Source organism: Silurus meridionalis, chromosome 13, assembly GCF_014805685.1.
Source record: "Silurus meridionalis isolate SWU-2019-XX chromosome 13, ASM1480568v1, whole genome shotgun sequence".
NCBI lineage: Eukaryota > Metazoa > Chordata > Actinopteri > Siluriformes > Siluridae > Silurus > Silurus meridionalis.
Genome location: NC_060896.1, coordinates 3,841,143 through 3,913,231, shown reverse-complemented (window position 1 = coordinate 3,913,231; position 72,089 = coordinate 3,841,143). Strand labels below are relative to the sequence as shown.

The following is a 72,089-nucleotide window of genomic DNA, read 5'->3' as shown; positions in this document are numbered from 1 at the left end:
ATTTGTTTACTGAAGGTATTTTGAGAACGTTTTCTTGGCTACTAATAAAAAATGACAGAGTGTCTCGGTCTACAGAAGACTACAACAGAATTCACTCCTGTCAGCTGACACAGGAATCTGAAGCTACAGCAGGAACTGGATCACGCAAGGATTTACTTATTAATCTCAATAAAGGAGGCGTGGCCTAAATGTGTTAATTTTAATAAAGGAGGCATGGCCTCTGTGCCCATCAGTCTCAGTAAAAGACTGAAGGGATTATTAAGTAAAACCCCCGCATGACAATCGAATCCACTGCTGCTTTGCTCATTGGTTAAAAAAAAAAAAAAAACGCATGTAAAAGAAAAACGGCATGTGGAATTAGCATGATTTCCCAGGCTGAGGTTCTGAGCACCAGGCCGAGGAGAGCCTCGATCGTCTCGCTTTCTCAACACACTCCTGTCTAGGGCTCGTTAACACTGCAGTCATGCTAAACAGACAGATTACTTCTTGTGAATTAAGTTAGAAAGGTGTGTGTGTGTGTGTGTGTGTGTGTGTGTGTGTGTGTGTGTCCTATATTTAGCAGCTCGGTGACGTTCGACTGGATATATTTAACCAGAGGAGAACGTGGCGAGAAAAACTTGTGTTTCAGCAAACCAGAGTTCATCTGCAAACCGTCGCTGATATTAAACCACTTTTTCTTTCATCAATAATGAAATAAATAGTTAAAACGTCTTCGAATAAATCGGATAGGACCGTCATGATGACGCAGAGAGAGAGAGAAACAGGAGTGAAAGAGAGAATGAAAAAATAACAGACAGGGGAGATTTAGCAAGAGAGACAAGAGCAACAAAGAGGTGGAGAGGAAGGTAAAAGGAAAGGGAGACAGTGAAAGAGACCGAGAGGGGGGAGACAGAAAGAAAGAGAGACTTTGAGACAGACAGCAAGAGAGAGAGCGAGAGAGAAAGAAAAGAAAGGGGAGGCAAAGAGTAAAATTTAAAAAGAAAAGAGACTCAGAGAACAAATGGGGGAGAGATAGAGAGACATAAGGAGAGCGATAGAGAGACACAAGGACAAAGAATGAGAGAAAAGGACCAAAGCGTGAGAGTATAAAAGAGAATGAAAGACTAAATGAGTGAGAGAGACAGATACAGAGAAAGAAAGACTGCAAAAGAGACAGATAGAGAGGTCAGAGAATGGGTAATTGTTAGTACACACACACACACACACACACACACACACACACACACACACACACACACACACACACACACACACACACACACACACACACACACACACACAGTTATGGTAGATGATTTCTGATTGTGTCATTTCATGGCTCTGAGTCTTAATTAACCAATCAGCACACGTGTCTCCTCACAGCTGGAGAGCATCACAGCATGTCACAGCCAATCAGCTCTCTCTCTCTCTCTCTCTCTCTCTCTCTCTCTCTCTCTCTCCTTCTCTCACCATCTCTCTCTCCTTCTCCCCCCAGCTCTCTCTCTCCTTTTTCTTCTCTATCACCTTCTCTCCCTCTCCATCTCTCTCTCTCTCTCCTTCTCTCCCGTCTCTCTCTCCTCTCTCTCTCTCTCTCTCCTTCTCCATCACCTTCTCTCCCGTCTCTCTCCTTCTCTCACCATCTCTCTCCTTCTCCCCAGCTCTCTCTCCTTTTCTTCTCTATCACCTTCTCTCCCTCTCCATCTCTCTCTCTCTCTCTTTCTCTCTCCCCTTCTCTCCCCGTCTCTCTCTCTCTCTCTCTCCTTCTCCATCACCTTCTCTCCCCGTCTCTCTCTCCTTCTCTCCCCGTCTCCCTCTCCTTCTCTCTCTCTCCTTTTCTCCCCGTCTCTCTCTCTCCCTCTCTCCTCGTTCCTGTTCTCCCTGTAATAAGGGTAAGAGCATTTTCATCCTCTAAACTCTGTTATTAGTGTCTCATGGTTACTTGTGACCATTTAGTGATCTAAATATGAACATAAAGAGGAACCAGTTCAGGATCACAAACAGTTAAAACCCAGTGACACTGCAGGAGGCTGGAGCTTAGATGTCTGAACAGAGCTATAGATCGAGCTATAAAGTAGGTAATTAGGTATCCAACTATCATTAGTGATCATGAATCTGGACCGCTTGACCACGCCCAGTCATTAGCAGACTCGGTGAGACTGCAGCGCTGCTTCATTTTCTACTAAACATCCGCTTCAGCTTGAATACGGCTCTTTGTTCTCTGGCGTTTCTCAGCACAGGAACGCGATACGGCCGATAAAACGCTGCATGGTTAAGCTGTTGCTGCGAACATCAGAAGGTAAACAGCCAGGGGGCAGCGCTCTGAAGTGCTCAGTGCACAACACACACTAAAAAGTGTTTGGGTTTTAATTACAATCTCGATTCAGCGCCTCCCTGAGTCAGGCAGAGAAACTCTACAAAGAGTACGAGGTAGACAGGAGACGAGAGATGCAGAGAAGACATGAGATGATGACTGAGGAAAAAAAGGGAAGAGATGAAACAATAAGAGGAGATGAGGAGAATGAGTTGAGGAGGAAAAGAAAAGCAGATAAGAGGAAAAGAGCAGAGGAGAAGAGGAAAAGAGAAAAAGAGAAGCGATGATTGAGCACCTGCTGATCAACCCTCATCTCATGCCAGTGTTTGTGCTTTATTAGAGTTCAATGCTGCACCATCTGCCTCAGTGCAGGTCAATCCATCATACACACACACACACACACACACACACACACCTTTTATACACTCGCATCTCTCACACATTGCTTCTTCTATGACAGTGTTCACAATTGTCTCTCTCACACACACCTTTTTACACTCGCATCTCTCACATACATACACACACACACACACACACACACACACACACACACACACACACACACACACCTTTCATACACTGGCATCTCTCACACACACACCTGTTATACACTCATCTCTCAAACAAACAAACACACACACACACACACACACACACACACACCTTTCATACACTCGCATCGCTCACACACACACACACACACACACACACACTCACGTCTTCATTCAGCACGATGTGGCGGATGAGTGCTACGATCAGCTCCAGGTTGATCTTGTCGTCCTCGTCCAACATCTCCAAAACTTCGATAGTGCTGTCGGAGAACCTGCCAATCAGAGAGCAACAAAGAGAGGAGGAACATCAGACGAAGTCACACTCAACACATCATCCACTAATCACATGCTAACCATGAAGCTGAGGTTCCTCAGAGGAGCATATCAGAGGAACCTCCAAGTCTGAGAATAACTCCACCTGTCAAACTGCACCACCTATCCAGTGTTATCACTGCTGGAGAAACATGAAAGGTCGTGTGTGTGTGTGTGTGTGTGTGTGTGACCTCTCTCGAAGTGTGCGAGCGAAACACGGCCAGCTCTCCTTGTATTCTTCTTCTTTCTCCAGCTTCTCAGGACGTACGTGTTGGCCGTTCAGGAAGCCCCTCCTGAAGCGAGGACGCCGATCGTGCTGCTGCTGCGGCCGAAACCTGCGACGTGAAGAGGATCCATAAAAACACACACCTGAAGTGCATCCACACAGGACATTCACACACACACACTCGCGCACACACACACTCTGATCTTTACAGAGAGACATTCTAGAATGATGAAACTACAGTTGAGGAGAAGAGATTAAAAAGAAATAAAGAAAAGACAAGAAGAGAGAAGGAGAAGAAGAAGAACGAGGATTGATGGGAAGAGATATAGAGAGTGGGCATCAGTATCTCTACTCCACCTCTCATCACTGACCCACTGACAGAGTAGCGGCGGCGGCGAGCGGATGGATGGATGGATGGATGGATGGATGGATGGATGGACAGACGGACAGACAGATGGAGACAGACGGATGGATGGATGGGGGGGTGGTTGGGTTGATGGATAAACATCCAGACATAAATGGGGATGGATGGATGAATAAATAAATGAATATAAAGGCAGACATGGATGGATGGATGGATGGATGGATATAAAGGCAGACAGAAATGGATGGATGGATGGATGGATGGATGGATGGATGGATGGATGGATGGATGGATGGATTGGATTGGATTGGATTGGATGGGATGGAAGAGACAGGCTGACAAACAGGTAGGTAGACAGATGAGACAGACAGACAGCAGCTGGAAAGCTGAACTTACCCAGTCATGTGGATCACATCCTCCAGCAGATACTCTTTGACAGGGAAGGTGTGTCCTGGAATGTGGACCATGGGGCAGTTATCTGCAGGAGGAGCAGTGAAATCAGCATGGTGTTATTGGGATGTTTCTCTGGTTAATGCTCAGTGTGTCTGTTCTCTCTCTCTCTCTCTCTCTCAGAGATGGGGGGATTAATCGGATGGGTAGTTTTATATCACGTCCTGCAGAGACGATTTGAATACCGCTGCTGATGGGAAGAGCGCGAGACGTTCAAATATAATTTATCATCATATAATTCACCAGGAGACGACGCTGCTCTGTGTGACGGCTCTGCTGGAAAAGAGGGAGAGAAATATTTACCCCGGATGGGGTATGGGGCAGGGCGTCTCTTCTCTACACTGGCTCACAAGAAACTTTTCATTATATTCATTATATTGAGCCGAATCGATGCGATAACTGAAATTCACTGTGTTTTCACCGTTCCAGCTTTCTGTTACCAACGGCAACCAGGTGAACCAGGACCCGAGCGGAATGAAGAGCCTCCGTGAGCCGAGCAGAAGAACTCACCGAAGTACCTGCTGAACTTCTCGGCGTTCAGCGTCGCGCTCATGAGCACCACCTTCAGCTCGTCTCTGTGCCTCAGCAGGTCCTTCACGATGGTGAGGAGGACGTCTGAGTGCAGACTGCGCTCATGGATCTCGTCCAGGACCAGATGACTGATGCTGGACAAACACCTGGAGCACAGAAACGTGTGTGTTTTACACAGTGGGAGAAATTTGTTAAAAAAAATATTTTATACTACTGCAAAGAAACAGATATGTTGATTTAAACCTGCAGCTAGTGTGTGTGTGTGTGTGTGTGTGTGTGTGTGTGTGTATGTGTGTGTGTGTGTCTCTGCACCCCTGCTGCAGGTCATTTGTCTCTTTTAAGGGCATTAAATGTAAGCGGAGTGTGTGCCAAGACAAACAATGAGGAACCTGGAGGTATCTCCATAAGCTTAAGTTAATTTCTGTGTGTGTGTGTGTGTGTGTGTGTGTGTGTGTGTGTGTGTGTGTGTGTGTGTGTGTGTGTGTGTGTGTGTGTGTGTGTATAATCTAATCTGCAACTCACTCTCTCTCACACACACACTGATGTAAGTAAGATCGGGACAGAGGAAAACACTTACGGATCTGAGCGCAGCCACTGAAGAATAATTCCCGTGGTACAATACAGCACCGAGCCTTGTTTCCGTGGCAACCGGCTGGTTTGCGGCAGCCACAGGACGAGCCAAAGACGAGTCGATGGTGTGACATAAAACGGGGAGAAAGAAAATGTTGACAAGCGTTTTATTAGAATTTTTGTTAAGGCGTGTTTGCGTTTTCTAAAAAAAAAAAAATTAACCATTACAGCTTTTGTTTTGGCTGGCTTCATTTCTCACACACTGCAGAAGACGAGAAAAGTTTGAGTAAAAGTTCTGATTTGCAGAAACAGAGGGGAGCGAAAGGACGAGGATGTGATTCGACTAAATTTTCCTCCAGCAGCTGCAGAACACATGAGTAAACAGGAGATTTAATTTACAAAACAAACACACAAGCACAGGCGGCAGTGTCTCACAGAGCGTCTTACAAAATCGCAAAGCGTCTCACGGAGTGTCTCAAAGAATCACAAAGCGTTTCACAGCGCCTCACAGAATCTCAGAGCAACGCGCAGAGCGTCTCACAGAGCATCTCACAGAATATCAGAGGAAAGCACAGAGCGTCTCACAGAATCTCAGAGTAACACGCAGGGCGTCTCACAATCGCAGAGCATCTTACGGAGTCTCCGAGCAACACGCAGGGCGTCTCACAGAGCGTCTCAGAATCGCAGAGCATCTCACAGAATCTCAGAGCACCACGCAGGCCATTTCGCAGAGCATCTCAGAATCTCAGAGCAACACGCAGAGCTTCTCAAAGCGCCTCACAGAATATCAGTGCACCACGCAGGGCGTCTCATAGAGCGTCTCACAGTGCATCTTATAGAATCTCAGAGCAACACGTAGAGTGTGTTACACAGAGCGTCTCAGAATCACAGCGCGTCTCACAGTGCATCTCACAGAGCACCTCACAGAATCTCAGAGCAACACGCAGAGTGTCTGACAGAATCTCAGAGCAACACGCAGAGTGTCTGACAGAATCTCAGAGCAACACGCAGAGTGTCTCACAGAGCGTCTCAGAATCGCAGAGCAACACGCAGAGCGTTTCCCAGAAAAACACTGTAGCAGTGTCAGAGTAACTCACAGAGTCTCTCACAGAGCGTAATGCGCAGAGCGTCTCACAGAATTTTAAAGTAACGCGCAGGGCGTGTCATGCAGGTCTCGCCAGGTTTACTCTAGAAAAACACCAGAAACACTGCAGATTTGCTGTGGAACTCGCGCTCCTGGAGCTCACACTAATTAATAACGTTTAGAAGCACACAGGAGGCTTCTCTGTCTGTCTCTCTCTCACACTCTCTACGTCTCTCACTGTCTCTCTCACACACACACACACACACACACACACACTCCGTCTCTCACACACTCTCACAAACCCCCTCCACGTCTTTCACAAACTCTCTCCATGTCTTTCACAAACTCTCTCCACATCTCTCACCGTCTCTCTCACACACACTCTCGACATCTCTTACTGTCTCTGACACACTCTCTCTACATCAGTCACTGTCTCTCTCTCACACACACACACACACTATCTCTACATCTCTCACTATCTCTCTCACACTCTCCCTATGTCTCTCACCATCTCCCTCTTTCTCACATCTCTTATTGTCTCTTTCTTTCTTCAACACACATGGTCTCTCTCTCTCTCTCTCTCTCTCTCTCTCTCGTCTCTCTCTCTCTCTCTCTCTAACACACTCTCTCCACGTTTCTCACCTTCCATCTTTCTTTGTTGCTCATCTCTCTGTTTTTCTTTCACTCTCTATACGTCTCTCGCTTTCTTTTCACATAGCGATGCAGTCTTATGATCTCTCCCTCTGTGTCACTGTCCATGTCTGTTACTTTTTTCTCACACTCTTTCATAGTCTCTGTTGTTCTCATTGTTGCTCATAGTCAATATTTATCTAGGTGTCTCCCTCTAAGTGTCCCCCAGTCTCTTTCTTCCAGTCTCAGTGTCTACCTCTCTCTTCTTCACCTCCTTCTCCTCCAGTCACTGTCTCTTTCTCCCCCGCTCCCTCTCCTCGTCATACGCTCGTGATGGATAGTTATGACCTAGGCAATAAAGTTAAGGTGATCTTTAAGCCGAGTGGTTCACCATCCTCTTATCTCTGCGCTCATCCTTCACCACTGCCTCGTCTCTCTTTATCTACTGACGAGAGAAATCGTTTCCATTCATAAACCAGACGATCTGTGTGGAGCCGGAGTTCTCACTGCAGCCCGAGTGAGACACCACCTATTCTAATATTTATATTTATATTTATATTGATATATATATATATATACATATATATATATATATATATATATATATATATATATACATATACAGTGAGGAAAATAAGTATTTGAACACTCTGCTATTTTGCAAGTTTTCCCACTTAGCAATCATGGAGGGGTCTGAAATTGTCATTGTAGGTGCATGTCCACTGTGAGAGACATAATCTAAAAAAATCCAGAAATCACAATGTATGATTTTTAACTATTTATTTGTATGATAAAGCTGCAAATAAGTATTTGAACACCTGAGAAAGTCAATATTAATATTTGGTACAGTAGCCTTTGTTTGTAATTACAGAGGTCAAACGTTTCCTGTAGTTTTTCACCAGGTTTGCACACACTGCAGGAGGGATTTTGGCCCACCTCCACACAGATCTTCTCTAGATCAGTCAGGTTTCTGGCCTGTCGCTGAGAAACACGGAGTTTGAGCTCCCTCCTAAGATTCTCTATTGGGTTTAGGTCTGGAGACTGGCTAGGCCACGCCAGAACCTTGATATGCTTCTTACAGAGCCACTCCTTGGTTATCCTGGCTGTGTGCTTTGAGTCATTGTCATGTTGGAAGACCCAGCCTCGACCCATCTTCAATGCTCTAACTGAGGGAAGGAGGTTGTTCCCCAAAATCTCGCAATACATGGCCCCAGTCATCCTCTCCTTAATACAGTGCAGTCGCCTGTCCCATGTGCAGAAAAACACCCCAAAGCATGATGCTACCACCCCCATGCTTCACAGTAGGGATGGTGTTCTTGGGATGGTACTCATCATTCTTCTTCCTCCAAACACGTTTAGTGGAATTATGACCCAAAAGTTCTATTTTGGTCTCATCTGACCACATTTTAAAGGCAGACTAACAGGTCTTTGAGGGTCAGAATTCTAGTTGATAGACAGGTGTTCAAATACTTATTTGCAGCTGTATCATACAAATAAATAGTTTAAAAATCATATATTGTGATTTCTGGATTTTTTTTTTAGATTATGTCTCTCACAGTTGACATGCACCTACGATGACCATTTCAGACGCCTCCATGATTTCTAAGTGGGAGAACTTGCAAAATAGCATGGTGTTCAAATATTTTTCCTCACTGTGTATATTTTTATATATATATATATATATATATATATATATATATATATATATATATATATATATATATATATATATATATATATACACACACACACACACACACACACACACACACACACACACACACACACCATACAAACCCATCATAAAAATCATTTAAAGCATCATCACACAGACACTCACCTCTGCAGACGGATCTGATATCCGCAAGACTTCCCTTCTCCCACAGACTCCGCCCTCTCCGCCGCCACCCTCTCGGCTACCTGCGTGCGCACACACACACACACACACACACACACACACACACACACACACACATGACCCTCGTCGTCGCGACTAACCCCTAAAACAACTAAAACAGCGGTATGTAGGTCAGCGGAACTGCCGCACCGATATGGCGCTGATACGCCGGGGCTGTGTGCACACCACCCTGCAGAGAGAGCCCATGCCACGCCCGATGTAGTCGTCCAAGATGAACTGAGTGACCTGTGTGGTTTTGCCACAGCCGGTTTCCCGCTCACCACCACCACGCGGTTAGACTGGATCAGCGTCACCAGCTCCTGCACTCACACACACACACACACACACACACACACACACACACACACACACACACACACACACACACACACACACCCCCTCTCAGACACATACCTCATACTCTATACAAGTGTATGGACAGGACCAGGGATGCAAAATTGTGGGAACTTTCAAGACTGGAAACTTTCCATGGGAATTAATAGGAATATATGAGGGAAAATACAGGGATTCTTCTTTCTGCCTACTGACTTTCATTTCCCTTCACACCAGCACATACCTCCACCTCTCCTGTCCATCACCACTGCAAACTGGAAAGGGCTCAGAGCCAATCCTTGATGCAGTCCAACCTCCACCTTGAACCAGCCTGTCATTCCTACTGTACACTTCACTGCTGTCACACTGTCCACATACATGTCCTGCACCACCCTCACATACTTCTCTGACACACCTGACTTCCTCGCAATGCAACTCATTCTGACCTTCTCTATACTTCTCCATCAACATCCTCAAAGCAAATAATGCGTCCGTAGTGTTCACAGATGGTCACCTCTTCTCTCAGGCTTAACAGGAATCAATAAGAATATAATAATAATAATAATTATTATTATTATTATTATTATTATTATTATTATTATGTATTACACATTGTTATTTTTAATGTTTTGGAAAGAAGAATCTTACACTCATCAAGTCTGCATTTATTTGATAAAAATTCAAAACGAAACACTGTGGAATAAATATAAAGAAAAATGTATAATTTCTACTTACAATTAACTCAGTCAGAAATGTCCTTTTTAATCTGTATTAGTTAAATAAATTTTAACTAATGCATGTTAGCTAATGACCAAACAAGAGGTTTGTATATGATACGGTTTATACACATTTCCTCAAATTTATAATTCATTCTTGTAAATTCCTCAGAATATGGCCAAAATTCCCCAGATCAAGTTCCCATGGAAAGTTTCCGGAAATTTTATATGATTTTTTTGTTCTTAATGAATACGTTTTTCAGTTCATCTGTGATGCTACAGGAGTAAAATATGAAGGTGAGATGATGATGGTAGTAGATATACAGTAAGTGTGAGATGATGGTAGTAGATATACAGTAAGTGTGAGATGATGATGGTAGTAGATATACAGTAAGTGTGATGATGATGGTAGATATACAGTAAGTGTGAGATGATGGTAGTAGATATACAGTAAGTGTGAGATGATGATGGTAGTAGATATACAGTAAGTGTGAGATGATGATGGTAGTAGATATACAGTAAGTGTGAGATGATGGTAGTAGATATACAGTAAGTGTGAGATGATGATGGTAGATATACAGTAAGTGTGAGATGATGGTAGTAGATATACAGTAAGTGTGAGATGATGATGGTAGTAGATATACAGTAAGTGTGAGATGGTGGTATAAAGGTGAGGAGTGAAGATGTGAATGTTACCTCTCTCATATTGTAGGACGGCAGCTTCTCTCTGAACATCTGAAACGATACACACAGCTCAGTAATCATTCATTATCTGAGGTCAGTGATCGAAAAACAAACACAAAAAAAGAATTTTTTCTCTCTTTCCCTCTTTCTCTCTCTCCTTCTCTCCCCATTTGTTCATTTCTCTCCTGCACCTTCTCTCATTGCCTTCTTTCCATCTCTCTCTCTCCCTCAATGATTCTTTCCTCATGCCCTATCCACCTCTTTTTCTACCTCCTGCCCCTTCACTCTCCCTCTCCTTTCTGCTCTTTCCTACTCTCTCTCTTCCCTTAATCTCTCTCGGCCCTCTCGCTCTTTTTCCTTTCTTTCCTTCTGCCTCAACCTCGCTTACCCCTTTTCTCTCTCCTTCTTTTTCCTTCCTCTCTAATTCTCTCCCTAGTGCCTACACCTGCTCCCTCCGTCCCTCCCTCCCTCTCACCAGCATGTCCAGGTATTTCGAATTCTGTCTTTTGCTCTGAAGGTCTTTTTCCAGCTCTTCATCTAGTGAAGGATTTCGACTGATCTCCTGCACCAGGTACTCAAGATCTCGATCCACACGCTTCTCCCTGACGCTGGTCATCAGCTCCGGCTCCTCTTTCTCCACCTTCACCTTCACAGACTCCATTTTAGCCACTTTCATCGTTTGCTGCAGCTCCTCTGGAGGATCGTCGCCGTCAAAGTAGCTGAAGAGAAAGTCGCATGGTCATGTTTCAGCAGTGAAGCTCACGTGGGTGAGTGGGATAGAGCAGGGTTACGGTTAGTAAGCTCACCTGTGGCCGCTCGGTTCCGGTTTGGGCTGCCGGTACTGGAAGCCGGAGTCACGTGAGGGTTCTCTCTGGACTGAATTCAGCAGCTGTGTGATGCGCTGCTCTCGCGACTCGTCCATCTGAACCACGGCTCTCTGAAAACAGAAAGAGAAAAATTTTAACAATGTTGGCAAAAGTATTGGGACACCCGACTTCTCCACCTGCACCTGGTTCTTGTTTGATAGTGAAGTCTGAGGCACACGATTGCACGAGATGTTTTTCGATGTGGTGCATTAAAAATATCCCTTCACTTAAGAGCTAATCGCAGCCCCACACGTGTTCGAGAAGCCAGCTTCATGAAGACATGGGTTGAACTGGAAGATCTCTTGCTTTAAAGCTCCAACCGTATTGAGATAAACGGAATGCTGACTGCACAGCAGACCTCCTCACCTCACCTACATCCGTACCTTACTTTAATAAAGCCATTGTAGCTGAAAGAGCACAAACTGCCACAAAATCCAGTAGGACAACTTCCCAGAAGAGTGGAGCTTATTATAATAGCAAATGGGGACAAAATGTGGAATGGGGTGTTTAAAAAGGACAAACACGGGTCTTATGCTCAATGCGTTATTAAAACCTGGACAGAAAGTGGAGAACCATCGACTTTGAGAAAGGAACCTGGTTAGAAAAAAACACGTTTTTTAAACAATAAAACTCACGGCTATGTTGAACAGTGAAAATGGAAAGTGGAAACCATTAGGATTGCTGTAATGGTTGTGTGCTGGTGTTTTTATTTAGCAGGGATGAACATGCAAAGTTTGATTTAATGGTATCTAGCTGATGGTTTGTAATGGTATCTGTAGTGGAAACCATTAGGATTTCTCTAATGGTTGTGTGCAAGAATCTTTTTTGAGCAGGGATGAACATGTAATCTTTGCTTTGGTTACCAGATGATGGTTTGTAATGGAATAGGTAGTGGAAACCATTAGAAATTCAGGCTGGTGTTTTTTTTCTTTTAGCAGGGATGCACTTTGCTTTAATGGCGCCAGGCTGATGGTTTGTACTGGTATGTGTAGTGGAAACCATTAGGATTTCTGTAACGGTTTGGTCTGGTAGGTTTTTCAGCAGGGATGAACATGTAAATATTTGAGATGATCTATTTGTAGATATTGTAGTAAAGCTGCTCACCGACTTCCTCTCGTCCTCTGCGCGTTTCTGTCCCCCCCGTTTGGCGTACCACAGTCCGATCTCTCTGCCTTTCAGGTGCGGCGGGTGTCTCCCGCGGCCTCCTCCGCCTCGATGCTGCTCATCCCCGGCATCCCAGTCGGAGCTCCATCGCTCTCCTCCTCCGCCTCCACCACGTCCTCCTCTGCGGCCGCGTCCTCTCCCATAACCAGAACTCATAGCGGAAACCTACACTGGGTCTTATTCAGCGCTGCTCTGTGTCTCAGACATCAACACAACAAACGCCGCTCAAATTGAACACAAACAAAAAACGTTTTTATTTATAATTCAGATCTTATTCCATGTGACCTTCAGCCCCCAACTACATCTTACATATAAATAAAATAAACCTGAAATGTGCACACGCGAATTCACCAACGTTTACGAATTAATCACAAGCCGGTTCCCTGGCGCACAAAAACAACGTCATCAATCTTCCTGGTCCTGGCGACGTCTGATGACGAACTGGCGCGTGATTGGCTCGCGCTTTTTAATTTCTTCACAGTGCCATAGTCTTGTGTTTCAATTTTACTGCTAAACATTCGGATTCATAATTAAATAATAAGTGTAAATGGAGAATAGAGATCTTTTTATTTATATGCATTTCCACACAAAAAACTGTTTTATGTTGACTGGCAAAACCAGGTCAAAAACATACATAGGTGCAGTTCATAGGCCCACAGACCCATAATCAAAAAGTTTTAAGAAAGTACTTTATTTATCTAAGTTTTCTCACTATCACCTTTAAAATAGTCCTTTTGCACAGCAATAAAGTGCTCCCAGCATTTCTGTCACTCCTGCACTGGGCCCTAGACGTCTTCTTTTCGAAGTGTGTCATGCACATTTTTGCGGATCTCCGCAATGGTGTCAAAACGGTGACCTTTTTAGCTGGATCATAATCTTTGAGAAAATGGCAAAGTCCGCAGGAGCTGAATTTGGCGAGTAGGGTGGGTGCGGAAATCATGGATCATGTCTGATCATGTTGTTTCCAGTGAGAAATTCACGTGTGAGGAAGAGCCCGGTGACAGAGTGCCCATGTGTTCAGAATAGCATCAGCTGCAGAGTTTCCGATGTACACAAGACGATATCTTTTGGCACACTGACTTATGAAGGCTGGTGCTCCCTGTGACTGTGCATGCAGCCTTGTGCTGCCATCTGTTGGAGTGTTACAAATCTAGTCTTCAAACGTTTTTGATACCACCTCGTTCTTTTCCAAACTGTTACCAAAAAAACTGTAGGCTCTCAATTGTACAGGACGTCTTTAGATGGCGCTATAATAAAATTTAGCATTCGCTTGAACTTATTAACACAAACCTGTTCCAGCAAGGCGATGCTCCTGTGCACAAAGTGAGCTCCTTGAAGATCTGGTTTACATGCTTTGGAGAGGAAGATCTTGCTGCTATAGAGCTCTGATTTCATTCCTACTGAACACCTTTGTGATGAATGTGAACGCTGACTGCACCCCAGGTCTCCTCACCTACACGAGTACCTGCCTTTAGTAACACCCTTGTAGCTAAACACAAATATCCATAAGCACACTCCAAAATCTAGTGAAACATCTTCCCAGAAGATTGGAGGGAATTATAAGAGTGAATTGGGACTAAATGTGGAATGCAATGCGAAAAAAATCACATACCGTACTTATGACCAGGTGACCCAATACTTTTGGCAATATAAATATTGTATAAATTTTGACAATAAATATGTATTCAATTATTCCCAATAGTCTATTCTCTTCAGTTTATAGGTTTTCTCGCTGTAACACTGCTTTCAATAGTGTAGGTTTCTATTACAGTTTCTATCCAATCAGATTTGAGCCATCACATCACATGATGCCGGCTTCAGGCGTTCAGAATCAGCAGTGCGAGTGACTGCATTGTAGCTTAATTTTGAAGGATGTTGCTTTAACCAATCAGATTGCGAGTTGGCGACTTCGGGACCATCTAGAAGACATCCAGTAGCATAGACGTTCGCATACTTTGATTGGATGGTCAGAAAGTGCACTAGTCAGAGCTGGTAAACCACATCCATAGCAAACTGCACAAATTTCAATATATTCATGTGGATTTAATAGCGTTTTTATTTAAATATTATTTTGTCATTCCACAATGGCTAACACAAGAGAGGAAATTGATTTGGACGCAAATACACAATAAGGACATTTATAACACAGACTTTTGAAGAACAGCTGAATATTGTGAGGAAAGAAACAGTTGCCAAGCTTTTTTTTAAGCGTTTTCTTTCCTGTAGAATTTGCACAAAAACAAACGATTTGCCTTCATTTCAAATCCCGAGATAAACCGTAATGCACAGAGAAAAAGCACAGAAAACTCAAACTAATATCGATGCTTCTGCGAGAGATGATGTACGTGATGTTAGAGGTGCTGCTGTGGCTACAGTGAAAGGAGACTAGTTAAATTGTGTTCATTGGGTTTCTTGCGTTGACATTCAGTCTCGCTGTATGAGATTCCCGTCTGTGATGCAGCGCTTTGTTTTACTGCGTTTCTCTACAATACTGATGGATTCTATCATATTTTTTATAAGAATAATAACAACTTTTTATTCTTCCGATCTGCAACGTGAAGGAATTTTCACTCACAAGTTACATCTCTCTTTCCCATTCCAAACCTGAAGGTGATTATTATCCTATAACAATTTTTTGGTGAAATGTTTTATTCCTCTTATACTACTGAGATTTAGTAATATGTGGAAACAAATGTCAGGTCGTCCCTTTAACTGTTAATAGTTACATATAATGTTGCGATGACAAGTTCCTTTTACTTACTTCCTTTCACTCCTTTTACTTTACCGCCACTTGTGTGGGAACGACCGTTTATAGCTGCTATAACGCTATAATGCAGCTATAAACAGTCGTTCCCACACAAGTGGAGGTATTACTGATAAATGAAGAAATAAAGAAATAAATACACAGCTTGTCATTAATGAGAATCCAGAAACATGACCACAATGACACTTTGCACTTCATCAACAAAACCTCCTTGAACCTTCTCTCTAGAGCAGGAGTCACCAAGCTTTTTAAAACCGAGAGCTACTTCTTGGTTACTGATAAATGTAAAGGGCTACCAGTTTGATACACACTTCTGAAATAACAAATTTGCTCAATTTACATTTAATTATTAATTATTATTAATAATTAATGATATTAAACTATGTGAAGACACTGGTCATGTTAATGATTTCTCACATTCATTATCAACAATGATTTAGGTAGGAAGGTTGAAACATAAATATCAATATGCAAAACTTTATTTCTATAAATCTCTGCTAGTATTTACTTTTTCATATGATCCCTTCTACAACATTTTCACCAGCCACTAACACATTTTTAACAAATCGTGCACTACGTTGCATCATGTTTGTACAGATTATCAATTACATGTAATGCAGCATGTGTTCATCGTTTCAGGAGAGCTGGAAGAGTTATCACGCCTGACCACCGGTTTGTTTGCTCGCTAAAAACCCATAATAGCAAAACAGAAGGAATAAGAAGTACAACATATTCAAAGAGTCACAGCCTCACCAGGAAAATAAATTAGAATACATGAATGTATTATTTAAGCAAACATTTCCTTCAGAATATAAGACTCCTCTGGGGTCCGACATGCAGCCCAGGGGGCATCTTCTACCTCAGAATAATGTTAGCAAAGCCAGAATGATGTGTTTCTTGCTGTGATTTTAAATAGTAAATTAAATGTGCTAGATATTCATACCACTGCATTGATTATTTAAAAACTCCAATTAACTAATGAGTTCTATTTTCATTCTGTCTTTTTTCTGTTTATTATCAAAATCCCATTCCATCCATGTTTCCTCAAAAGGGATACACTCCCTTCTGTGTCTGTTTCCATGCTAACCTCCGACTAGCTCATTAGGGATCCTGACAGGAATTTCTGTAACGCTTCCTGTGAAAGCATGAATTCCCAACGCCACACTGCGCCTGGGTGTGAATAAGTGTGTGAAATGTGTTTTTTTTTATGCATCCGCAAAATCCGTAATATACGGATTTGTGTGTTTCACTGGATTTCTACAGGAATAAAGGTTGCTTGTGGTTTAAAGGTCAGCGCGTGCATTTCCTCAGGAAAACCTCTCATAAGCAGGGAGTGTTATGAAAGACCACGTGAATTTTCCATTCAGTGGCTCAAAGCAGCTCTCACTTTACACGATTTATTACATACAGAGGAAGTTGTGCTATGGGCTAATACTCTGACATGTTTATTATAGCCTTATGTAATTATACCTCAGCTTACTTTGGGCTAAGTGCTAGCAATATGTCAACGTGTCAACTCAGGAAATAAACATGGAGTTTGGGATTTTAAGATGTTTTGCAGAAAGAAATGAGGGTAGAGAAGAGTGGAGAATGCTTTAACATTCATTAGACCATTAGATATAAAACAAAACATTATATATATATTGGTATAAAGGAGACAGATGCCTTCAGCAGTCTGTCCCATGACTGTAGCTGTGCGATCATGTGTCTCTGCCCTGCATACAAAAAAAAAATCCCCAACTCTTCCCCCCATCTGTGTTTAGTGTCAGGTCTGCAGGCGTTTGTCCTGATGTTCAAGCTCTAATTGGTCCATATTTACCCTACCGGCCCCTCTGTTAAATCCAGGAGGTTATATCGAGCGTTAATTGGGTGGTTCTGAACGCTGGCTTTCTCCTGGGATGAGAGGGGAGTTAATTAGAAGTCCGCAGGACCTGGAGGTAAAGACGACACTGGGAAACAGAGTGCAGACGTAGCGCAGAGCTCGATTTAGCAAAGCTCAAGACGGCATAATGAAATATTCATCAGATCTTTAAAGCGACAAAGCAGGCCCCGTTAATGTCGTCCCCTAGAGCGTTTGAGACCCATTTATTTTCTGACTTTCGAAATGGTTCACTGTCCTTCTCAAGGGAGAAGATCTAAGATTTGTATATTTTTCCTTGTGGATATGTGTTTAAGTCATGTATCTGCAGGAACACCAAGTTGGTAAGCTTCTGGTTGAGGCAAATGAAGGATTTGTGGTAAAATATAGTATATACTGGAGTTGTTAGGCAGCAATGTTACTCACCACACAGCTTCCTGGTTTGATCTCGAGCTTGGGTTACTGTTCTTGTTCTGTTCACACTGGTTATAAAATGTTCTACACGTGTGTAAGTGTGTGGGTGTGTATATATGTGTTTAGCTAAAAATAAATCCAGATCTATTTCAGCTTTACTGTGAATTCTTATGTAGTTTATATTTAAATCCTTGTGAATGTAGAAGACCTGATGATGTGCATGGGTACAGAACTAAGGCCATAAAGTGTGAGGGAACTCTGGGTGCACTCACACACGTCACTGTAGCCAAATGACTCAGTGGCGCTGGTAAAAGCCTGACAGTCGCCCTTGTCATCGTTTTTGTTCCTTTTGGATCTTTTCTCACAGTAAAACCATCTTGAGGCTCAAACTACATGACAAGCTGTCCTGCTTAATACGTTCCCTCCCCGAACTCGTGCGGTAATTGCCAACGATGTCAATCTTTCGACTCCTCTTCCACACTTTTTGCCGTCTTTTTCCTTCTATTAGTGGTTTTGAAGGGGCTTTCAATACAAGTTAGAGTTGATTGTGCAAAGGAGGTGCTGAATGAACCGATGTCCGAAATCCAACTGTGTCCTGAAACCAAACATTATTTTAAGTCAGAATACCCCATCTCTGGTTTATATACCATATATGTAGGGCTTTCTTCATTCGCAGTGGCAGTTTGACACTGTATATTTTTTACTACTTCATTTTGTGTAAATTTAGGTTCCCTGGTGGTCTAGTGGTTAGGATGCTGCGCTCTCACTGCTGCGGCCCAGGTTCCAACCCCAGCCACTTTCAGTGCCGGTCCCAAGCCCGGATAAATTTGGGAGGGTTGAGTTAGGAAGGGCATCCAGCGTAAAGACGTGCCAAATCAAACATGTGGATTCTGTCCATTTAGTGGTGTGAACGTGAGCTAAAACCTGGTCCTCTTGAAAACGGTGGTCTTGCATCCAAGCGAGATGTGCTCCATATCATGTGTGTCAGTTCAAATCATCAAATACCTAACTGTTTCAGGTTCCATCATGGTGTGGAGAGGGTTATTATTGTTAGAGGAGGAAGCAGAACATCATACAGATACAAAAAAACCCTGACTTTCATACAATCATACAAAAAAAACCCCAGAATTTCCAGAAGCACTGGAGCACTGTAATGATTCTGTTCTTAACGTGAGTACTTGCACTGAGAGCATCACGAAAAAAAAAGGGTCTGCGTGAATGAGACAAAAATCTTCTTTTGTGAAAATGGCTCCTTTCATGCGTACGATTTTGTACGTCTGCGTGATGAGGAGACTGATGTGCTGCTTCTCGTATGAAGCTTCTTTAGAATTGAGCTCGAACGCAATCATGAATTATGAATAGAAAGAAATGTGGAAGCAATGTTCAGGAATAAAGAGAGAAAACAGGATGAAATATGGAGGAGAATATGGAGCGAGTGTGTGAGAGAGAAAGAGATAGAATGAACCGGTGATGTGTTTGCTGGAGAGAGGTGATGGCCAACTCCCATAGGTATCTCTGTCTCAATCTGTTTCTCACACACACACACACACACACACACACACACACACACACACACACACACACACACACACAGCTGTTAAAATGCCAGATACTCTCGGACTGACCTGGATGAATTTCTCCTTGGCGATGCAACCTACATGCTGAATATCAGCAGTAATGATCCAGAATGAGCTTTAAATGGCTTCTAGGCTGCACATTATACTACACACTGAGTGGGCAAAAGTTTGTGGACACCTGATTATATGATTTTCAACATCTCATTCCTTATTTAGGCTCCATTTGCTCTCATATAGTTCACTCTTCTGGGAAGATGTTTTTTAGATTTTGTGGAGATCTGGGTGTGATTTTAATCAGCCACAAGGTTGTTAGTGAAGTCAGGTACTGACTGGAGGAGAGGTGAGGAGGCCTGGGGTTGAGGCCATCTCCCAAACCATCTAACCTGTTGTCATGCTGGGACAGGTTTTCCTAGTTCAAGAGAAAATGTAATCCTAATGCACCAAAGGCATCCTATATCTCCTAATAGGAAGTGGTAGCTGTTGGCCCTTCTAATCGGAAGGTCATAGGTTCAAATCTCAGGACCATCAAGCTTCTGGGTTTTAACCCTTAATTGCTCAGCTGTATAACTAAGATAACTGTAATTCGCTCTGCATAAGGACGTCTGCCAAATGACATAAATGTAAATGTGTACAATTGTGTTGTAGACTTTGGGGAAGAACCATTCCTTGGACTTAAAAATAAATAAATAAATAAATAAAATAATAGATTTGTCCCAATACTTTTGGCCATACAGTGTTAATAAATGGTGTGAAGGTGACACTATTGTAAATTTTTTTTTTTTTTGTCACTTGTCATTTCTTTTCACTCTGCGGCATTAATTATTTCACATGCGACACCTACACATGACAGTTCTTCAGATCGAGTTCTTCCTCACACTTTAACGCACGATTAATCACAATGTCCTTTCTTTACTCATAAAAAAGAGAAATAAAAACAAAATGTATTTTTAATCACAACGTTTATTTTGCGCCAAAGTGTCAAATGAAGCACCAAAATTCGCCATGGTGCGCACATCCGGCAGTTAAAACCGTCCGTGTGGAAACATAGCAAAAGATCCCTTTGGTGTCCTGATGATTTACGTAATTAAATCACCATCATTACTTAAAAACATTTACAAGGATATTTTGTCTTCATGCTCAATGTTGAGTTTGGTTTCACTAATAATGAACATACATTTGCATAAAGCAGCCAAATTTGTCTATGCGCATGTTGATTAGAATATTAAAAAACGTGAAAAGTATTAATTTAATGTACATTTAGAACGGATAAAAAATGTGCAGTTAATTTGCGAATAAACTTGAGTTAACTCATGACAGTTAATTTGATTCATTTTAATGAATAAATATTTTAATCAATTGGCAGTCCTAGAAAAATCATGTCTTTATCATACATTACATATATACCCCGATCAGGCGTAATATTATGACTTTATAACATTATGAGCGGTGAAGTGAATAACACTGATTATCTCTTCAACATGGCACCTGTTGATATATTAAGAAGCAAGTAAACATTTTGCCCTCAATAATTTGTGACGTCTAGACGTCTGGGTCAGAGCATCTCCAAAACTGCAGCTCTTGTGAAATGTTCCTGGTCTGCAGTGGTCAGAATCAAAAGTCCTCCAAGGAAGGAACAGTGGTGAACCTGCGACAGGGTTGTGGGCGACCGAGGCTCATTGATGCACGTGGGGAGCGAAGGTTGGTCCGTGTGGTCCGATCCAACAGACGATCTCCTGTATATCAAACTGCTGAAGAAGTTCATGCTGTTAAAGATCGACGGGTCAGATCTGTTCTGGCAGCGAAAGAGGACCAACACAATTTCCGGCAGGTGGTCATAATGTTATGCCTGATCAGTGTATGTCTCACAGAGTTCTCAAATTTGGTTGGCATTAGTGTAATATATCTGAGCAAATCTCTCAGACCGTAAGTTCCAGCTGTAACATAAACACCAGTGTATATTTTAATGCACTTATTCTAATGAGGGGTATTGTTTCTATAGTAACAGCTCGTAGGGGACTATGGGGTCTAAAAATGGGTTTTGAAAATGTGGTGTTGGTGAGTAAATACAAATTGTTGATGGTTTTGTTTAGATGTTTTTATTGGAGCTTTATGGGAGGAGTTTTAAGTATCAGTGTGTTGCAACTGTTACAGTACAAAGTTTCCCAGCACAGAGACATTTCCCAGCACAGAGACGTCTACAGGACAGAGGAGGTACTGGGAAAATCTGCATTTCTTTGAGAGAGGGAGGAAGTTAAAAATAGATAGATAGATAGATAGATAGATAGATAGATAGATAGATAGATAGATAGATAGATAGATAGATAGATAGATAGATAGATAGAGAAAGAGAGGAGAGAAGGAGAGAAGGGAGAGGGAGGAGAACAGAGAGCTGGAAAGGGGAGAGAGAGAGAGACAGAGAATGAAAGAAGGAGAGGAAGAGAGAGAACAGTTGAGAGTGAGACAGAGAGTGGAAGAGTGTGTGTGTGTGTGTGTGTGAGAGAGAGAGAGAGAGAGGAGGGGGAGGAGGACAAAGAGATGGAATGGGGGAGAGAGAGAGAGACGGAGAATGAAAGAAGGAGCAGAAGAGAGAACAGTTGAGAGTGAGACAGAGAGTGGAAGAGTGTATGTGTGTGAGAGAGAGAGAGAGAGAGAGAGAGAATGAGATACTAGTAAAACCCAGACAGTTTATTGTAACTATAAAATAAGTGATAGAAGGAAGTATTCAGGCTGCATCCCTCCATCTCTCATGCAATCTCAGGACACTGTGTGGTTCTGTAGGAGGATTTGTCCAAGAAATAACCAGACATATGAGACACTTGTAAGATTCATTATCATCAAATAAATCTTTAATGAATGAGGACATTCAGCCGGACAAAACAAAAAAAACTGTCTTTCCTCTTTTCCTGCTTGAGAGAAGTAAAGCGGCTCACTGTAAAACAAAGCGCGTGAAGAAGCCACTGTGGGTGAATGGAGCAGATACAGATCAATGATCCTCCTGTTCGACCTCAAAGCAGCAAATATTTAACTTAGCTTTATAACATATACTTTATTATAATGAAGAGTATATCACAGTGTAGAGCAGATGGCACTAAGCATCATCTTTCCTCTCCTTATTTCCATCCATTAAAATCCATTAACATCGCTACACTATATGGACAAAAGTTTGTGAACACCCGAGGAGGAGTTTTGTATGTGCTTTTGGAACGTTCCATTTCCACATTTAGTCCCCATTTGCTCTTATAATGAGATCCACTCTTCTGGGAAGATGTTTCGCTAGATTTTTGGGAGGTTTGTGCTCATTCGTTCACGCTTACATCTTCAGTGAAATGACGCGAAGTTCTTGAACTTCAGTAAATTGCCCTGTGTGCCGAAAAACGAGTGCTTCCTCATACATAGACATCGTGCTGAGATCTAGCAGGCTAGGGAGTGAGTGTGTGTGTGTGTGTGTGTGTGTGTGTGTGTGTGTGTGAGAGAGAGAGAGAGAGAGAGAGAGAGAGAGAGAGAGAGAGAGACAGATATTCTGGCAAAAAAAACAAAAAACATAAATCCACAAACGCACATGGCAGTAAGCATAGTGATAGACAATCAGAATACTGATACGCACAAAGCAACGAATAACACACACACACACACACACACACACACACACACACACACACACACACACACAGGATGAATCATTGAGTAAAACTAATCGTTTGATTGAGGTCCACAGTCACTTTTTAGTATTCCAGTTTCCCGTATGACCTGAGTCTGAGCTTGAATACTAACAATATTTACACTTAGTGCCTTATCTACTCTCACCCTCTTTCTCTCACACACACACACACACACACACACACACACACACCACACACACACACACACACACAGCTCTCAAAACATAATATGCTCTGAACATTTCTGATGCGGTTTCAACACATTGACAGGCTCAAGGACATCTGCTGCTGAGAGCTGGAGGGAATATTAAAGCGGAGACGTTCTCCATCGCTCCATCTGCTTATCTAGAACCTTCCTTTACACCTTCACGGCTTTAAACTGTCATGGTGGCTCTCAAAACATCACAGCCTATTCTATTCAGGGTTCTGATCCCACAACCCCTTTTCTTTCCACTAATAACCTCCAATCATTATCAAATCTGGGGGAACACTTGAAGGTTCCATGTAGAACCCTGGCGCTGAGTCTTCTCTCAGAAAGTGCACTAAACTAATCAGTGCTTTTATTAAACAAAACAAACAAAAAAAAACAATATAGAACTTTTAAGATCTCCTTGATCCAGGTAACAATGTTTAGCTATTTAGCTATAATGGTTACATTATTTAGCTATTAAGCTATCCACGTTGCAGTGTTTAGCTAGCAAGTAATATAGGATATAGTGTTTAGCTAGCTCGTTATATATAATACAGGGTTTAGCTAGCTAGTTATCCAGGTTACAGGGTTCACTTAGCTAGATATATATATATAATATAGGGTTTAGCTACCTAGCTATCCAGGTTACAGGATTTAACTAGCTAGTTATCCAGGTTACAGGATTTTGCTAGCAAGCTATCTAGGTTACAGGGCTTAACTAGCTAGTTATTTATAATACAGGGATTATCTATCTAGTTATCCAGGTTATAGGGTTTAGCCAACAGGATACACTATATGGGCAAAATGTTGTGGAAACCTGACCATAAGATTGGTGTGTGCTTTTTTGAACATCTCTTTCCACGTTGACTCCCCATTTACTTTTATAATTAACCTCCACTCTTCTGGGAAGATGTTACTCTAGATTTTGTTGTGGAAATTTGTGAGATTCATTCAGCCATAAGGGTGTTAGTAAAGTCAGGTACTGATGCAGGTGAAGTGAGTAGGCCTTGGGTGCTGTCAGCTTTCACATTCATCCCAATAGGGTTGAGGTCAGAGCTTAATAACAGTAGATCTTCCATATCTTCCAACCCATGTGAAGCAGATCTTCATGGAGTTGGTTTTGGGAACAGGGGCATTGTCATGCTGGAACAGGTTTGGGTCTCCTAGTTAAAGTAAACGGAAAATTCTATGCTACCACATCCAAAGACATGTATACAATTGGGTGCCTTCAGATTTTGTGGTAATATTTTGGGGAAGAATTTACTTTTGGAGGCCATTTACTGTCCATATATTTAAAGATCTGTAATTTCTTCACCAAGGGATCGATCCTCAATAATCCTCAACCAAGGATAAAGTGCTCACTAAAGACCAATAAACAAATTGAATTAACGCGAATGGAATGCTAATGAAATCAATAGCTGCTTTTTAAAAAAAATAATTAAACATTTTTCAATGAAACTGAAATTTTCCCCCGGGTGTGTATAAAAGCCTGTATTTTTCAGCCTGCTGCATCGTTTCCAAATCTGACCACGTGAAAGGCTTTTCCCAGGCCGCCATATAACCTCCGGGGTGATTCTGTGTCGCGTTGTCATCTATGAGCCTCGTGCATCATGCAAAATTACGTTATTGATTTGGGAAAAGTGGGCCTTGGAGCTGTTTTTGAGGACAGAGGTCTGTTTGCACTAATGACACCAGAGTGGTAATCAGAAGAGCTGGGAGAATTCCCAAAGGCCTTCTCTTCTTTCATGCTGATTAAAATAGGCTAACAACATTACATTTAGGGAAGTGGCTTTCAGTAAACAGGCTCTTATTGTTTCCTGTATATGTACCCAGAGACACTCTAATGGACTGTAAACATCAGACACATCCGCGAAATCATCTCTCTTTCCTTGCATTTAGGTGGTACAAAGAAAGAATAAAGACCAGCCTGATTACTGACAAAACAAGAACTAAATCAAAGCTAACAACAGTGTAGACATACAAGCTTGTATACGTTCTGCTTTTTCACGTTAGGTGTTCTGGATTCACATTGAGAAAAGAAAAGACAGAAAAACGCATGATATATGAGAATCATTGGCTGGATTAGCATGCTAGCAAAACCTACTGAGAACGCATCAGCTTGGGAAGCAAGCAGTTGTGTACCACGTTCAGGGTGAGGCGAAAACAAACACTACATACGTCCATTCGTTCTAAAATTACATCACATCATTTGAAAGCCTGTTGAACGTCTTTCGGCGTGATGTATGCTAAGGCCCTGACTTATTTTGACTAGCATGAGGTTGTTTTGGTATAATTTATTCGATTACACTTGTAAGTAAAGGATGCTACAATGCACATTTAAGCCACAAACAGACAGACACCAAAACCCACAGGACAGCTACTGACACAGAAGTGGCACTGGCAAACCATAACAGCGTAAAAGGTAAAAGCATGTAGTGATTTTCTTCAATCGCAGATCTGCTGTAAAAAGGTCTTTGTTTTGTTATTGTAGTCTGATAGAGGTCCCACCTGAAAACTCTGTCAGGTTTTATATAGTTTCCAAAGAGTACTGTTTTTAAAATGCCAAACGAATCAAATGCTAATACTTATTAAATGAAATGGACAGTTCTGGAGTTCTAGAGGTCGACCGATCATGGGTTTTGCAGATTAATCGTCACTGATAGTTTGATGAATAGATAGATTGCTTGAACTATCAGCAAAAATCTATACCGATAGTTTTTCCGGGTTGCGTCTGTTGCTGAAGCGTCTGAGAAGGTCCGCTGCCATTACAAGAGCGGCCTCTAGAGGCAAATCACTGACGCCACATGCCGTTTTTTTACAGGTAAGACTATTATTATAATTTTTTTGTATTCTTATATTTATTATTAATAATTTATTAATTATAAAATTATATGAAGTAATTAATATATTCCTACTTATTTCATTTATTTTCATTTCATTTGTTTTCTTTTTTTTTTTTTAAGTAAGTTCAAAATTTCAAAAATAATAATTATAAATAATAAAAAAAAATAATAAAAAAAAGAAAATAATGGATACTGAATTTTTTATACCCAGTATCCATTTTAACTATCGGGTTATTAATTGGTTATCGGTATCAGGAAAATCCACTATCGGTCGACCTCTTCATAGTTCTAGTTGAAGTGCTAGCCGGGGAGTGAACCCCCTTGTCATAGGGTACTTAATAAACCCTGAAAGTGTTGCCCCAGGAGCACAAATCAAAAAGTGCTAAATAAATTTTCAATTTCTATGGAATTTTTTATTACCTTCTAGAGAAGCCACGTTTTTTCCCCTTTCACATGGCCACTAGATATCTGCTAAGCTCATTGAAATGAACTTTCTGAACCATTTACTGACTTCTAAAATTTTTTTTCTTCGTTCAATCCTGACGTTCAACCCTTTTCAGTCAGCACTAGCGAAGTCTTTAAGGATCTGCTAATACTACTTGTCCATTTCCCCCTCCTGCTTCTTGTAGACCTCATTAAGGAGCTGGATCTCCTCCCGGTAGCCTCCTGCCTCACTCCGTTGGCGTCGGCTGTTTTGCCGGTGCGCCTCGACTGTATCTGGGATGTGTATGTTAAGTCCATCAGTATCCGGGCTGGAACCGGGGATCAGCAAAGAGTACGAGGCTGTCTCTCCCAGCTCACACGATACGAAGCGGTTTTCACGGCGAGAGTACCGCAACGATGGAGAGCGCGCATGCGTCGAGGACTGGCTGATGTTGGACACAATGGAAACGCTGTCCATGGCCTCTTCGTTGTCACAGATCTCCAGAACTTCCAGGTGGATCTTCACGTTGGTGTCGGCTACACCTCCACCACCCCCGCTTCCGGAGTTCGACTCTTCCGCACTGGGCTCGTGGCCCACCGATTTGGAGCGGTACACCTCGACCTTTTTGGCATTGTTGGGGGAGATCTTGAGGCCGTCACTGCTTACCTCATAGGTGGACAGGGAGAGCGTTTTGCCTGTGGGTGCATGGAGGGACACCGTGCCCTGAAAGGCACAAAGAGGGATCGCCAATCCGCCTGTAGATCTCTGTCAAGCAGAAAGAAGAATCATAATTACCAAAGGCTGCTTAGAAAATCTTTAGTTCTACTTTGGTTCCAAATAACTTTTTTTTATTGATCAGTGACTGTTTTTAAGGCCTCTTCAAATCCTGGTTGTGATCTGCGCCACACAAGTTTAAAAACCTTTCAAGGGACATGGAAATTTCAAGAACAACATAGTTTCTGTATGAGTTCCTGTTTTTTTTTGAGGCGGTATGATTACCAGGAGCTACATGATGGAATCCAGCATTTCAAGGCACAAACCAACTAATTCTGCAAAAACTTTCAGACTCAGATCACAATCCCATCCACTAAGGTCTGGTGTGGGTGCAGGTTTTCATTCTAACCAAGCCTGGTTTAATCAATTCATTCTGGTCTCCAATCACCTACCATTTGTACCTCTGATTTGGCCTGAATGAAAACCTGCAGCCACAATGGACCTTTATGAATAAGTTTGAAGACCCCTTGGTCCAGAGAAAAGAATTACTCGCTCTGAGCAGGACATGAATCTGAACTGAAAGGTTCTTGTGATGGAAAAGTACCGCTTCTAATGTACAAATTTCATCAACCTTTCTCAGATCTCAGATCCTCACTGTCAGACACTCTGGACTTTCCTGGCTGTCACTTAACATGCATTGGGAAATGACTGTGATGAGAAAGTTTTACATCTACAGATCTAAACCGGAGCTGAGCTCAGAGAAAAAGTGCAATATCTACCTTAAAAAAAAACTATAGAAATTTTCTTCTCATTATTCTCCAGCTCAGTGAACCATGTACAATAAAAGCCTGTGAAAATGAATCTGCCTCTAAAAAGCAGCCAGGCTCTAGACTTGATGAAAAATGAATCAACTTCTAATTAAAGATGCATGAATTACATTTTATCAGCGGAAAGGCAGAATGCAGTTTGTCAAAGTGCTCAAGCTTTTATGAGGGAACACTCATTACCATCCTTTTTCAATCATTTTCATTAATTAAAAGGCGTGTCGTAGAGACGTTTCCGTGTTGGACAAGGACACGGACCGTAAACAACATGACAAAAAAAAAATGCTAATGACATTCATAAAGCAGGTAGAATTTACTTACAAATTGTGCTTTGCAAAAGGCCTTTACATTAAATCAGTCTAATAATAATAATAATAATAATAATAATAATAATAATAATAATGTACTATTAGCAGAAATATAATAAAACAATGAATATATACAGTGTACTGTAGACAACTGTTTTAGTATAATCTTCTCAAGGAACAAAATTATACAAATGAAACAGTTATTATTTTAGAGTATTCAGTGGGCAGCTTGTAGAGCAGTACAGATTTACTGCCTTTTTTAAAAATAACTCAACATATAGCCATTATTGGCAAAACAGCTGGCAACAAAGTGAGTACAGACCTATTTCGGCTGCTCCCATTAGGGGGCGCCACAGCGGCTCATCCGTCTCCATACCCCCCTGTCCTCTACATCCGCCTCTTTCAAACCAACTACCTGCATGTCTTCCCTCACCACATCCATAAACCTCCTCCTTGGTCTTCCTCTTTTCCTCCTTCCTGGTGGCTCCATCCTCAGCATTCTCCTACTGATATACCCCATGTCCCTCCTCTGCACATGTTCAAACCATCTCAATCTCGCCTCCCTCACCTTGTCTTCAAAACATCCTACATGCGCTCTCTCTCTAAAAAACTCATTTCTAATCGTCGTCACTCCCAACGAACATCTCAACATCTTCAGCTCTGCTACCTCCAGCTCCCCCTCCTGTCTTTTACTCAATGCCACTGTCTCTAATCCATACAACATCTCAGGTCTCACCACAGTCCTATAAACTTTCCCTTTCACTCTCACAGATACTCTTCTATCACAAATCACTCCTGCTATCACTCTTCTCCACCCACTCCACCCTGCCTGCACTCTTTTCTTCACTTCTCTAACACACTCTCCATTACTTTGCACTGTTGACCCCAGGTACCTGAACTCCTCCACCTTCTCCACCTCTTCTCCCTGCAACCGCACCATTCCACTGCCCTCCCTCTCATTTATACACATGTACTCTGTCTTACTCCTACTGACTTTCATTCCCCTCCTCTCCAGCGTGTACCTCCACCTCTCCAGGCTCTTCTTCACCTGCTCCCTACTCTCACCACAAATCACAATATCATCCGCAAACATCATAGACTCCTGTCTGACCTCTTCTGTCAACCTGTCCATCACCACTGCAAACAGGAGTACAGACTAATAAAAAATAAAAAAATTAAAACAATTAAAAATGGAACAATTTAAAGGAATACATACTTTAATGTTATATTGCTTTTTCGGGGGAAATATATATATATATATATTACGGCTGTCAATCGATTTAAATATTTAATTGCAATTAATCATTAATTAAACTCATGTTTACTTAATTATACATTTATTAACTTAATTGCACATTTTAGCTGTTCTAAGTATGTTTTTAATACTTTAATCAACATGGCCGTAGACAAATATCGATGCTTTATGCAAATGTATGTTTATTATTAGTAAAACCAAACTCAACATTGAGCATGAAGATCAAAGATTCTGTTGAATATTTTAAAGTAATTACGGTGTTTTAAATGAAATCATCAGGACACCAAACAGAACTTTTATGTTTCCACACGGACAGTTTTAATGATTTTAACGATTTTCATTTTAATGGTATTAATTGTTCGCATCATGGTGGATTTTGGTGCTTGATTTGAGACTTGGCGCATCAGTGAAACAATGTTTATTGTAACACGTTATTTACAGTTTTTCTCAGTTGCTTTGGAGCATTTCTTGAATCATCCTTAAGATTTGCAAATCAGTAAGTGCATTCTCAAAACTATGTGTACAAACAGCACAATACATCGGATTTCTTGCAAAAGCCTGTTTTTTGCTCAAAATCCTTAGTACTTCTCTCAAAAGTGAGTATTTTGTCAATGAACATCTCATTGCCATCAAAACAACAAGTCCTTTTATCATTGTTTACGAACAAGATAGTCAAAATGTTTAGTCATTTTTTTACTATGACAATGCTTTATTTGAGTATTTCCTGATGTAAACTATGCTTTGGATTACAAGTATTGAAAATGCACGAGGCTGAATTGGCAACTATGAATTTTAACAGCACAAATTTACACATTACTGTATGTGCTATCGATTAATGATGTACCAAGCATTCGCAATTAGATCAAAGCAACAAGAAATCTTCTTATTATGAGCACAAATGAATAAATGATGTGAAGTTTGAACAAGTAGTTTTGAGAATTTCATTTCTGATCTGAGAAACGCTCCAAAGGGACTGAGAAAAACTGTAACGCTCATTTTGACAGCCCCTGTTTTTACTAATACAATAGACGTTTCATTACTTGAGGTTAATGAGACCTGCATGTTACCGATCTTTAAGCATAAAGGAGATGTGCAGACCTGCAGTAACTACAGGGGAATTAAGTTGATCAGTCACACCATGAAGTTATGGGAAAGAGTAGTGGAAGCCAGGTTGAGAGAAGAGGTGACCATCTGTGAGCAACAGTATGGTTTCATGCCGAGGAAGAGCACCACAGATGCCTTATTTGCTTTGAGGATGTTGATGGAGAAGTATAGAGAAGGACAGAAGGAATTGCATTGTGTATTTGTGGATTTAGAGAAAGCGTACGACAGAGTGCCAAGAGAGGAGTTGTGGTATTGTATGAGGAAGTCAGGTGTGTCAGAGAAGTATGTGAGGGTGGTGCAGGACATGTATGAGGACAGTGTGACAGCAGTGAAGTGTGCAGTAGGTACGACAGACTGGTTTAGGGTGAAGGTTGGACTGCATCAAGGATCGGCCCTGAGCCCTTTTCTGTTTGCAGTGGTGATGGACAGGTTGACGGACGAGGTCAGACAGGAGTCTCCCTGGACTATGATGTTTGCGGATGATATTGTGATTTGTTGTGAGTAGGGAGCAGGTTGAGAAGAGCCTGGAGAGGTGGAGATATGCGCTGGAGAGAAGGGGAATGAAACTCAGTAGGAGTAAGACAGAATACATGTGTGTGAATGAGAGGGAGGGCAGTGGAGTGGTGCGGTTGCAGGGAGAAGAGCTTCAGAAGGTGGAGGAATTCAGGTACCTGGGGTCAACAGTGCAAAGTAATGGAGAGTGTGTTAGAGAAGTGAAGAAAAGAGTGCAGGCAGGGTGGAGTGGGTGGAGAAGAGTGACAGGAGTGATTTGTGATAGTAGGGTATCTGCAAAATGAAAGGAAAGTTTATAGGACTGTGGTGAGACCTGCGATGTTGTATGGATTAGAGACAGTGGCATTGAGTAAAAGACAGGAGGTGGAGCTGGAGGTAGCAGAGCTGAAGATGTTGAGGTTTTCGTTGGGAGTGACGAGGATGGATAAGATTAGAAATGAGTTTATTAGAGGACAGCGCATGTAGGATGTTTTGGTGACAAGGTGAGGAGGCGAGATTGAGATGGTTTGGACATGTGCAGAGGAGGGACATGAATTATATTGGTAGAAGAATGCTGAGGATGGAGCCACCAGGTAGGAGGAAAAGAGGAAGGCCAAGAAGGAGGTTTATGGATGTGGTGAGGGAAGACATGCAGGTAGTTGGTGTGAAAGAGGCAGATGTAGAGGACAGGGTGGTATGGAGACGGATGATCCGCTGTGGCGACCCCTAATGGGAGCAGCCGAAAGAAAAAGAAGAAGAAGAAGAAGAAGAATGAGACCTGCATGTGGATGATATGCAACACCAGTAGAATGAATGTTTTAGAGTTAATTGCTCCAGCTACCCATTTCCACACACTAGAGGGACTTCGTTAATGAGCTTGTCTCCTTCATCTCTCACTAAATGAGAAGTTCAGACTGGAGCAAGCAATCCTTCTCTATCCTGTTAACTGAAACGTTCTGGTTAGTCAGTGGAAAAATCTGCGTCCTCGCCTCTCCTTGCCGGGGCATCCCAGTGCTCTGAGTCAGTATTAATTGTGCTCCTGGCATCTGCTCTCAAGATCTATTGGATTGAGAGAGATGGATTTTTGGAGTCGATTTGGATTTTACAAAGCCGCAGGAGCAATATTGAGGTAGATTGATAGAAGATTAACGTAACATATAACGCAAGATCTAAAAGGTTCAAATGTGTCTTGTTTTGTTTCCATAGATAGTGATTCATGGCGTTGCTCACGATGGCGTGTTGCGTCTCATCTCCCAGTAAACCAAATGAAATATTGATTGATGTTTAGAGACACGATATCAGAGTATATTCGTTCCAGGCGGCTGAGAAATAAAAGATCTGTTGTTATTGTATGGCCTGAAAATGTGTTTTCTCTCCAGTTAAAATTCTATTTTAGGCACTAATCAAACGGTTGAAGGAAACATGAGCGAAGTCGGCTACAGGTCCGTCAGTGGTCCTGGATCATTCCTGATATGTACGCACTGTGTGTTACAGCTCGCAATGCTCATGTTTGTGTAGGGTTTTTGCTTTTGTAAGTAAGTGTGGTTTTTGAAGCAGAGCAATTACAGACTCCAGAATCCATTTCAGGCCTTTTTCAGCCTTGTGATGCTACAGCCAACAATAAGATGACTAAAGGGCAAGAATAAAAATCCTGGCATCTCATATTGCATTGCTGTAGCTTGCTTGCTATATTCCCAAAAGTATTGGGGCACCTGACTTTTTCAGCCATACGAGGTGGGCTCAAAGGTCGCCGTTTTGGCACCATTGCATTGATCCGAATCGCAGAAGGTGCTTCACACACTTTAAAAAGAAGACTGCCAGGACACATGACAGAAGTGGCAGGAACACTGGGGATGCTGTATTGCTGTGCAAGAAGACAATTTGAAGGTGTCGGTGTGTAAACGTAGGTCAATAAAGTACTTTCTTGTAAACAGAGCGAGTCTCGAAACCTTTTGATGGCACCTCGTAATATTCCACATATTGTTTCATTATTTATGTGCAATGAAACTGTTTTATGTCATTTCAGTTTTTATGTAATTCTACATTTGCACAGGTACGAGTTTCATTTTTTACTTAAACTACATAACGAAACCTACAATGTATTATTTATAATAATATAATAATACTAATATACAATATCCAAACCTTTTGAACAAAATGTAAATGTTTTCGGAGGTGCTCGGTGGTCCCAAAAAACCTCGAAACCAATTCAAAGTTGATCCAACTTTCCAAATCCTGGAAACCAGACAGAATTTTTTTCATCACCAGTAGATACTCAGCTCCATCTCATAGCATTATGAAGAATATTTTAAAAGCCGCACCAGAAGAGCGATAGAGGTGATGGAGAATAATAAACAGAACCATCCGAATGATCGCTATTTCATTATACAACGAATAACAGGTATTTTGTTGGACCCCCCCACAAACAACCCCTCATCCCATTCTACTTTTGATTCGTTTTATAATTGAATGTGAGTGCATTCCCTTTCCACCGAGTCCTGAGTGTGGGTGTGCTTTGCATGCATCAGGAATTCATGATGGCATTTTAAAAACACAGGCCTTAACCTCAGCTAAAATGCACTCCTCTGTCCCACTCATGCATGCAAAGTGGCAGCAAAACCAGACACTTATCCAATTTTATATATATATTTGTTTATACTTGTATATACCGTATTCAAACATCTATATAATTGATCAGAGTTCAAACAGAACAGTTTGTGGTCAATATGTATGAAATACGACCTCTTTTCAGAAAATGCTTTCGATTCCAAAGAACATCTCTCTAAACCCTGATGACTTCAATTAAATAATTCAATTATGTGCTTTTTAGATGCTCTGGTTATGAATTCAATGCATTCGAAATAGCTCACTTGAAAAAAAAAGCATTTATTATACATTCAGCACAGCTCTAAAGGCAGCCAGACGCTTCTAAAGCTGCGGGCCATAACGCAAGGTGACTTTGCTAATCGGACTGCGAGGTAGGTCATGTGACCCACCGTAACGGCACCGTTTCAGATACTTAAGCGGAAAAATTACACATCTATTTTTTTTTTATGTAGAGAATCACACACACACACCTGCTGTCAAGAGGATCCGTACATATGAAAGAGGCTTTCAGATCGAATTCAGATAGATTATTACTAGTCATTCAGGTGGATTTGACCTTTTTTTTCATATCACGTGAGTTACTCTATGTGTAAAGGGGCCCTTTGTGCCATATTATTATTCATAATAATATTAATATAATTATAATAATCCTAAATATACTATTACAATAAAACCCTAACATTTTAAAATAAATATACAAATAAAACATTTAAATAAGTAATAATAATCAGCTGGAGTGACATTTCATTTTATTTAATGCTTATATTGTTTTTTTTGTTTGTTTTTTCTACTAATTTACTTCTAATAATAATAATTAATATTTTATTAATTTTATATTTAATTATAATATTATTCTGCTTGGAGCTTCCCAATGTAGTAGTTCATACACTGTAGCATACAACAAGGGAAACCTACAATATTTTGCAGATGCATAAAGGTTTTTTCAATCGTCTATTTTAAAAAGTCTTAAAAATGTAAAATAAATAAATAAACAAATACATTCAAAATTTGTATTACATTTTATTCTGTAATATTCCATGCTGTTTTTTTTTCCTCTTTCTAACAATATTACATCCTGATAGAAAGTAAAATCTTTTCTTGCAGAAACGAACCCAGCCGGCTATGATGTTGCTTGCACAGACGTCACACTCGGTGTGTAATCTGTTAATCTCATTAGTGAGATACCCCAGTAAGCTCTTCTCCTAGTGCATGAGTGAAACGTATTGCCGTTGTTAAATATCTCAAAGATTTTGATGTATGAGATACTCTGCTATTTTAAATTGCAGAGCAATTACAGTTATTTTTTTGACAGAGTACATGTGTGTGAATGAGAGGGAGGGCAGTGGAGCGCTGAGGCTTCAAGCAGTTAAAGTGGTGAAGGTGGATGAGTTTAAATCCCTGGAGTGAACTGTGCAGTAATGGAGGAAGTGAAGAAAAGAGTGCAGGCAGGGTGGAGTGGGTGGAGAAGAGTGATAGCAGGAGTGATGTGTGATAGAAGAGTATCTGTAAGAGTGAAAGGGAAAGTTTTAAGACCTGGTATGTTGTATGGTTTAGAGACAGTTGCATTAAATAAAAGACAGAACCTGGAGGTTGTTGAAGGAGGAGCTGAAGATGCTGAGATTTTCATTAGGAGTGAGGATGGACAGGATTATAAATGGGTTTATTAGGGGGACCGCCCAGGTAGGACAAAGTGAAAGATGCTAGTTTGAGATGGTTTGGATATGTGCAGAGGAGGGACATGTGGTACATTGGTAGAAAATGCTGAGGATGAAACTGTCAGTCAGGAGGAAAAGAAAAAGGCCAAGAAGGAGGTTTATGGATGTGGTGAGGGAAGACATGCAGGTGGATGCAGGTTTGGAAGAGGCAGATGTTGAGGACAGGGTAATATGGAGACGGATGATCTGCTGTGGTAACCCCAAATCATAGCAGGCTCAGACACACTGCAATCCAAACAGCACCTGTTGTACAGAATTCTCAAATGAAACCCTGTATTAGAGCTAGCAGTGGATGAGGTACGCTTTATCTTCGCATAAGCAACGTCTGCATCTGGGAGTGTCTCTGTAAAGGCAGAAGAGATGGAGAGATTTCTCCCCTGACGAAACACTCGGCAATGAAAAACTGACCTTTCACTTAAAAACCCGAATGGCACAAAGTTATTAAACCGGATTTTCACCTTCACAGTTCTAAGTGTCTCTTGAAGCTCTGAAGTCAGTGCTATTTATAGAGAAACGCCTGAAAAAAACAACAAAAAATATGAAGACAATAAAGACCATGGATTCGAAAAGCTCTTGCCAGGAGTGAAATAATCTCCTCAGAGCACAGTGCAGGATGACATTGGGAGCCTGTCAACACGTTTAAAAAGAAAAAAAAACACCCTCCATATCTAAAACATGCTATAAAATGATCCGTTAAGTTTCGATCATTTGATGCATTTGAACGGAGTAACAAATTACGGTTTTATTGTTTGCTATTTTCATCCGACTATTTGCTGTTAGCAAATGTCTCATTGGCTTTGTGAAAATAAAACCATTAGAAAAGACTGGGGCTGATTTCTTCCCAGCCTGAACTGTGGTCAGTCACTATCAATGACTGCTAGGTACACAGCGTGACATGGCCAAGTCAAAACAAGGCGAAATATGCGAAGAAAAAGGCCATTGACTTAAATATACCCAAATATGTCCCCAGATTTGACACTCCAGCTAGCTAACATGAGCTACTATGTGTTATATTCATAATCATCAGTGCTGATTTAGCTAATGTGCACATTTCTGAGACGGTGTTATGTTCTTGATAATCACTATTCAGTCTAGCTTTATATTTAACATAAGTTAATGTGCTAATATTTCTCAGAAACTTTGTAAAGCCCACTAGCATGACAGTGACCAATCATGCTAGGGAGTCTTAAAGCATGTTTAGGGATTCTCTCCGACATCTTTAACGGTTAGCAATTGCTAGTTTTATTCCCAAACAATGCTAGCTAATGCTAGTGGGTTTATGAGCTACTCTATAAGGATTCTCAATCATTTTATTTTTTTAAATGCTAGCATTCACGAACCTGACAGGATTGCGGAAAGATGTTCATAATTGTTGACACTCTTAAACTGACAGGATTTCTGAAAGAAAGCTTTGTTTTATTAGATCGATGACACAAACAACAACCCAAAAAGTCTCCTGAGCGGATTTTTAAATCATGCCTAAGTCTTATAATGATTAATTTAATGTTGGACACTAAGCTGAGATGCTCTAATGTGACAACAAGTGTAGAATCTTCATTCTTAAAGGGAAAAGTAGTAGTTAATTGGTTAAAGCTATGGGTTACTGAATGGAAGGTCAGGAGTTTAAGCCTCATTATCGCCAAGCTGCTACTCTTGGGCTCTTGAGCAGGGCCCTTAAACTTCCAGGGGTTCTGTAACATGGCTGACCCTGCACTCTGACCCTTCCTAACATCGCTAGGATATGCGAAGAAAGAATTCCACTGTGCTGTAATGTACATGTGACATGTAAAAAGCATGTTTATTCCCCTGGTTTATATGAGCTAACCAGAGCTAACCTGACAGGATTTGTGAGAAATATTTGAAGTCATATTCATAAGCATTTATAAAACTCGCTCCAGTTTGCTAAAATAAACTAACCTGACATGATTTCTAAAAGGAACTCGAGAGTATTCTTTAAAAAGCAAACCTGACATTTCTGCCATGATCAGTGAACAGATTTTATTTAGCGAGACGAGTACATAAAGTCATGTTTACTAGAATGTAAAGCAGATTTGAGTTGAGATTATGGAAAAAGCTCTTGATTAAGGCTTTCTTTGAGGCACATGCGAGTCTACAAATGACTTTTTAGATATAGCAGCCTTGCTAGTGGGACACATTTGGGCAGAGAAGAAAGCAAGCTTAATTAAAGGATATTTTAACGAGAGAAGACACGAGATAACAGGAGGCTTTTTACAGGGAAAAAATTAAGTGGTGCATAAAAGCCAGGAGAAGCCGGGGTGTGGATTTGACACCTGACAGCACCTTATTTCTCCGTTTTTTTTAATTTGAGGATGAGGGGGAGAGGACATGATGTTCCCTGAGGATCAGAGCAGCAAAATGTCAAGATTCTGCCTTTCTCACGATGCCTTAGTGGTGCAGATAGTGAAGGAGATTATAGCGAAGCAGCAAAAAAGAAAGGATTCACATATGTTAAATGTGTGTGTGTGTGTGTGTGTGTGTGTGTGTGTGTGTGTGTGTGTGTGTGTGTGTGTGTGTGGCCCTGAGTGTGTGTGCATAAAGCAATCACCAAACGGGTAATTATGTTTGCATGTGAGTCCATACGTAGGAGTGTGGGTGGGTAAATGTGTGAACTTAGCTTAGTCAGGAGGTGTTAAAGATTGATACGATGATATATTGTGTGTTTTTCCGCACCGTTTCCCTTGTTTTGGACCTCTAAAGCCAAACATCCTGACTGAAAAAACTTCTGTCAGGTCAGACCCGTCAAATTCATAACGTAGATTCGAATTAAAGAAGCACAAAGGCTTATTCATTCGACGCTAATAAAAGCGTCTCCACTCTGTTATGTACCGTTACCTCAGTACTGACTTAAAACAAGGTTTTTTCCTACATGATGTAAATAAAACTGACCTTTTTCCTTCCGATATACTGACAAACAAAGCTACAATTGATTGCTCAGAACATAAATGATCTCCCTTAACGCATTTAAATTGAGCTCGATTAGTCATTTGAACAGCCCTATAGACACAACATTGCGGCCACAACAGCATGTGTTCTGCATAAATTTTCGAATGCGCAAATTTTTTAAAGCGCTGACTGGCGGCGATGGAACCATGTTTCAGTACGCAGTGATTAATATCTACATTTGTCTGTATAACTATAAACAGCACGACTCAATCCTTTGGTGATTACAAATTATCATTATTTATTATTATTAATTCTCCGCTGTTACACACGGCAACATAAAAAAACTTACTTTTCACACAAGGCATAACCACATACATAAAAATGGGTCCTAGTAATAGTGGAACGAGTTGTTCCAAGTGTTTCGAGTGGCTTCAACAGTCAAGTCAAGTCAAGTCAAGTCATGTCAAGTTTATTTCTATAGCGCTTTTCACAACAGACATTGTCTGAAAGCAGCTTTACAGAAATCAACAGTCAAGGTGAACGGTGTGCATTTATCCTGATGAGCAGCCGTGGCAACTGTGGCAAGGAAAAACTCTCTTAGATGTTATGAGGAAGAAACCTTGAGAGGAACCAGACTCAAAAGGGGAACCCATCCTCATTTGGGTGACATCAAGAGTTTGATCATGAATCTATCAACAATACAGAACACTGGAGAGTGAGAACTAACATGAGTACTGGAGTATACGATTATAAGTAATGTTCTTTCTACAGTCTTATACAGTCTTTATGGTTATAAAACTAGGAGCTACTGAGTTCAACATTTGTGATCATCACAGATCCAGCACCAGCTTCTCCATGCCAGAGCCTTTAAACACTCCAGGAGGTCCAGTGTCAAAACTCCACACATGTAGTGCGATCCAATTGGCACTGGTATGTCTCTAGATGGTACAGGATGTTTGCAAGTTTGGCATCTACTTCTTCAAAGGTCCATAATCTTCATGAGGTGGGACGTGACTGGAGCTGGCCAAACCTCAGGACACCTCGGGATGGGGAGAGAAAGAGAAGCAGCCTCAGGATAGGGAGAAAAATAGAAGTAATCAAAAGCAGAAGAACATCACTGGAAGATGATTAGAGATCAGGAAGACCTTCAATGAGCTCAACCCCAGAAAATATCAAGACCGTTCAGCAACTTGTGCATGATGATCGCCGGAGAATGATCCACATGATCTCACTTCCGCACCCACCCTACTCGACAGGTTTGACCCAAGAAAAGAACCAGATCAAATGTTGCCGTTTTGACACCGTTGTGGTGCTCCGGCACGAATCGCAGAAGGCGCATGATGTGCTTTGAAAAGACGTAGAGAATATAATCCAAAAGTGGCAGGAACGCTGGGAGCTCTGTAGCCGCAGTAAGATATTTGAATGGTGTAAATGTTTTAAAGATGGCCACAGGATCCTGTGGTGGTTCCCTGATTACAAAATGAAGCAGGCTGTCCTAGGGTGGTTCAGGTGTACTGAGAAATGTTTCTATGTCGTATCTTTCCAGGCGTTTTAATAAACTGGCATAAGTGAATAAATGTAGCAGGGGAGTATGTCGGAAAATAAATGCAGTTTCCAGAAATTTGTTCTTTTATTTTGGAAACTCAAAAGTACCTCGTATAAAAGCTTCCTGCACTTGCATCTGCTCCGGCCAGGTAGGCGAATAACAGTTGAGTAATAGTAGTTACATTTGCAGTAAAAGGAAAAAGGTTATGCTCTCAGACCGTTTTTTTCACGCACAATGAAATGATATCTCTTTGACCAGAACCCAAACATGGATAATTGGTGGTTCCCTGGGTTTGACAAACCTTTAGGCCCACCCACATCTTCAGAGGTTCCTTGTCGGAATATTAATCATTCCCTCAACATTACTTGGTAAAACTTGTAATCATAAAGAAGTCTTTCCAACATCTCTGTGGAGATTCTGAGCCTCTGATTGTTCTTTCTGTTCCAGATCAGTGATTATTCGGGGAAAGGACATCGTGAAAGTGGACTCTTACAAATACCTGAGTGTTCAGCAAACTGGACTGGACAGATAATACTGAGAGAATTTATAAGAAAGGTTAAAGCAGACTCTTTCTGCTGAGGAGATGAAGGTCTTTTGGAGTGCAGGGAGAGCTACTGAAGACCTTTTATAACTCAGTGGTGGCTTCAGACATCTTCTATGGTGTGGTCTGCTGGTGCAGCAGCATCTCTACTGCAGACAGGAAGAGACTGGACAAGCTGATCAGAAAGTCCAGCTCAGTCTTGGGGATTGCCCTGGACACTGTACTGTAAGAGGTGGGAAAAAGGAGGAGCTAAACTATCATCATTACTGAAGAATGACTTTTACCCCCTGTATGGAACAGTTTCATCTTCGAGCATCTTTGTCTGAAGGAGCGACACAGAAGGTCTTTTCTCCCTGCGGCTATTAGACTTTACAATCAGAGCTGCTCCCAGTGAAACCAGTCACTATAATACACACTGTTATTACTGTTTATCTGAGCAATAATAACAATAACAGTGTTTTTTAAGCAACACGTTTGCAATAACACTAATGTAAAACCGTGCAATATTACCTGTGTGCAATATGTTTGATAGTGTAACCACTTACTCCTGGTCTCTTTTCTTCTTCTTTTGTATTTATTCATTTTGTTGTGTATTTACTATATACTGTATTATGTTTCTTTTTCTTTGCTGCTATAACAGAGATTTCCCCACTGTGGGACGAATAAAGGTATAACATATTATCTTATGTTATCTTATTTGATCCTTGATTTTTTTGAATGACAGAAAACAGAAACAGGCTGAACCAAGATGGCACTGTGGCAATTCATATACACCGATCAGCCATAATATTATGACCACCTGCCTAATATTGTGTTGGTCCCCCTTTTACTACCAGAACAGTTCTGACCCATTGAGTATTAACAGCATTAACTTCTTGTTCCATTTCACTGTGTACTGCTTCAGCTATATATGGTTGAAATAACAATAAAAAACGTCTTGACTTGACTTCACTACCCTTTGGATTCATTGTTCAGTGTTTGACCTTTGCCAGTTTTGACACTTGTTGTGAATTGGATTTGCCACTAATCCTCATGCACATGGGTCCCCGCAATTCTTGTACGTCCTGTTCATTATAAAGGCGAATAAAGCCAGCTGTAAACTTTTTCTCTGAGCGTAACGGTGTAACCCTACCTGTCTCGGTGTTCTCTCCGATTTGCTTCGGCACCATTCCCAGTCGGTCAGCTCAATCTTGCGACACTCCTCGTGTGACAGCCTCCTCTCTGGACCATCGAAAACTGAAGAAGTGTCCAGGTTCAGGTCTTCCCCGTCACAGCCTGAGACAGCTGGGGACACCTTTCCGAAAGCGTCCTGCTCCACGGAGTTCAGCTGCTCCGGAGCTTCTGTTCTCACCTGCTGCGACACGCTGTCCGAGAGGAGCTTGTCGTGGAGGGAGCAGTCCTCCTCCTCTTCCACCACCATCTTCCTAAAGTCACGTGAGGCCAGATTTGTAATTTGTCCGCTGCTTAGAATCGCTACTCGACTTTTGGAGAAATCGTGATCGTAAAGACTGCTGTAGCAGGGCTTCTCCACGGTCGGGGAGGGTGTGTGAGGTATCTTGTAAATGCCGTACCCTTGCTGGAAGGAGAGGTTGAATTCGAACCTCCGTTTGTGCACTGAAAAGACACACACACGAGTGTCATGCATCTCGGAAAATCTCTTTACTGAATGGTGAATGTGCACAGGAGCGTTCGTAATATACTCACTAGCGGAGGAGACTGAGTTGACGTCCTGACCGCAGTTGATGAAACAGCCGCAGGGAAGATGAGCCCAGCGCTCTGAGAGACAAAACACTGGGGTAACAGTGGCCGAGAGCAAGGTCAGGAAGAAACACAGCGTCTCCACAGACGAACTGTGCGTCCGCACAATATGGCTGACGAGGATCTGCGTCTGCAAAGGCAACGTTATTGTCACTACATGCACGTGCATCATGCAACTACGAAGAAACCATACACCGTTTTTCAGTACTGTTGCGGTGCAACTGGATAAAATTTCCTTTTACTGAAAAAACACATACAATTTAAGGTGTGTGATCAAAAACAGTTTCCACCCACAGCAGCTTGTCAATAATGTTTTTTCTATTACAGCATGGCAGACTGTTTTAGACCTCACATAATACATACATTCAGGGCCTACGTTAGCTATAGGTGGAGCTACAGGCAGGGCCATGCACAGACCTTTTGAGGGGCATGTGCTGAAACTGAAAAAGGGCACCCCCCTCCCTTTTTTTATATCAAGATTATTTAGTAACACCACCAAAAAAAGGGCACTTCGGAGTGTAAGGGCAAAAAGGGCATGTGCTCTGCACAGGTTGAGCCCTACCTGTGCACGTGCCTGGCTACAGGCCTCGGGCTTGGAGACTGGGCCTCCAATCAAGACGGGCAGCGTAAGACTAGACTCTTTAAACATTGGATCTAAAATACCTGAAGTGGTACCAGTTAATGTCATCGTTTAAATGTGGGTCCCCACAATCTGAATGCATGAAGAGACTGTGTATCAAATTTTCTGCATACTGAACCAACGGCACCCAAACCGTCGGCACCCTTGGAGGGTTGCTAAGCGAAAAGCTTAACATCTACGCTAATAAAGCTAATAATAATACATTATTGAAAAAAGGCGATTTTGCTGATTTGCGTCATTTGAAGATGGATCGTTATTTGCAGCCTGTTTATTCGAATTTTATGCGACTTTAAATGTACGCATGTTTGATGCTTTGAATCCGATCTGAGTACAGAGACATCGCGTCAGGAGCCGACTTTCAAAATACTAAAAAAAATAAACGTTTGTAAATAAAACTAGCAGTCGCCCGAGGTGACTATGGCCAAGAAGAGCTGGTCCTGATGACCTTTTATATTTTTTAGTGTTGACCTTAGCTAAAGTTTAAGCAACATGCACATTTAACCAAATATATGAAAGTACTGATTACAGGATTTGTATGAATAAAAAGTGAATAAAATGTGTAGGAAAGGTATATATATAAATATAAATTTAGCCTTGGGCCTCCAAATGTCTAGAACCGGCCCTGTGTATACTAAATGTTATTATTGTCACACTTCCAGGACCTCCTTAATGTCAAGACTCCTATAACAACAAAGCCGTTGTAAAAGCATGTATACTATAACAGAGAAACAGGACGGCGTCTTTCTAAATGCATTATTTGTTAAAAAAAGCATTATGAGGACAAGGACATGAGTAGGACCTCTTAGAAATAAATAGAAGTTTATAAATGGTATATTATTGGACATTTGCTGGATTGGGTGCAATATCATAGACCCTCGGTAGTATTTAAATGGAGCACACAATCATTTCAGAGTACAGCGTTTAAAGCTTTGCACAGGGCCGTGGTGACGCTATTTACTGAATACTGCAGGTGATTTGAAAATGTCCCTACTGTGGGACGAAAAAAGGTTCATCTTTATCTTATAATCGTATTCTTCCTTCACTTTGTCATTCCATCCTTCAGACCAAGGTCGATCGGTCAATGTCTACCATTTTTTTTTTCTTAAGAAGTCGTCCATATTTTTTGCTCAAAAAAAAAATACAAATCTTCCCGAGCAAGGACGATGCTTGCAGAAGTCTTTTGCAATAATACAGAGGTCTGAATAGTATTTTTGTATGTTACCTGAATGGACAGTTACATAACTGCTGAAAAGAGGAATAGATTTGAGCTCGTAGCCTTCGCAGGTTTGCTGTGCAACATGAGAGTAACAGTATACACACTACAGGTGTAACACGTTCTGCTTCGGCTTTATGCAATGCATTTTATCTGTCGTGCAAACAGAAATGAAGTAAGTCAGATGTTTTTTCTACCCTTCATCTAAAATGATCATAAGTTGCCATCTGAACTGATGAGCAGGAAAATCCCTGAGGAAAACCTGGACCATGTACCACTTCCCAACAGTCTCCAGTGTGCTGTTAGGTGGACCAGTGTTAATGTTCAACATCATTTCTTTCTTCTATAAACATTCTCAGAATTAGAAACCACTGATCCTGGTCTCAGGGTGATCATGTTTGTGCATGCAGGATATATTTAATCCAGAATCTTCCATGAACTCAAAAACTCAATCAAGTTCTACCAACAATCTTAAAATCTACAGAACCTTTGAATATGGTGAGATTGAGGGAGGTGTGGAGAGAAATGTGTGCCTCACCATCATGGGCATCCAGAGGAGCACGCGCGTTATGGCCAGAATCAGTGAGAAGCGTTTCTGCGCGAAGAGTCTGGCGGCCGGGCAGCGGCGCGCATCGTCGGTACCGAAGCGCAGCTCGCTGGCGGGGGACGAGCACGAGCACGTCTCGGTTTTGCCCCTGAGCCCCGTCGCATGGGAGCCGAGCGCCACGAAACTCCTGTCTAAGCTCTCCCGAGATAACGAGGCGAAGGCGCCGGGATGGAGAGCCTCGGCGGAGCACAGGAGACGGTGCGCCAGCGGCGCTGCGCACACGGCGAGTCCGCCGGCACACAGCGCGTACAGCGCGAACAGGAGCGGTGCGTAAGGGCCGTCGCCGCGCGGCAGGCAGGCGAGTGGGGCGCGGGCGAAGCGACCCAAACCGCACATGGGCAGCGCGCTTACCGCTAGACTCAGCGCCCACACCGCCGCGAGCGCGCCCAGCACGCGGCCGCGTCCTCTTCCTCTTCCTCCGTCGTCTTCCTCCTCCTCGCCGCGCTTGGTCGCGTACAGTGCGTGCGCCACGACCAGGCACGCCTTCATGTTAGTCGAGAGCCCCTGGAAGACGAACAGGAGACCAGTCCAGGTGCACACGGCGCCGTCATTTGCCTCGTCCGCCGCCTCGCTGCCTCTCCTCCACTGCAACACCATGGCGAGGCACAGGGGCACCACGCAGATCAGGTCGTCCACCGACACCGAGGCCACGATGAGGCACGTGGCGGACCTGCTCCTCGTCCTGAGCAGCGACGCGAGCGAGAAGAGGCCGCCCGCGCAGATGACCGCGGCGAGCGTCAGGCACGCGACGAACAGGACGCGCCAGTCGCCTTCAGCCGGGTCCCCGACGCCGCGGCTCTCCGCCGTCATGTTGGTCCTGTTCGCGCCGGCGGACATCCCTCCCTCCCTCCTGACCTCACGCGGTCGCTCTTCACGCGTGGTGTCCCATCAGAAAAGTGAGCACGCGAGCCGCGCGGCACGCGTGGACACACGCGCGCTCCGGTCCGACCGGATGTCCGACGGCTCGGATGCAGCGCAGCGCAACACGCAGGAACGGTGGTCTGGCGTTTGCTAGGCACCGGCGGTGGTGTGGACCGAGAGCGGCGTGACTGATGCACATCGTAGAGTCTCGTGCAGCCGGGTGAGCACCGGGGCAGCGCTCGCGCAGCACACCTCCTTACCACGTGAATGAGCCTGAGTTCGCTGAGGAGCAGCGGGGACGGGCTCGTGAAGGGAGGAGCGAGCTCTCCTCCTCTGAATGAACGCGTGTGTGTGTGTGTGTGCGCGAGTGTGTGATGCAGGCATGACGTGGCCACCCTGTCTCCGTAATTAATGTCCTCCTTAAGCTTCTGTTCTAAATGTCTTACTACTGGACAAACATTTAACTAGAAAGCATCACTTTATCTTTGTGTCTTTATGTTTGCCCAACCGCTGGTAGAACTTGTCCTATTGTCCGGCTGTCTGTGTGTCTTTCTGTGTCTGTCTGTGTGTCTGTCTGCATCTGCATGTTTCTATGTCTGTATGTGTGTCTGTCTGTCTCTTTCTGTGTCTTTCTGTTTGTTTATCTGTCTGTCTGTGTGTCTGTCTGTGTCTTTTTGTGTCTTTCTGTCTGTCTGTCTGTCTGTCTGGATCTGCATGTTTCTATGTCTGTCTGTGTCTTTCTGTTTGTCTATCTCTCTGTCTGTCTGTCTGTCTGTCTGTCTGTCTGTCTGTCCGCATCTGCATGTTTCGATGTCTTTCTCCATGTCTGTCTGTCTGCATCTGCCTATCTCTATGTCTGTCTGTTTGTTTGTCTGTTGTCTGTATTTGTGTCTGTTTGTCTTTCAGTGTTGTCCATCTCTGTGTCTGTCTGTATTTCTGCTGTCTGTCTGTTTGTTTATGTCTTTCTGTTTTTGTGTGTCTGTCTGTCATTCTCTTTTGTCTATTTCTGTGTCTGTTTGTGTCTTTCTGTTTGTCTGCCTCCATGCCTTCCTGTCTCTCTGTCTGTCTGTCTGTCTGTCTGTCTGTCTGTGTGTCTCTTTCTCTCTGTCCAAATGTAAATCTATATGAAGGTCTGTGTATCTTTCTTTACAGCAGAGACCTTTAATTAATTAAAGCCGATCTGATCAGCTGGACTTCAGCTTACTGCACACAACGACAGCTGATGGAGTCACTGACTGATTTAATAAGGAAAAGAGAAGACGTGTAAATGTACGGTTTAAATATAGAGTGTAAGTGTCTAAATCTTTATCATTATAACAGTTTGAGGTGCCATTTAATTACCTTTTTTGAGCCTTTATTAGACGATATATATATATATATATATATTTAATTGATGTGTATATACGTATATATCTCCTCCAAGGAGAGCTGTCCTGTAAATCCTAATGTGTGTGTGTGTGTGTGTGTGTGTGTGTGTGTGTGTGTGTGTGTGTGTGTGTTCACTTAGTACATGTACATGTTTGGTCTTGTACGATGAGGCCTTGTCCTTTCTCCTCCCTGACATCCTCAAGGCTGATGTTTTGACTGATGATTCTCTGGTGCAAGGTCAGTGGAGAGAAAGTGCTTACACACTCTGTTTATCTACTGCGCATTGCTCGGGTAACAACATTTTAAAGGGATGCCTTTTTTTCATTCATACATTCATACAGTGCTCTAGAGTGGAAACAGAAAGGATGGCATATCCAATCGTTTTTATGAATCTCAACAAAAAGCAATGTATATTCTATTAAAGAAACAAATGAATGTTAGAACAGTAAAAAAAATAAAATAAATAACACCAGGATACAGCATAGAGTTCTGTTAGAACTTGTTTTTGTTCTAGAGTTCTGATTGTATCAAAGCAGGTCAAATATTAGTGCATCAATGAAATCAGCTCGAAATAAAGATCTGAGCGATTCACAAATCGACCTACAGCCTGGACTAGAAAGAAACCAGCGCAGCTTACATTAGACACCAAACTTGCTCCCCAGCTAACAAACAAACTAGCACACTCAACTATACACTATGGGATTTCTTTGTTTTGTATAATGTAAGATATCCCATGAGGCTCTCTGGAAAATATTCACTTATACACTGTCCTGTCTTTTCAAAATGGAGCGAAGTAACCTGTTGTGTGTCTCAGATGCTTCATTTAGTACTACTTTTATCATCTCCTTTGGATGCAGCAGAAGCAAGGACTTGGCAGGGTTAGGAGAAAATGAAATCATTTTAGACACACACACACACACACACACACACACACACACACACACACACACACACACAATGAATGTGAATGACCTTGTCTGTCCTCATAATAAATATGATATAAGAGTTTTAGGAAAATAGTGTTGGAGAAGCAAAAGTGGACTAACCTAAAGTAACACCAAAATCTATTCATCAAGATATAAACAAATATACTAAGAAGATAGACTTGTTATTTCGGGTGCTGCTCCCATTAGGGGGCGCCACAGCAGATCATCCGTCTCCATAACCCCTGTTCTCTACATCTGCCTCTTTCAAACCAACTACCTGCATGTCTTCCCTCACCACATCCATAAACCTCCTCCTTGGTCTTCCTCTTTTCCTCCTTCCTGGTGGCTCCATCCTCAGCATTCTCCTACTGATATACCCCATGTCCCTCCTCTGCAGATGTCCAAACCATCTCAATCTCGCCTCCCTCACCTTCTCTCCAAAACATCCTACATGCGCTGTCTCTCTAATAAACTCATTTCTAATCGTCGTCACTCCCAACGAAAACCTCAACATCTTCAGCTCTGCTACCTCTAGCTCCACCTCCTGTCTTTTACTCAATGCCACTGTCTCTAATCCATACAACATCTCAGGTCTCACCACAGTCCTATAAACTTTCCCTTTCACTCTCACAGATACCCTTCTATCACAAATCACTCCTGCTATCACTCTTCTCCACCCACTCCACCCTGCCTGCACTCTTTTCTTCACTTCTCTAACACACTCTCCATTACTTTGCACTGTTGACCCCAGGTACCTGAACTCCTCCACCTTCTGACGCTCTTCTCCCTGCAACCGCACCACTCCACTGCCCTCCCTCTCATTCACACACATGTACTCTGTCTTACTCCTACTGACTTTCATTCACCTTCTCTCCGGCGCATATCTCCACCTCTTCAGCGTGTACCTCCACCTCTCCAGGCTCTTCTCAACCTGCTCCCTACTTTCACCACAAATCACAATCCTTAACCAGTCATAGTATCAACAATTAAAAGTACCAACTCAAACCTCCACTTCTCCTCCATTTCTCCTTGCCCTCCTGTCCCTTTAGATGTCTTCCTCCTCTCCTTCTCCTCCTTCAGCCAACGGCTGTAAAAGTCAGGTGTCTCAACACTTTTATCCATACAGTGTATGCAAATACACGTAAACTGTACCAAGTGTATGTGGTTGAAATGATAATAAAAGCCACATGATTTGAAACTAAGCACTTGGTGTTATACTGTGATATTGTCAGGATTATAGAAAAAAATAAACAGAGCTACCAGAAAATCAATTACCTTTTGACCAATCACAACAGAGTTCAGCAGCGTCGTGGAATAAATATGAAATATACTGCTGTGTGTGTGTGTGTGTGTGTGTGTGTGTGTGTGTGTGTGTGTGTGTGTGTGTGGGCGTGGGTTTATTACATTTATAATCATGTCATGCTTTTTTTCCCCTGAACAGCTATATGTGTAAAATAGCCTAGAATAAAACAGCTAAGTCTGTGCAAAGACAATTTACTGTGTGTGTGTGTGTGTGTGTGTGTGTGTGTGTGTGTGTGTGTGCCTAAGCATGAATCAGTTGACAAGATTGAAAATTGCCATGAGCACTTTAATCAAACATTCATACACCATTCTCTCTCTCTCACACACACACACACACACACACACACACACACCTTATAAACTGAGTTATCAGATTATTCTGTACTAAATCAGTATATCTAATAACCCCAGTGTTTCTATGTATATATACTCTATATATACTTTACATTGGCACATTTTTTGCCCAGTAAATGGGTTTGTGTGTGTACATATATATATATGTGTGTGTGTGTGTGTGTGGTGCCCCGATATAAAAAAATGGCCATGCTCAGCGTAGCATTCCAAAAATTGGTTCATCTTTCCGCTTTCTCGAAAAGTCCTAAGTAAAGACCCTCGAACGATTCAGCGATTGTTTAACTAGTTAGTTATCCAGGTTACGGTGTTTATCTAGAGAGTTCTAGAGGTTACGGTGTTTATCTAGAGAGTTTTAGAGGTTACAGTGTTTATCTGGCTAGCTATCGTGGTAACAGTGTTTAACTAGCAGGATACACTATATAGAGAAATGTTTGTGGTCACATCACTTCCTACATTTAGTCCCCATTCGCTGTTATAATGAGCTCCACTCTTCTGGGAAGATGCTCCACTAGACTTTGTGGAGATGTGTGTGAGATTCATTCAGCCACAAGGGTGTTAGTAAAGTCAGGTACTGATGTAGGTGAGGTTTTAATAGGGTTTCGGTCAGAAACCCTATTAAAGATCTTCCATATCTTCATGGAGCTGGAGCTTTGTGTACAGGGGCATTGAACACTTACATATCTTTATTGAAACACTATTTCTTTAATAATTACAATCTAGGAAAACACACACACATTCACACACATACACACACTTTATCTCTGTGCTGTTATATATTCAAAGGAGTGCTTACAGCTGTTATGCGAAGGTGTCTATGGCATTTACAGGCATCATTTCATCTCTCTCTCTCTCTCTCTCTCTCTCTCTTACACACACACCTCTTTTTTTTATTCCACCCTCATTCATGACCTGGATATGGCTCTCAAAGATGAGGCTCAGAAAACGAGGCTCATTGAAAAGCAAGAGACATTTATATTCACTTATTAATATGGCAATGCACACTTTCATTTAGAGACCTCTCTCTCTCTCTCTCTCTCTCTCTCTCTCTCTTTCTCTAACTCACACACGCAAGGGTAGGGAAGAAACAGAATATGAATACATTATTTAGAATGAACAGATGATGTGCTCTAAATCTATGCACATGCAGGACAGTTTGCTTGAGACCAGGACATCTGGCTGAGAATACAGGTGTGCAGTGAGACTCGATTAGAGCAGACTGAAAAAACCCCTCGCTCATTACTCTGTATTTATGGTGTTTCATTCATTTATTCTTCGTACGTGAAACAAATACTCAAATAATGTGCACATCTTTAGTGGACAGTAATTATGTGTATGAGTGATGCAGATGTTGGAGAACAGTCAGATCCAGAATTCATTTACTGAGAAAACGAGGGAAAATGGTTATGACATGGACACACACACACACACACACACACACACACACACACACACACACACACACACACACACTCTATTTGTACTGTACATCTATAAATTGTGAGTTTCTCTCTTTTTCTCTCTCTGCTTCTTTTTCTCTTTCCTACACACACACAGAGGCCAGACTCAGACTCCCCTGGCAGGCCGCCTGCATGGACAGACTCTTAATCAGATTGTCGATAGAGGATGATGAGATGGAGCCCGGGCTGGTCGAGAGAGCAACACTCAGCATTCACACTCTGTTTCAGCCAGCAGTTTAAACACAGCTACAGGGTGAGAGCAATGGGAAATGCAGGTATAAATACAAATACAGATGAATAATGAATCAGTAGAGACACAAATATTTAGCCTTGTATAATTATTCTCTCTCTCTCTCCTAAAACATTCCTACATTTAGCAGTTTTACAACCTGGGAGTAGTGAAATAGACTTGATGGGGATTATGCTATAAATGTACACAAAATAGTGTTGAAGTGTTTGTCCCTGTTCACTGCTATCACTAGAACAGGAACTGTGAGAATTTGGATTGTAGTTAATGTCAACAATCTGCTACACTGACTTCAGTTTGCATCGGATCTCCATCACTGCTCCTCAACATCAGTTACCTGTAATAAATAGACATTCGGTGCCACTCAGACGAGATGAGATGCTCAATGTTTAGTTTGGGTGTCACTAATAATTAACATTCATTTGCATAAAGCATCAATTTTTGTCCATGCGCATGTTGATTAGAGTATTCAAATCTATTCATAATACATTTCGAACAGATAAAAAGTGGCATTAAGTTGCGATTAATCACAAGTTAACTCATGACAATCATGCGATTTAAATATTTCAATCGATATACTGCATATATACACATTAACATTTATACAAAAGATGAGTAAAGACAGAGGAGGGAAGTACCCTAATTTCCGGATTATAAAGCGCACCCTTGTATAAGCCGAATTCACTGAATTTGACAAAGATTTTTATTTTAAACATAAATAAGCCGCACCTGTCAATAAGCCGCAGGTGTCTACACTGAAACTAATGAACTTTACACAGGCTTCAATGAAAGACAGTGTCTGTTACACGGTGTAACAGGTGAAATATAGCATAGTGGTATTTTGAGAATAGCCTGGCGCCGCATTTTTCCGGTATTACTGCATGTGTGCAAGACCGAGGAATATGTCCTTATTATTCTCGGATGCTCATTTCTAAGTTTCTTTGACTAACCCGTATCGCTGTTGCCAAGAATAATAAAAAAGCAACTGGAGTTAGCGAGCTCTCCCTTCACCCAGACTCAACGCGCTACAACGGCTTGTATCTAAACAGTAGCCTACCAAGAAAGTCATTGTTCACTGTCTTCCTCCTTCCTTTCACAACTATTTCTCTCGAGAGTTTATCTTTTGGCATCGTCGTGCATTTAAAAATCACCATCGGTGAAAGTTTTTTCTCCCGAAGCCGTGCACAGGTGAAGTGCGTTTTTTCGTTTCCGTTCGGAAATTTCATTGGTCTAATGTTATGGGGTTCAGTTTTTTGGCTTAAAGTTTGTGAAACCGTGAAAAACCCAGGAACAATACATAAATTAGCCGCTTCATTGTTTAAGCCGCGAGGTTCAAAACGTGGGAAAAACGTAGCGGCTTATAGTCCGAAAAATACGGTAATGAAGTACAAATACTTCGTTCCAGTACTTAAGTAGATTTTTCTGGTATCAGTTCTGTAAATTCACTGTTTACTTTTTACTTCCAATCTTTAAATTTTTTACACAAATATCTGTACTTCTTACATTTTGAAACCAGATTAATTACTTTAGTTTTAATCAATTGAATCGATCAACATTTTTCTTCTCATTGCACCATTTTCATCCCATCAACCTGTTTCCTGTTATTGCGCAGCTTTTTCAATCCACTGCTGTATCATTTCCTGTCTCTCACACACCACAGACGTAGACAAGTTTATAAAGATATCAATTAGCAGCCAGAAGGGAACATGATGTCTGGAGTTAACGTGGATGAGACAGAGGGAGTCAGTGACGTAAACATGACTGAGAACAGAGACGTTCCTGATCATCATCTTTTCTCAGGTAGTAGTCAGAACTTCAGCTTGAGTGAAGGATGTGTGTAGTATTGCCATCTCTGAATAAAGAACAGTCATATGGTTACATTTAGTGATTATGAACCTGTCATATGAGCATCTTCATCTACACCAACAGGATGTGTTTCCGTTTCCTCAGATTTAAAAGAAACCGAGCCAAGAAGTAGTTTATTATTACCATCATTATTACTATGTCGCACTTGTGTGATACTTCAAATGATCTCCAACCCATCATGATATCTGCTATCACTGTCTATTTTCAGCACAGAGCGTTTTCCTCGTGGTTGCATCATGATGTCGACAGTGCCCTTCCTTCCTCCTCGCTTTTATTACCGCATGTCTTTTATTTCTGCATGTGATTTTCATTATGGTTTACATTCCCATTATTTTCACACAATTCATTTATTACCATGGGGTTCATTCATTTTCGCATAATCTCAGCGCGCCGCTTTTGTCTGCGTGCTTTTAACTTTTGTTCACCAGACAGCAGCTTTCGCGATTTGCATGATTAGACACTACTCCACAAAGCGCACGTTGCTCTTAGTGTGATGTGGAAATTGTGGAGCAGTAAATGGCACTAGAATATTCATGAAGCCATTCCGTAATCACTCGCGGCTGAAGGTCATGGAGAATGTGCAGTGACACAAAACAAACAGATCCATTATTGGATGCGAGTACATTTACAGTGAACAAAACTGGCAATAAATAGGCGGTTTGGTCAAAAGTATTGGAACACCCAACTTTTCTAACCATAAGTGTTTTTTCCAAAAGCTGGTACCACAAAATTAAAGCCACACAGATGTCTTTGGATGCAATTTTCCCTTCACATTACCCAGCAAACACAATCCTATTTCAGGTTGGAGTGGACGATCTCCCCTATTGAACACCTTTGGAATGAGTTGGACCACCGACTGCACCCCAGGCCTCCTCACCTCACCTACATTAGTACCTGTCTTTACTAAACACAAATCTCCCCAAACACACTCCAAAATCTGGTGGAACATCTTCCCAGAAGAATGGAGGTTAACAGCAAATGAGAACTAAATGCAGAATAAGACGTACAAAAATCACACACCGATCTTTGACAGGTTTCCACAAACATTTGTCCATATAATAAAGGTTTTACTTACAGTAAAACAGTAATAAAGTAAATGTAATTTGTTACTGTATTTAAATAGCTTTTTCATGTATCTGTACTTTACTGAAGTACTTTTTTCAAAGTATCATTTCAAAGTCAAATTTCTTACTTTTTACTACATTTAGTTAATTCGGTCGTTCCTCTTTTAGGGTAAAAACGTAACTGCTCGAACACACAACAAGTCACCAATCAGGATCGAGCGCTTGATCTGTTATAAACTCGTTCTGATTGGCTCTTGGTTTATCTACTGATCACCAGCGTACAGTTCAGCATCAGTTCAACATCAAGTAGAACATTTAGAGAGGAATAAATGATGAAGAAACTCCAAACTCGAACTCGCCACAACACACGTGACCTCATTTGCTCGATTTAATTGAAGTAGTGAAAAGGTTTTGGTTCATAATAATTGTATTAGAAATTAATCAGTGTTTGACTCATTAATATCATTCTATTAATAGATCAGTGTGCTGAGAGTCACATTCGAGTCTTTTCACATAAACCGAGGTGATTAAGTAAAGAGTCATGTGATAAAAATGATAACAGGAACATTATAGTCATAATAAATCAGAGTAGTTTGGATACTTAAGTACATTTGAAGGCAAATACATTTGTACTTTTACTCAAGTGAAAGTTTAAAGGGTCACTTTTATTTTTTTACTTTTCTGGAGTCACATTTTATCACTACTTTAACTCAAGTGCATGCTTTGTGTACTTCATCCATCACTGATGCTGCTGTTGGGCCCTTGAGCAAGGCCCTTAACCCTCAAATGCTCAGTTGTATAAATGTCACCTGATGCTTGATAACTTATACTTATGTACTCAAATGAACATAAATTATGTTAACAAAATATCACACAAACCTTCTCTTATGTTGGATGAAGATTCCAGACATTTGACAGTATAAACAACCTTTTAATCAATACCCAAAAAACCCTACATATGCTGTTTCTCCATCATTGAACATTTAAAGGCTCAGGTATATAGGAGTCAGTGTTGAATTTATAATGATCCCAGATGTTGAGCTGATTTAGGAGTTGTATGTATGAGAAGCACCACAACTCCACAACTCCATCTGACTGTATAAGACTGTAGAAAGGACATTACTCATAATCACACACTCAGATGCTCATTATATATCTCAATCTCCACTGTTTGTAATGTTTAAATGATTCATAATCACACTTTTGGTTTCCCCCAGATGAGGACGGGTTCCTCTTTTGAGGTTCCTTTTAAGGTTTATTCCTCAAACCATCTAAGGGAGATAATGAAAAACATTCACCCCAGGTCGTCCCAGGTTTGCTCATTGGGAATAAATTACACATCGATTTAAATATACTTGAGTTTTGTTTACATTCTCTAAAGCTACTTTGACACAATGTACATTGAGAAAAGCCCTATAGAAATAAACCTGAATTGAATTGAATTGTCCTATTAATGCTTCTGAGGACATTTTTGAGACACTGCTGAGACGTGGTGTGGGCGTCTCAGCCATCTGTTTTATTTGTACGGTGTGAACGTGAGTGGATCCCATGGCCAACCAGTGAATTTTAAAAGGAAAGCGCAGCAGTGTGCAGTATCTCAGTCTGTCTCTCCTTCTTCTATGTAAGACACTGGACGTGTCTCCTTCGAAAGCGCTGACTTCAGCATAAAAGTGCCCGTTGCTGTGCAGTGTATGTCCTCCTAGGGCTGAACTTGAACCTTTCGGTCCATGTTGGGATCCATTAGGACTCGGTGGAAAAACATCTGTGGAGCCGAACACAAGAGGTTTATTACAGGTTACTCAAGAGATGTTGGGAAACAGGAAGGTACTGGAAAATCTATTATCCAAACATCCAGACCAATAATATCAGACAGAAGATAATCTGCAGAATCACAGATGAATATTAATACATGTTCTAATGCATTATTGGCTCGATAGTAACAAGTTACACAGGAATGGTGTATAGAGTTAAAAACATGTGTAACCGTTGATATGCTGAAGTTCAAGACTCTTTACTTAATCAACTCAGTTTATGTGAAAAGACTCGAATGTGACTCTCAGCACACTGATCTATTAATAGAATGATATTAATGACTCAAACACTGATTTATTTCTATTACAATGATCACAAGCCCAAAACCTTCTTTTCAACTACTTCAAAAAAATCACGCAAATGAGGTCACGTGTGTTGTGGCGAGTTCGGGTCTGAAGTTTCTTCATCATTCATTCCGCTTTAAGTGTTCTGCTTGATGTTGAACTGATGCTGAACTGTATGTTGGAGATCAGTAGATACACCAAGTGCCAATCAGAACGAGTTTAAAACAGAGCGAGCGTTCGATCCTGATTGGTGACTCGTTGCGTGTTTGAGCAGTTAAGCTTTTAACCTTATAAATAAAAAAGGAACGACTGATTTCGTAAAATGTAGTCGAGTAAAAAGTCAAATATTTGACTTTGAAATGTAGTGAAGTCAAAGTAAAAAAAAATTTAAAAAGAAAAGTCTCCTCAAATGGAAATACTTCAGAGAAGTGAAAAAAAAAAACGCTTATGTACAGTAACGAATTACCTTTACTTCATTACTGTCCACCACTGGATAATAAAACCAAATACCGTAATTTCCAGACTATAAAGCGCACCCATATATATATATATATATACCCACTGAATTTTACAAATATTTTTATTTTTAACATAAATAAGCCGCACCTGTCTATAAGCACTAATACACTGCACTAAAGTACTTTACACAGGCTTTAACGAAAGACACGTTACACAGTGTAACGGGTGAAATATGTTGCGCTTCCTTTAGGAGCATAGCGGTATTTTGGGAATAGCCTGCCGCTGCATTTTCCGGTATTACTGCGTGTGTGTAAGACCGAGGATTATGTCCTTATTATTTTCTGATGATTATTTCTACGTTTCTTTGACTAACCCATAACGCTGTTGCCATGTTTTGGAAACCTGTCTGTGCTTATATGAATATCTGTTGCAACTGGAGTTAGTGAGCTCTCCCTTCACCCAGACTCAACGTGTTACAACGGCTTGTATCTAAACAGTAGCCGACCAAGAAAGTCTTTGTTCACTGTCTTCCTCCTTCCTTTCACAACTATTTTTCGATGCTGTGCAGCTCAGAACACAGGGGAGGTGAGTTTTGGCTTGAAGTTTGTGAAACCTGGAAGAACCCAGGAAAAATCCATAAATTAGCCGCTTCGTTGTTTAAGCCGCGGGGTTCAAAATGTGGGAAAAAAGTAGCGGCTTATAGTCCAGAAAATACGTTAATAAAAAAAATCTTGCATCCATTTATACTGGCCATCCATGCTCAGGTCTGAACAGCATGAAGTGGTGATAAACTTCTCTGTAAATATTTCCTCATACAACGTATACAAGCAAGTAAAGCAAAGAAGCCAGGAGAAGGATTTAGAAGAAGAACAGAGGGGGAAAAAAACGTGTTGAAATCGTAACCTTTACTGAGCATCTGCAGACTGGCCACTGCAGGGGGACACACGCCCATGGTGTCAGGCTTCATCCGGTCGGGAGTGATCACTGCGTGCACTGTGCATCACTGGGTATGACGTCACAGCGAGTGTGTGTGTGTGTGTGTGTGTGTGTGTGTGCTTTATAACCTTATTGGAACTGGATTTATTGATTTATGCAGATGATCTATTGTTTCACATTACACTTTTCAATGATTTTATATTACACACTATGTACTAGATCAGGGGTCTCCAACATGGTGCCCGTGGCCACCAGGTCGCCCGCAAGGACCACATGAGTCTCCCGCGGGCCTTTTCCAAAAATAGCTGTTTCCTACTTTGTTAAATCGTTGTTGATAATTATTATGAGAAATTACATGATTAGTGTCTTCACATAGATGAATATCATTAATTATTAATAATAACATATAATAAAAGCTAAATTGAGCAAATTTGTTATTTTTAAGAATAAACTGAAAACTGTGCGTATCAAACTGGTAGCCCTTCATGTTAATCTGTACCCAAGAAGTAGCTCTCAGTTTCGAAAAGTTTGGTGACCCCTGTACTAGATTAATGTATCTAATAAAGTAATAAAACATGTTAGTGAAAAGCCAAAACCAGTTGATTTGTGAGTTTTTAATTACTTAATATACAAATCAGATTGTGCACCTCAACACTTTATTAACCAACAGACAAAAAAAAGATTCACAAAAAGACAAAAATTTATCTGCAATTAACAAAATGACAGTATCATGTCACAAAATAGTATCTAAGACTAAATACAACAATAAAAGACTTGTCATATACAAAATGATCATATAAAAGCGATGGTATTGTTGTATTCTCTATAAGGAGGCAGGTTTCTGGAAGGAGTCTCCAGTGTCAGTACTCAGCAACAGTCCTTTGTTTAAAGTTTACACTTTAATGCATTTCTTGCTGTTTTTCTTGCCTTAATAAATTAAAGAGAGAGGAAATGAGAGATTCTGGTGATGGGGAAACTCATCTCAAAAGTCTCTTTAATGAGGGGGTTTTAAAAGACCACACGATAGAGAGAGAGAGAGAGAGAGAGAGAGAGAGAGAGAGAGAGAGAGAGAGAGAGGAAGGAAGGAAATAAAGCAGTGGTGTACAATAGGATGAAGATTCCTGTCTAGACTTCATACATGTTCCCCGAGCTTTTCACCACATTTGGAATGACTTCCTATTAATTTTAAGATCAACTTAAATAAAAGGGAAAACAAAGAAATCGTACAGCCACTGACAGGTACAAAAGAAAGAAAAGAAAAGATGAATAGGCTTTTTATTTGTCACATGTACATTACAGCACAGTGAAATACTTTCTTTTGCATATTCAAGTGATGTTTGGAAACTGGGGTCAGAAATTATACAGTGTGTCTGGAGCAGAAAGAGTTGAGGGCCTTGCTCAAGGGCCCCACAGTGATAGCTTGGCAATACAGGGGCCGGACCTCTGACCTTCTGGTCAGTAACTAATCATTAAAGCGAAGAGATTAAACAGTCTGCCATTTTTTGAAACTATGCAGCGAGATTCCTTAATTAGACCGTCCAGGAGGACAACTACAGACAACTACAGACAACTACAGACAACTACAGGCCTCTCTTTACAAGCCTCTATTTTCCAGTGGTGTAAACTGGTGTTTGAACAACATTTTCCGAATTTGAAGATGCTGTTGGATACAGAGTTTTATAACAAATGAAGTTATTTGAGTGCTTGCATTGAATAATCACTTCAGGTGGGTGGGGATTTATGAAGAGCAGTTGTTCATTCATGCCTGTTTTTTTTTATAACGCAAAGAAAGGTTTCTATAGCGATAACACTGCACAACTTCCAGCTTTTTCTTTACAGGCTCTAAAGTATAAAGCAGTCCAGAGATCGGTAGAGTCTGGATTTGGTTACAAATTATATTAGATTTATAAAGGATATTAGAATTATTTCTATGGTCGAAGTTAGCGTTAGCGTTGTCACCAGAATGATAAAGTGTAGTTATTTTTCATATAAAGATAAAGAAAGATAAGTGCAGTTCAGCTAAATATAACTGACTGTGGTATTTGAACACTTTTTGTATACGAGGTGTACGAGGGGCGTTCAAGTCAAACCGGGACTTTTTTATTTTACAGGTATAAAAATAGATGCTAGCGTGACTCTACCACACACAGTAGAAGTGACTAGCCGCTAGCGTGTCATATTACTGATAAAAGGCGTACGACATTCACAGACTAATGATTAGGGAGTAAATTGAGCCAGCAGGCAATTAAAAAGAGTTGCAGGACAACCTGAAAGCAGCAGGAACAATAGATTTGCAGAGACCAAAAATCACAGTAAAAAGTGAGGGTTTTTTGTTTTAGGTGCAGTATTCTGTATTACTCATACGTTACCTGAGATTATATAAGAACTATAAGCAAAAAAGAATCATAATGTCGTTCAGAAAAATCTGTAGATCTTCATTTCTATAAGTACTGGAAAATGTTCTGCATGGAAAGAAGCTGTTCTTTTTATTCCAAATTAAATGGAAGAAATGGGTGAATACTTAATTTGTTATTTATTTATATGCAGCCATTTAAAGCGGGTTTATACAACTACTACTAGTATTACTACTCTATATGTATAAATATAATATTAATAATGTGTGTATTTAGTATTCAGTTTTATTTCAAACACTGCTTTGTTCTTAAAAATGTTGTGCTCGTGTGGCGACATCTGGTGGTCAAATCCTGTTATTACATTAAGTGATTAAACTACCTAATACTGTTACGCATATTTTCGCAGCTTTTTTATATCAAAATTATCAACACATTTTATTTTACCACTAATCATCGAAAATAATAAAAATAATAAAATAATAATAAAATAATAAAAACAAAAGTAAATGGAAAATATAATGTTGTGTATTTTTTTTTATATTTCAGTATTTGTCACTGAATAGAGACCAGATTATGGTTGAAGAAAAATAATGATATAAAAGTTTATGACATTTTTTTAAACAACACGAGAAATATGTTACTTCTTCTTCTCATCCTTCTTTTTTTGACTGCTTCTGTTAGGTGTTTCATCCGTCTCCATACTACCCTGTTCTCTACATTCGCCTCTTCCTTCACCACATCCATAAACCTCCTCCTTGATCTTCCTCTTTTCCTCCTTCCTGGTGTCTCCATCCTCAGCATTCTCCTACTGATGTCCAAACCATCTCAATCTCACCTCCCTCACCTTGTGACCAAAACATCCAACATGCGCTGTCCCTCTAATAAACTCATTTCTCATCCTGTCCATCGTCGTCACTCCTAACGAACATCTCAACATCTTCAGCTCTGCTACCTCCAGCTCCACCTCCTGTCTTTTACTCAATGCCACTGTCTCTAATCCATACAACATCTCAGGTCTCACCACAGTCCTATAAACTTTCCCTTTCACTCTCACAGATACTCTTCTATCACAAATCACTCCTGCTATCACTCTTCTCCACCCACTCCACCCTGCCTGCACTCTTTTCTTCACTTCTCAAACACACTCTCCATTACTTGCACTGTTGACCACCAAGTACCTGAACTAAAAAAAAAGTTTAAGCCTGAAAAACATATGACACCAATCTAGGGATAATTTGATCATTTCATGAAGGGTGCCAATAATTTTGGAACTGACTGGAGGTTTTAACGCTTTCTCTCTCCATGTCATTATAACTCAGCGACTCCTTTTAAAATAATCACCAGCATTTATAACAATGTAGGTGTAAATCGATGAATATAACTGAATGTATTGTTTTTTTTATATATTATTATCACTATTTTTATTATTGCTTTACTATTTCTGTATTAAAATGCACTAATAGCAATGATAGAAGCCCCTCGTCCTCATCCCCGTCTCTAAACGTGTGTATAATTGTGTGTTTAATGAACAGATGATAATTATATAACAACCTGGGGAATTTCACGCTTTTATCATTAGGCACAATTATGGCCACAGTGGGACTTTAATGAACTTTAATGACTTCTGATGAAAAGCCAGTTACATTATAGGGGCAAAAGTATTGGGACACCTGCGTTTTCCAGCCACTTCCCCAAACACAAAGTCGAAGACACACGATTGTACAGGACGTCTTTGTATTGCATATATATACAAGGAAGCAGCTTCCACAGGAAGTGACATCAAACATTTGAATGTAACTTAGAATAACGAAAAGTTAATTAATTTACGAATCACCCTTTGGACATACACTTATGGGCAAAAGTATTGGGACACCTGACTTTTTCAGTCGTATGTGGTTCAGCTCTGTGTCTCTGCTCTTTTAGCGCAATGTCGGAGACACGATTGTCTCAGACGTCTTTTTTGGATGAGGTAAAATGGAATTTTCCCTTCACTCGAATTAGGAGACCCACAAAGCACAGCTCCATGAAGATCTTCTCTGATGATGAATGTGAATGCTGACTGCACCCCAGACCTCCTGACTTTACTAACATCCTTGTAGCTGAATGAATCTCATACACATCTCCAAAAAATCTAGTAGAACATCTCCCCAGAAGAGTGGAGGTTACTATAACAGGAGATTTGGATTGAAGCAGATGATGTTAAAGCAGATGTGCACCAGGGTTTTATTATGTCTATCTATATATCAATATGTTTTTTGTGCATATGTCTGGTGAAGTGAACATCAGTGTTGCTTTATAGCTTCCGTATTAAAACCTTGTCTGTTTTGTACTCTGGGTTTTTATTCATTCAGAAATCAGTGCTGTTATTTCAAAAATCTGTTGGAGCAACTATTTCAACACAGGGTTTACAGCAGGCGGGTCTCCTGTCGCCAGTGGGACTAGTTCGGAATGAACTTTTTGCATTCTTCTGATTCCTGGTGCTTCTAAGGATCGGAATAATACTGCTTTCGAACGGTTTTACCACAGTCCGCTTACCGCTGCTGTTCCCGATGGAACCTGATCCGAGGCACACCTCTAATCTCGACCGAATGCTCCGTGAACCTTTTTTTAAACCCTTCATTTTAATCTCTATCATATCCGTTCAGAATAATCAGCGATCCATTCAGAATAATGCGGTCGTATTTGGTTACATCTTAAGATGTAGCATTTTGTAGACGGATGGGTTTGGTATCTTCCTTGATGCCCATATCCACATAAGGCATGAGGGCCTCCTGAATCGCTCAGTAAGGATGGAAATGATTTAAATCATATGCATTACGGGGAACGTAGACGGCGGCAACACCAGCTCATGGTGGCTAAGCAGATCTACCTCCAGAGCAGTGATAAATTAAAGGAAAAATGGACAAAACTGACATATGTGTTAGGATGGAGTCAGGCTACTGTAGGTCATCCAAAGAGCTTATGTGTTGAGAGGAGATATTCTGCATGTCTCGGAAATTGTATCACTTAAATCAGGGGCATTCTTTTCCACAATAGGCCGGTTGTTTTATTTCAAACAAGCAACGACCACACCTGATAGTCCATTTAATGTGAAGATCTAAACAGGTGGAATTTGGTGTGGCCTGGCTGGAATGAAAACCTGCACCCATACCAGCCTGATGTGGAAAAGATTGGACACCGCTGATTTAGATGAATCCGTTACGCTTACATTTGCAGCATTTGGCAAACGTGCCCTCATCCAGAGGAACTTACAGCTGAGCAGTTGAACAAAGTATTTTATTTATCAATGTTGCCACACCATCACCTTCAAAATAGTCCCCTTGCACAGCAATACAATGCCAGCATTCCTGCCTCTTCTGAAATGTATCCTGGAAGTCATCTTTTCGAACTGAGATTCACGCCGGCTCTCCACATTGGTGTAGAAACAGCAAACTTTAAGCCGGATCTTCAGAAAGAGGGCGAAGTCCACAGGAGCTAATTGAAGGTCTTCCTGATCTCTTGTCATCTTCCAGTGATGTTTCTGTGAGATATACCCATTAAGCAACCACCTCCATAGGCCTACTCTATGATATTGCAGCATAAGCAAAAGAGAAAACTAGAATTTTTTTGTAGTAACTGTCCAATTCTTCATCTAATAATAGTCTTCTGGTGTAGACGGACATTACTTTCCCTGAGACGTTTCTCCAGGTTGGCTTTGTGAAACCTTTCACCACAGTTCACAGCGCCAAAGTTGGCTGGAAAGGAGTCCAAATGGGAATAAAGAAAACGTATCTCCTGTGCCGTTGCAGTTCATCGACTCGTATGTCTGGAATGGACTTTGAATCTGTTGAAATGTTGTTTGGAGCCCTGTGGTTGCTCTTAAAGGTGGTCCACATGAGACATCCATCAAAGTGACTATCCTTCATCACTTGTCGGATCTACGGGCAATGAAAACACCTTCTGTTATCTTAATTCATTACCCACAATGAGCGTTCGTGAACGATTCGTTCATTTTGAAAGAGTCTTTAATGTGACTCAGAAGAACGAGTCGTCAGAAAGAGCGATTCGTCCTTTTACTACTGAATGAGCAAAGCATCACAAAATCTCTGTGGGTTATGAACAGGAAACAGGTGCTAGACGCTATGAAGTGCAGAATTGAGTAGTTTATCGCTCGACTCTTCGAGTCTGAGTCGTTCGTTCTTTTATCATGTGACTCCCATAGACGCTTTTCACTTATATATACATATATTTAATTATTGAATCTGTAGTCAACGTTGGTGTATGTAGACGTGTCAGAATCCTCTCATTGAATCTTCCCATCACTATTACTCACCTGTAGGTGTGGGGATGTTTGGACCACTAGAGAGCAGCACTTCAACATTGATAATTATCCTGATTCCTATTCAAAAACTCAAGGTGTGTGAAGGAATCAACTTGACTGGGCTACAAACACATCTATCTTTCCGTTCCTCTCTCTCTCTCTCTCTCTCTCTCTCTCTCTCTCTCTCTCTCTCCTTTCTTTAACAGTCACCCAAACCAAGCCTTCCTCCCTCCCACTCTTATATATACACACACACACCCAAGCAAGCAGGATGTAATATTCTGTGGTCAGGCAGCCTGATCTTGATTCCTTTTCTCTTTTCAACATAACATCGCTCCCAGTGGAGTTGTGGCCTGTGGTTTCCTGCTTCATGGACAACGTCTGCAAGATAAACATCGACTGAAACGACAGCGCTAGCTCCGGCAACATACTGTAATAACGAGACTCCAGGCTTCAGCGCGATTAAACTGTCGTCTGTATTTCACTCTTCTTTCTCGTTTCATCCCTGACAATCGTGGTTCTTTACCCGTCCCTGCACTCAGTAACGCATCAATAAACGCTTGTGTGAACACAAAAGCTCTTTACACGATCTTCACGTCTTCACACTAAAACGAAGATCACGCTTCATGAGTCCCACCCAGCATGTATTGCTGTATTCCCACTTCACACACAGCGTTCTTGAGATAGGCTCGGGACCAACCCTGACCCTGACCAGGATAAAGCGCTTATTGACGAATATCATGTGGGAACAATTTTCTGTCTCTGACACACGTTTTTTACAATTTTTTTATTTTAACTAGACACACAACAACGAGGATCTGATACACTGCGTGAGCGGCGGATAATTAAACACAGTGCTTTTGACTGTTATTTACTCACGATCATTATTTTGTTACCAGGAGTTTTTATTTATTTATATTTATTTATAATTCTACAGTAGAACTGTTTCTAGAGTAACAGTGTACAACAATCAGGAACATGTATGCCACAAATTATACACAGGCAGATGTTTTCTGTGAGAAAATGTTGATTTCCAAAGAGATCCAGAGGTAAATCTGCAAAATGTAGATGGATCCAGTGCTGCTGTAGAGGCCATGAAAAGATTGAGAGGTTGAGAAGTGGAGCCATGGAGCGACTTTTACTTCAGCAATGAGTAGGTTATTTTCACAGAGAAATAATTCCTAATAATTCCACCTAATGCAGGTGAAAAGAGATCAAGACAAAGGTTTGTTGACAAAAATGATCTCAATCCACATTTAGTCTCCATTTGCAAAATCCACTAGTGATTGTGAAGATTTGTAATTTTTATACTGTAATTAATATCAACAGTCAAAGATGTTGAGATGTTCATTGGGAGTGACGACGATGGACAGGATTAGAAATGAGTTTATTAGAGGGACAGCGCATGTAGGACGTTTTGGAGACAAGGTGAGGGAGGTGAGATTGAGATGGTTTGGACATGTGCAGAGGAGGGACATGGGGTATATCAGTAGGAGAATGCTGAGGATGGAGCCACCAGGGTGGTTTATGGATGGGGTGAGGGAAGACATGCAGGTAGTTGGTTTGAAAGAGGCGGATGTAGAGGACAGGGGGGTATGGAGACGGATGATCTGCTGTGGTGCCCCCTAATGGAAGAAGCTGAAAGAAGAAGAATTAATACCAGTCTAATACATTAGCTCAGGACCACAGGTTGCATGAACAGTTTTGTATTTAACCAATCACAGAACACCTCAACAATAATGGAAATTGAATTTATGGACATTCGTTGATGAGGACGGATTCCTTTTTGAGTCTGGTTCTTCCTCAAGCGTGTTAATAAAGTCAGGTACTGATGTAGGTGCACTGTTTGTGGAAGAACCACATATGGATGGAAAAGTCAGGTGTCCCAATACTTTTGGCAGTACTGTCTATTTAACGACACCAATGCCTGACACCAGATGACACCAACGGCTTCAAGTCAAGTCAAGTTTTCCTCGTATGTTGGGATGAAATAAACAAGTGATTCAATGAAATACAAATGAAATTGGTTCCATGGTATAACATGGTTTAAACATGGATTAATAATAAATAAAATGTGTATAAAGTTCAATTGAAAGCAAAGAAGTTTGAAATGAATTTTAGAAAAAGCTTTTTCAATTCAGACACAAATGAGGATGAAAGTTGGTGAGGTTAAGCAGGAACAAATATATCAGGTAAAGCATTTGGTGCAGTTCTACACAGTAAAACTGTAAACTAAATATACATATCTGTTACACATAAACACCATGTTCAGTACCTGAAATAAAAAAGTTTTTCAAAAAAAATTAATAATTTACGATTCAATAATTTAATGATGTGATGCATCGATTTATAAAAAGTGTGCATCAGTTACAGCTTGGCATTTGAATCATTTTTAACATATTTGCATCTGTTAAAAAACGACTTATTTATATAATCATTAGTAAATGTGGTGTCATTTTATTATTTTGAAAATGACTATTAATTTGTGACTAATATTTGTTTTCCCGTGCGCGCTCTTTCAACATCTCGCATCTCATCAACACGATCCTGAGAGTCACATACAATACAGATTAACATGGCAGAGGTAGAGTTGCATCTTCCTGACAGAAACAACATCTGCTTTTCTTGAATTTTTTTAACAATTTTTTTTGCAAGAAGGCACTTAAGTAAGATGATTTGCATATTTCTTTTCTACTGCATCCTACACGTTGTGTTGAATCGAATTGAAATTGGGTCGCACTGCATTGCGATAGGGGTGAATCGTATCGCGTCGCATCAGAAGCTGCTTCATATGTATCTTAAATGTATCGTATCGTTGGCTATGCATCCAGATGTGCATCGAATCGCATCAGCCTCAGTTATGGAGCTGCACATCCCTAATACAGATTAAACAGCTGTCACAGCAGGTGAATGGAGGCAGATGTGAATGCAGAAAAGGAATTTTTTGTCAACAAGCAAACAAACAAATCCAAAAATCATATTCCAAAGACATGCAAAGTGCAGTTGAGGTGCAAATGGCATAGAAGGGGGCGAAGCCAACGAATCAAAATCTGAAACAAGCAGGAATCAAAACGCAAAATAGCAAACAACGAATAAAGGCTTGGGAGATCAGTGATTTAGAACTTTGCTTTAACATTGGAAAGACTCAAACATTGTCTAAGTGGATGCAGGGGTGCAACTGTACATTTGCTTAAGCGTAACAATGATGCATCCCCCAAAAAAGAGGGGTAAAAACAAGAATAAATACACTACATGCATTGGTGCTTCCCATGTCTGTGCCACTTTTCACTGCATATACTGCATTTCTGCACCTCTGGGTGGATGTGAAAGTGTTTCTCATGAACAAACCATAAACCATATACCAATGTTCTGTTTAAACCGGTCTGAAATTGATCGTAGCCTTTCCATCAGAGTTCTGGCGTAACAATGGGTCATTAAGTGAAAAGTAGAAGTTCACTAACATACTTTTTCACTAACATCTGCCAGTGGAAAATGTTTCTAGGTGCACATTGTTCCAAAACTCTTACGCGCATGTATAATTGCGACTGTATCCGAGCTTCGGTCCAGGTACGCCTCAGAAAAACATTTTATCATCCATTTGTATTAAAATTGAGGTGCAATTACAACTTCAGGACTGTTCCAGCATAGGTTTTGTAGAGTACAGCAGGATTGTTTGTTTTATGGAGTTCAGGAGACCTGCAACAATTTTGTGTTCTCTTTTCTGCTACATACCTGATTAAACCCATCATCGAATTAATCTCATTTAGTCTCCGAAGGTCTGATAATGAAAGCTGAGACATAGGCACAGCTCTCTCTTTCTCTGTCTTGCTTTCTTTCCCTCAGATATCACTTTTTTCATGGGTCTGTATTCATGCCCACTGTGTTCTTTATCTAAAGTGGATCAGCTCACTCATTGCTCTGTCCTGGGAGAGAAACAGCTATGCGACCGGTTGCCAGATCAGCGGTGGAGCCACAGGAATGCGCAAGGATAGCTTTCATCAGCCACCGGCCCCTTTAACACACTTGGTGTGATGAGAGAAGAGAGACGGGGAAAAAAGCGCCCAGCGACGCAGTCTGGACCTCTGGGATTGTTCATGTAGAACATTCCTGCTCAAACTATTTCAACATCAAAATCCTAAACCGCACTTTCCAACTTCTAGTCTTGTTTTTACACCACATCTAATTGATCGACAATTCCCGAGCCCTACATAAGGTTCAGATGGATGTATTCCAGCTCGGCTTCCTAATCACAGACCTGATAAATGTATTGAACGTTTCTAGCGTTTTTACTGATCCAACGCACCCACCCAGGAATGCTGTTCATTAGCTGATTAGATTAGATCAGGTATGTTAGATGTTTGGTTTTACACAAAACACAACCCAGCAGCTCGCTGACCAGATGTTCCTGAGTTAAAAATGGAGAATTTGAGCTTCAGGTTTCAACCCTCGTCCTGGAGCGAGGCTGTCCGGCACATTTCAGCTCTTTTTCCTGTTCAAACACAAACATATCGGCTATAGATTTTAACTGATTTGAACACAAAATCATTTAATAAAACATTGTGCCCATTTTGTGACCTCAGGACCATTTATAAAACTCTATAAATACGATTGATACTAAATGTTTCATAAAGAGTTCATTTTAGATGTGCAAAGTATTTGCTATAGTATGCAAACAAATTATAATAATAATATTCAAACAAAGTTATATAAGATATATTATAAACCTGCAAGCCAGCCATCCTCTAGAACAGGGGCACACACACATTTTTGGCTTGCGGGCTACTTTTAAAATGCCCCAGTCAAAATTATCCTACCTACACCAAAAAACATATATATATGTGTTTTTGGGTACACAAAACGGTACAAAAATACACAGTTTGTTTTGCAGACCTTGGTTTTTAAGTCAGTTCCATTCAATTGAGATTTTTATTACTATTGTTTAATATTTAAACAGTTTTTTTTGTTTTTTTTTAAACAATTGGAAATAAAATGAGTGCATGGTTAATTGTATATAAAATCGTATCAAATATAATTATAATATTTAAAAAAAAATTAATTAATCAAATTGATGCAATACACTTTTTTATTATATTTATTCAATTAAGTAATTAATTAAATTGGCACAAATTAAATTGATGAAATTTAATTAAATAAATGAAAAAATGTAATTAAATTGAATAGTTTACATTTGTTAGACCCCATTTGGGTAATACAGATGTCTTTGTAAGTGTGTGTGTGTGTGTGTGTGTGTGTGTGTGTGTGTGTTTACATTTTATATTACATTTTCCAAAGCTATATCCTACTGAACTGTTTTCAGCGTACTTTACCGAATGTCTTCATTCCTTCCATCCTTCATTCTATTACTCCCTCGATATGTGGAATTTTCATGATTTTCTCTTTTTAAGAGAAATTCTTGAAGCTGCACATCTCTAAAGTATCTGTAGCACTAGCGTTAGCCACTAGCTACCTTCTAATGCTAGCGATCCGGATTATTTCGCGTTTTCATGCATGCGCAAAACAAATCTTATAATCTTATTGTGGTTTGAAGTAAGTAGCCACGGTGACACTGTGTAAAAATAAATTAAGTTTAATGAAAGTAAATCTCCATGTCATTTAATCACATCATTTGTTAGTTGATATTTCTCAAAAAACTACAAAAAACAAGGTGTTTGCACACTTATGACAAAGACCTATTTATTTGAATGACTATTTCTTTGATGGAATAAAAAAAAAAAAAGGGAGAATTTTCTTGAGAAGTGACCTTGCAGAATGTGAAGGTCATGTGGGTGTGCTTGTGTTTATAGCTAAAATCAAAGCTGTAAAAATCATTTCAAATGTCTCAGAATTATAAGCATGTCTAGACGTCCCAGAATGTACTTTTAAGGTACAGATGACGAGGAGCTGTAAATATAATTAAAAAGTAAATTAAAAAGTAAACGTAATGTAAAATTGTAAGCAAGTTGAAGACGCATGAGCCGAGGTTAAATACGAGGTGCATTAATATTTAACTTACACCAGGCAAAGTTAAATATTAATGCACCTCGTATTAAACCTCGGCTCATGCGTCTTCAACTTGCTTACAATTTTACATTACGTTTACTTTTTAATTCATTACATTACATTACATTGATTACATTCCAAAGTGAAATACTGAAGATTTTGGCGTGTGGCTCAGCACAAAGTATACTGAATTTGATCTAAAGTTTGAAGACCAAGTGTAAAGCTTCTGAAATCAGAGAAGATCCAACTTCTCCATCCCATCCCAAATTCAAAATCGGTTTATAAAATAAAGAAAAGTGTATTTTATTTTCAGAAGGTCTCTATAAAATGTTGAAACAGGTCAAAACAGGTCCTCATATTTCCTGAGCTCACACACAAATACATAAACACACAGAGGAGTCACTATCCATTCACAAATGAGTCACTTTTCATCCTCCATTGTTTACTATTACTTCCTTTCACAACACAGTTGCTGACAGGCTCTTATTACTCATAACCAAATTCAATTAGTCAAAGCTCTTCATATCTCTCCATCAGTACAAACATCCAGACTGTCACATCTGTTCATTTTAAAACCAAAACATATCTCAAAACTACAAACAGGAACAAACTAACAGGAACAAACCGAGTTTAATGGGCAAAACTCTTCGGCAAGCATCTTTGTGTGTTTACAGGAGATAATACCGAATGTATCTTCATCTCTTAAACCCCAGACCTGGTTTGAAGAACATTAGAGATGATATCACACAAGTCATGAAGAATCAGCAAATCTTCTTTTTAGAAATGCAAAAATTCATCCACCCTCACCCTCAGCACTGGAGCTCCCCAGGGTTGTGTTCTGAGCCCCCCGCTGTACTCACTGTGCACATACGACTGTGTGGCCACTTCCAACTCCACCACCATCATCAAGTTTGCTGACGACACTGTTGTGGTGGGTCTGATCTCCAACAACGATGAGACGGCCTACCTACAGGAGGTTAAAAACCTGGAGAGATGGTGCCAGGAGAACAACCTCCAGAGGGTGGGCTCGCCTGTCCTGCATGGTGCTGTTCCCAATTACATAAACCATCTTAAATTGTTTACTGATTTACTGTTTACTGCCAAAGAATATTTTGTATATACACCTTTTTTCTCATATATATATTTTTATATATTCTTATATTTCATATAGTTTTATACTTTATTTTTTATACTTTATTTATCCTATTCTCTCATTCTCTCACTATTCGATGAACTGGTAACCACTTGATGGATGGTTTCTCATGAACAGCTTAAAGATTATTGAGATTAATACAGATTTATAATTAATATAAACAGTGTACTACAATGAACAGCTCTGCTTTCAAGTGTCTGTCAGTGAACAATGATGGAATTGTAATGAATGGTCATTCAGGGCCACCCAGATAAAATGGGTTCTTTTTGGTCTTCTAAAGGTTTCTTACTCATACCATCTCATTGAGTTTTTTCCTCACCGCTGTGGCTACTGGCTCACTTATCAGGGATAAACTTATATATAATTCACAATGCTAAAATATAATCTGCTTTTGTGAAGTAGTAGATTATACATTTACAGCATTTTTCAGATGCCCTTATCCAGAGTGACTTACAACTGAGCAGGAGAGGGTTAAGGGCCATGCTCAAGGGCCAACAGTGACAGCTTGGTGGTGGTGGGACTTGAACCTGTGACCTTTTGATTCAAAGGCCAATGCCTTAACCACTGAGCTACCAACTCCTTCTCCACCTGGAGCAGAGGTTTATGCTCTGGGATCAATTTCCCCATATCACCCTAGTATCTTGGGCCATTGAGCAAGGCCTTTAACCCCCTGGAGTACAGAGGGGCTTGCTTTCTTTCTTTCTTTCTTTTTCTTTCTTTC

The 72,089-nt window shown here is 40.9% G+C and overlaps 2 protein-coding genes and 1 long non-coding RNA gene across 3 annotated transcripts in view; 1 reads left to right on the top strand and 2 right to left on the bottom strand.

The window, feature by feature from the left end:
• The window catches only part of dhx36 (DEAH (Asp-Glu-Ala-His) box polypeptide 36), a 27,229-nt gene extending 14,126 nt beyond the window's left edge, over window positions 1-13,103 (bottom strand). The window contains 12 exon segments of the mRNA XM_046863967.1: window positions 3,008-3,113; window positions 3,345-3,488; window positions 4,140-4,221; window positions 4,704-4,870; window positions 5,302-5,376; window positions 8,849-8,928; window positions 9,056-9,177; window positions 9,180-9,225; window positions 10,651-10,689; window positions 11,114-11,357; window positions 11,445-11,575; window positions 12,609-13,103. Coding sequence (XP_046719923.1) covers window positions 3,008-3,113; window positions 3,345-3,488; window positions 4,140-4,221; window positions 4,704-4,870; window positions 5,302-5,376; window positions 8,849-8,928; window positions 9,056-9,177; window positions 9,180-9,225; window positions 10,651-10,689; window positions 11,114-11,357; window positions 11,445-11,575; window positions 12,609-12,824 — 1,452 coding nt within the window. The 5' untranslated portion in view covers window positions 12,825-13,103.
• A 13,377-nt stretch (window positions 13,104-26,480) lies between these two features.
• On the bottom strand, window positions 26,481-45,821 carry LOC124395348 (probable G-protein coupled receptor 149). The gene is made up of 4 exons (XM_046863777.1): window positions 44,557-45,821; window positions 42,112-42,295; window positions 41,540-42,021; window positions 26,481-27,162 (listed from the first exon to the last, which is right to left on the bottom strand). The coding sequence occupies exons 1-4, from the start codon at window positions 45,460-45,462 to the stop codon at window positions 26,569-26,571; spliced, it is 2,166 nt and encodes a 721-aa protein (XP_046719733.1). The 5' UTR covers window positions 45,463-45,821; the 3' UTR covers window positions 26,481-26,568.
• An 879-nt stretch (window positions 45,822-46,700) lies between these two features.
• On the top strand, window positions 46,701-51,812 carry LOC124395349. The gene is made up of 3 exons (XR_006927609.1): window positions 46,701-46,775; window positions 46,994-47,091; window positions 50,991-51,812. It is a non-coding gene; the product is annotated as an uncharacterized LOC124395349 (long non-coding RNA).
• Window positions 51,813-72,089: the final 20,277 nt, after the last annotated feature.

What these genes read in the sequence shown, in the direction of transcription:
- LOC124395348 (XM_046863777.1), bottom strand. Translation starts at nt 45,462, where the DNA reads ATGTCCGCCGGCGCGAACAGGACCAACATGACGGCGGAGAGCCGCGGC. An exon ending in TCCTCTGGATGCCCATGATG is followed by an intron (nt 42,296 to 44,556) that starts GTGAGGCACACA and finishes TTGCCTTTGCAG; the next exon opens with ACGCAGATCCTCGTCAGCCA. An exon ending in CGGAGAGAACACCGAGACAG is followed by an intron (nt 27,163 to 41,539) that starts GTAGGGTTACAC and finishes TCTGCTTGACAG; the next exon opens with AGATCTACAGGCGGATTGGC.